The sequence below is a fragment of the Nicotiana tabacum genome, chromosome 9, assembly GCF_000715075.1.
Source record: "Nicotiana tabacum cultivar K326 chromosome 9, ASM71507v2, whole genome shotgun sequence".
In the NCBI taxonomy this organism is placed as follows: Eukaryota; Viridiplantae; Streptophyta; class Magnoliopsida; order Solanales; family Solanaceae; genus Nicotiana; species Nicotiana tabacum.
In genome coordinates, this window is record NC_134088.1 from 114,884,947 (window position 1) to 114,957,035 (window position 72,089).

At 35.6% G+C, this 72,089-nt stretch overlaps 2 protein-coding genes and 1 non-coding gene across 8 annotated transcripts; 1 reads left to right on the top strand and 2 right to left on the bottom strand.

Moving 5' to 3' along the window:
- Positions 1-11,284: 11,284 nt before the first annotated feature.
- Positions 11,285-29,012, bottom strand: LOC107831521 (nudix hydrolase 9). Of its 6 annotated transcripts, none has more exons than XR_012695034.1 (10): positions 28,872-29,012; positions 28,713-28,787; positions 28,315-28,371; positions 27,953-28,035; positions 27,551-27,609; positions 27,198-27,233; positions 26,955-27,103; positions 26,298-26,441; positions 13,654-13,807; positions 11,285-11,601 (listed from the first exon to the last, which is right to left on the bottom strand). XR_012695034.1 is itself a non-coding variant. In XM_075222085.1 (10 exons), the coding sequence occupies exons 1-10, from the start codon at positions 28,950-28,952 to the stop codon at positions 11,506-11,508; spliced, it is 939 nt and encodes a 312-aa protein (XP_075078186.1). In that variant the 5' UTR covers positions 28,953-29,012; the 3' UTR covers positions 11,285-11,505. The 6 variants fall into 6 exon arrangements, 5 of the variants coding, with proteins under 5 accessions (XP_075078186.1, XP_075078188.1, XP_075078187.1 ...); XM_075222085.1 differs by having other exon boundaries at positions 13,654-13,812; XM_075222087.1 differs by lacking the exon at positions 27,953-28,035 and having other exon boundaries at positions 13,654-13,812; positions 28,713-28,780.
- A 12,802-nt stretch (positions 29,013-41,814) lies between these two features.
- LOC142164415 (small nucleolar RNA R71) lies at positions 41,815-41,921 on the top strand. Its single transcript, XR_012695186.1, has one exon. It is a non-coding gene; the product is annotated as a small nucleolar RNA R71 (small nucleolar RNA).
- A 12,355-nt stretch (positions 41,922-54,276) lies between these two features.
- Positions 54,277-56,071, bottom strand: LOC107831519 (3-ketoacyl-CoA synthase 3). Its single transcript, XM_016659285.2, has one exon. It carries the CDS (start codon positions 55,922-55,924, stop codon positions 54,521-54,523), a length of 1,404 nt encoding a protein of 467 aa, XP_016514771.2. The 5' UTR covers positions 55,925-56,071; the 3' UTR covers positions 54,277-54,520.
- Between the last annotated feature and the right edge of the window lie 16,018 nt (positions 56,072-72,089).

Consider the following 72,089-nt stretch of genomic DNA (forward strand, 5'->3'; position numbering starts at 1 on the left):
GGGAATTCTGGGTCGTGATAGCTTTTCACGCCCACCGGAGCGGACAAATCCCGGGCATCCCTCGAGATAGTAAGAACGACCGTTCTCTTGCGATCGGGTTCCACACTCAGGGCGGAGAATTACTTCACCAATTTTGAGCTCGAGTTTGGCTCGCCCACCCCCGGTGGCACATTCTTTTCTGGGACCTCCAGGTGACCAAGCCCAGAAAATTCCTCTAACGCGGCCATGTCCAAGCTGTTGAAGAATGAGTTAAGGGCATCATCTGGGCCCGGCGCCATCTCGTTTGACTTCTCTTTGCCCGCTTGGACCTTTTCGTGCATGGACTCGGTATAAGACTACGTCTCCACAATGTCGATCACACCAGCTACCTCATTCGGGATGGGAGCGGCTTCTCAAAAAACTGCAGCCTTCGTCTCTCCCTCTGGTCCCCAAGCTAGAGGGGGATCGACCTCGTGGTCACTTCTCTCGATTGCCACCTGCTCTTACTCGTTGAGAGTCAACTCATGAGCCATGAACGCGAGGTCATCATCCTCGGGGTAGTCTCTAATCTAAAAAAGGAATCAGAATCCGGTAACTTGGACTTGGTGCTCCTTTTGTTTTTACGGATCCAGATAGCCACTCTCTGCTTCCTCACCTCCGCATCCGGGTTACCCGAGGGCTCCTTTTCTTCTTTTTCTATTCCTTTTGTCTGTCCCGGGCCACCCCAAAGCGGAAGGTTCATCAAGTGCGGACGGATCCTCATCCTCATTCAACGGCCTAAGCTCAGAGGTCTTGGGAAAACCTGTGAGAAAGAAAAAGACTTAGCAAAATATAAGTTAGACCTATGGATGTGATCATTCAGAAAGAACCTTACCCTGGGAACGGGCCTCCCACTTGCCCTTTCAGAGCCTGCACCACATGTGCTCGGAGTAGGGAATCTATTTGCAGATCCCTTCGATCCACTCCTTAAAATGGGGGACAACATTAGGAACCCGGGCAACTGCCGCACAATAACAAATACGTGCAGTTAGAAAAGAAATGAAAGGGAATACCAAATATTCAATAAGAGAAAGGCTTACGGGATGCGTTCCCCTTTTCGGGGAGCTGTAGAAAGTCAGAGGGGATGAGATCTTTGATCTTTACCCAAACGAACCTCCCCTGCCAGCCTCGATCTCAGTCCTTGTCGATGCTTGAGAACGGAGCCTTACTTGCTCGATGAACGAGCTTGATCAAGCCCCCTCAGAAGATTCGTGGATTGTATAGATGAAGCAAATGGTCGAGAGTGCACCGAGGAGCTTCGGTGTTGTTTACAAAATGTCGAAGGAGGATTACGATACTCCAAAAAGATGGATGGATCTACCTAAGGCAGACCTCGTACCGTTTACAAAAATTGAGGACTATGGGGTCTACCGGGGCGAGCGTGAAGAGGTAAGTGTAAACACTTAGGTACCTCTCCACGTGCGTAGTTATGTCCTCGTTAGACTCGGGGACGACCGCCTCTTTACCTTCCCAGTTATAATCTACCCAAACTATATGTAGTGTCTCCTAGGTAACGGAGCATATGTACCTCCATGCTCCCTCGCCTCGGTCTTGCTGGATGAAGGTCTTTTTGACATGGAAGTCATTCTCGATAAAGCAGCCCTCGGGGATGAAGCTCTTCAAAAGAGACTCCTGGGCCACCTCGTGAACAGCTACCTCAGCATTTGTGGTCGAGTTGAAAGACGAAGAGGCAGGTTTCTGAGGCACGGACTTGAAAGTTTTTGCCATCGAGTTATGGGAATATGAAGATTTGAAGAAAATCCATGAAGGTTTGAAGATGGGATGAAGATATGAAGGTTTGGGTTGGAGATTCAAAGAAGATCTATGAAGATTTGAAGAAAATCTATGAAGATATGAAGATCCAAGGAAGCAATGTATGAAGATTTGACGAAGTCAAAGTCAAATAGGAAATTTGAGGGTAAATTCAAAGAGTTCTGAATCGAAATGTGGGAAAGTGAAAAGGGGGAGTTTTTATGGGGGTAAACAGACAATGCGTGATGTTTCATATTCAAGGACAGTCAACCGGTGGCTGACACGCGTCCAAAGTCAGAACGACACACCTGATGGGACGTTTTCACTTACCTAACAACTCTTTCGTGACGTACAAAGGAAGGAACCGGAGGTCATTTATTGCTTCCATTGTTTCAATAAATCTACTCTCCGAAAAACAAGGGGACTATCTGTGTGCTAGTAAAATCGGAGCTAAAGTCTACCCCGATCCCCCGATGAGAGGACGGAAGAGGAGCATGGAACAGGGAGGTTTGCAGTCGAGGTCAAAGGCCTATCGTATCAAGAGCCCGAAAGGGTGAACGATATATCCGACATCGGACATGGTAAAGCGATGCGCCCGAGATGAGTGTGAGTTCTAGACTTCGGGAGACATGGTGAACGGTTATGCATGATGGATAGAGGGTCGTGATAGCCTCCCTTAATCGGATATCACGGCGTGAATCTCGCTCGATGTCGATTACAGATCAACTATTATCGGGAAAAGAAGATTTTTATCTTTTTAGACTCATATTAGGGCTGAAACTCTCCTAATATATAAATGAGAATTTTTTTCTTGTATCTGAGACATTGTAACACGTATTCCAAGGGAACAAAAGATTTTTTTTATTCTCTAAAGCTATTGTTAACAGTTTACTCACTAGTTCTGTTCTTTATTCACGAACGTGCCTAAATCGAGGGCACAATCGAGGACGAGCTCATCATTCAATCCAAGATCAGTCATGTCCTTAACATTGCGAGTGGTTTCATCGTTTATTTCATCTTTAATCCGTTTATCTATCATTATTAACTATTTGTGTTAAATTAAATTATGTACCCTTTAAATCGCGTATAAATTTAATTGTTATCCTATTTTGGGGTAAACAATTCCTATTCGGAATTAGAATTAGTTTTTATTCCTATTTAGAGTTGATTTTGGCTTTAAGAGAAAGCACTACTTATTATCTATAAATTGGACAACCTTGGAGAATTGTTCTATACTCATTGATATAATTCTTTGAAAGACTTTAGCACATGAAAGTGGTTTTTATGAGAGCTTTCATCAAGAGAGAAGAGATAAGAAAAAATGTTTGTTTTACTGTAGATTTTATTCCGACTAGACAACCACAAATCCCATTTCTTGATTCGTTAACCGTTGGATCGGGATAAAAGTTTGAGTAAGTATTTATAACATCTTGATCTTTGATTTGAACGGTGAAGATTGGATTTGGGTGCATGTAGCATCAGATGTCGAGCCCCGAACAACAGCCCTATTTTTGTGATTTCTCCATTTTTTTCAATTGATTTGTTGTTGCTCTTGTTGCTATTGTTGCTCCGTGTTTGCACTCATTGTGTATCCAATTTGGAGAACTTTTGTAACCCTCTTATTATTATAATGGAGCTTTTTGGATCTTTGTGATCATGTGGTTTATACCTTCGATTTGAAGGGTTTTCCACGTTAAAAATTTGGTGTTCTTTATCTTTTTTATTTTCGGATTTGCCTCTTCCTCAACAAAACAGTGGTATCAGATCCTTGGTTATTTATCCAGGATTTTTTGGAATGGAGGCGAATATGAGCAGGATGGTATGTTTAAATGGGAGCAATTATAATATTTGGAGAAGCAAGATGAAAGATTTATTGTTCGTAAAGAAGATGCATCTACCCGTTTTTGCAATTCATATAGCCGAGAGTATATCTGATGAAGATTGGGATTTTGAGCACCAGCAAGTATGTGGATATATATGACAATGGGTTGAAGATAATGTTTGTAACCATATTGTTAATGAGATACATGCGAGATCGTAATGGGAAAAGATAGAGACTTTTTATGCTTCAAAAACTGGGAATAACAAGTTGTTCCTGCTAAAGAAATTGATGAACTTTAAATACAAGGAGTGCAACACTATCCTTGATCAGATAAATGATTTTCAATGCGTCCTTGATCAGCTATCTGGAATGTGAGTTAATTTTGATAATGAGATACAAGGATTTTGGCTTCTTATTACTCTGCCAGACTCTTGGGAAACTCTTCGTGTTTCTTTGACAAATTTAGCTCCTGGAGGTAAGGTAACCATGAAATATGCCAAGAGTGGTGTGTTGAACGAGGAAGTAAGGAAAAAATCTCAGGGTTCATCCTCACAAGAAGATATCTTGGTTACAGAAGACCGTAGGAGAGAAAGAACAAAAGGTTCGAGGAATAGAGGTAAAAGTAGAAGTAAGTCAAGGTCCAAATACCATAATATTACGTGCAACCACTGTGGCAAGAGAGGGCATATCAAAATGTTCTACCACAAGTTGAAGCAAGACATTAGACAAGTGTAAAGCTTGTGTACATGTTCCTAAAGATGAGAGATCGAAAGTGGATGTCAAAACTAATTAGTGCATCTTTATCGGTTATGGTCAAGATGAGTTTGGGTATTGTTTTTATGATCCAGTTGACAATAAACTTATTAAAAGTCGTGATGTAATATTCTTTGAAGACCAGACTATTGAAGATATTGACAAAGCTAAGAAGATAGATTTTTAGAGTAGTGAGAGCTTAGTAGATATTGATCCAGTTTCTATTGCCAAGGAACCTATTACACATGAAGGAACCCAAGACAATAATGAAGATAGTGATCAAGATCAAAATGATCATCATGGTGTAGATGTTATGGATGCTCCAGTTGATGAAGTTGTGGTTGATCAACAACCAATTCCTGCTCAGGTAACTACTTCGAATGCTCTTGAAACCTCTCTTAGAAGATCTACAAAGGAGAAGCAAAAATTCATGCATTATCCTCCTGATGAGTATATACTTTTAGTTGACATGGGAGAACCCGAGAGTTATGATGAAGCCATGCAAGATACTCACAAATATCAGTGGATAGAAGCCATGGAAGATGAGATGAAGTCACTCTATGAGAATGGCATATATGAGTTAGTGAAATTATCGAAAGGTAAGAGAGTTTTATAAAACAAATGGATATTAGAGGTAAACCACGATCAACATACCTCTGCTCCTAGGTACAAGGCGAGGTTAGTTGTTAAAGGTTTTGGCCAGAAGAAGGGAGTTGACTTTGATAAAATTTTCTCCCATATTATGAGAATGTCTTCTATTCGTGTGGTTCTAGGCTTAGCCGCGAGTCTAGATTTAGAGGTTGAGCAGATGGATGTAAAAGACTTCTTTTCTTCATAGTGATTTAGACGAGGAGATTTATATGGAGCAGCCTGAGGATTTCATAGTTAAGCTTGCAGATAAGCATGTGTTTTGCAGAAAATTGGCATGCAAGAAGCCTCGCAATAGTTTCTCAACTTGAAGACCCATTTGGCCAATTAGATGGAGGGACAACTTTTTGGGCACATGTCCGTGTTATCCAGCCAAAGGCCCAATGACCTAATTCTATTCTTTTTTGGTTTTCATTCCTATTTGGAATTAGATTTTGTTTTTATTCCTATTTAGAGTTGGTTTTAGCTTTAAGAAAATGCACTACTCATTATCTATAAATAGGACAACCTTGGAGAATTGTTCTATGCTCATTGATATAAGTCTTTGAAAGACTTTAGCACATAAGAGTGATTTCTGTGAGAGCTTTCATCAAGAGAGAAAAGAGAAGAAAAAGTGTTTGTTTTGATGTAGATTTTATTCCGACCAGCCAACTTCAAATCTGTTTTCTGATTTGTTAACCGTTGTGTCGGGCTGAAATTTGGGCTGAGTATTTTTAATATCTTGATATGTAATTTGAATGGTGGAGATTGGATTTAGAGGTCCGTAGCATCAGATTTCAAGCCCCGAACAGCATCTCTATTTTTGTGATTTCTCTTGATCTTTCTTCAATTGAATTGTTGTTGCTATTGTTGCTATATGTTTGACACTTGTTGTGTATCCAATTTGAAAAACTTTTGTAACCCTCTTATTGTTATAGTGAAGCTTTTTAGATCTTTGTGATTCCGTAATTTTTTTATCCAATTTGGTGTTCTTTATCTTCTCTATTTTCGAGTTTGCCTCTTCCTCGACATAATAGTGGTCCCTTTGTTTCAATGAATAAATTTTCAAAGTCATAGAGAAAATTAGATACTTAAATCAAGGATCTATCAGAAACAATTTCTTTATCTCTACAAGGTAGGGGTAAAGTTTGCGTACGCATTACCCTTTTCAGATCCCACACTATGCGAATACACTTGATATGTCGTTGTTGTTATTGTTGTTGGTATAGAGAATGTCAGATACTCATATGCAACCATTGTCCTGAAGTAAAAAAAATAACTTTAGTTTACGAAATTCAAACATAGGTTGGGAGATAGAAATGGAGATTACAACAATCGGAGAGAGGAAGATGAGTATATTCCTGAAATAATTCTAATTTTATTGTGGTTTAATATATTACATCGTCAAATACTAAAAGTGATATATATGAATTATGAATGAGTTTAGAAGCAAACAAAATAATCTGGGCCACCCACATATGTCAATCCTAATAATAAAATAAAACTAAAAGGAGATAAACCAAAAAAGATACATTAGTTGGCAATAGATGCGACGCCTAAACAAGAGTTACCTTATTTAATTTTAAGAATGGAACTTTTTCTAAAGTTGGTGGTGATGACCACAAAATTAACCTCAAATTTTGTACACACGTCATAAATGACACAACAAATCTATTCCAACTTCCGGAACCAAATACCTTGGTATTACAAATACCGTTTTGTTATATGCTATCTTTGACAAAAAAGAAGAAAGAAGGAATTAATTTTCATTTAATCATTAATTCATAAACGTCATATAGAAATTTATTAGGTGCGAATTACCGGCTAGGCAAGCCAAAACAAGATATCTAAAGCAACATAATAATAAAAATCATAGAAATAGCTTAAACCCGAGGTCTCAATACAATAAAAACTGCTAATACATTGTAAATCCCCCCAGAAACTGGTAAGTATGGAGTCATGAACTACTACAACGGAATACAAGTCTGAAATTGAATAATAAATACACTGTCTGAACTATAACAACAGTATGAAGGAAAAGACAAGTCAAACTGCGACCAAGGATGCAGCTCTACCTCACCTCTAGCAGATAGTCCACAAGCAACCTACTGCTGATAACTAGTCCCCACACCTAGATCTGCACAATTAACCCAATGTACTCAATAAGTATCGTAAATAAACACGGTGAGGTAAAAGAAGCACAAATTATTAATGATACTAGTTATCGCTTGTGTGGTTTTATCCTTTAAACCGGTACAGAACGATATTGAAATCAAATCACCAAGTTTAATAAGAAGGGCAGCCGTGTGGGTATGTATACAGTTTCTCAAATACTCTACCTAGACAATATCTTGGCATATAGAGGTGATATGCAGTTAATTCAGATAAATGATCAAGGAAATTGCAAGTAAAGAGAAAATGCAAAATCCAACAACACACTGGCCAGATTCCCTCACTTTTTCATATCCGTTCCAACCCACTGATCAGTATACACCATCAAGAGAGAAACATGAGAGGGTGACCTTGGGGGGATGGATCCATATCTACACGCAAGCACGGTCAATTCAATGTGCTGGCAGCCCGACGTGGTCACAGGGATAACAACACCATCCGCCCGGCGTGGTCACAGGCATACAACACAATCTACCTGGCATGGTCACAGGCATAACAGCATAAACCGTCCGGCGTGGTCACTGGCATAACAACACAATCCGTCCGGCGTAGTCACGGGCATAACAACACAATCTACCTAGCGTGATCACAAGCGCAACACAATCCACCCGGCGTGGTCATAGACATTCAGTCCAATCATATCACACAGGAGCAAATAAATAAGAATACATGTATTTGATGAATGAATAATCATGCTCTTGGACTGGTATAAATGACATGCTAAAGTGTAAGCATGTGCAAAGTGTGCTATCATAGCTCAAATTGGAAATTTTATCACGGAATAGCATTTATCAAGTTTATTCAGGGATTAAACCTCTATGTAGACTCAAACATGACTCAAATAGTTCACACAATATTATAAATATGAGAAACATCATACTTTAAAGCTTAACAATCAATTTTAGACTTATCATAGCCTAAACACAACCCGAACATGGATAAATACCCTCGGTGTCAGCACATGGGTTCAAACCCCATGCATGCGTGCACCCATAGCACGTAGCTATCACAGATAATTCAGGCAACTGGTGCCTCAAACAAGTTTAAATAAGATACTTACCTCAAACAAATTAAATCACTCCGCTAGCAAGCCCTCCCCACGCGTATCAATCTCTGAAAGGCTCGAATCTAACCAAAAATAACGTAATACTATCAATAAAAGCTATAGGAATTGATCCCAAATGATAAAACTAAGATCTTTAACCAAAGTCAAAAAGTCAACCCAAAAAGTCAACCTCGGGCCCACGACTCAAAAACCAGACAAAATTTATAAAATTCGAACACTCGTTCAATAACGAGTCCAATCATACCACAATCATCCAATTCCAACCACAAATCGACTCTCAACCCCTCAAATCTTACTCTCCAATACATGGGTCAAAATTCCCCAAATTCCAACTTAGATTCATGATAAATAGATGTAATAATCAATGGGTAATCAAAATACATGGATAAAAGTGATCAAAATTCACTTACCTTTTCAATCTAGATGAAAATCTCTCCAAAAATCGCCTAAGTCTGCACCCCAAAACTCTCAAACGGGAAGAAGATTCAAACCCTCGATTTTAAATCCCTGCCTAGCCTTTTCGCTCCTGCGGATTCACCTGCCGCACCTGCGGCTCTGCTTCTGCATAGGAAAGCCCGCTTCTGCGAAAATCACTTAAGCACCCGACCAGCCGCACCTGCGACCCAATTTTCACACCCGCGGGACCGCTTCTGCGGACCAGGCTACGCTCATGCGCGTCCGCACCTGCGGTTCCAATCCGCTTCTACGACCTTAGCCCCTCCTACCAAATTACTCATCTGCGGAGACCTCGTCGCATCTGCAGGCTCGCGGATGTGGAAGATCCAACGCACATGCGACCATTACCCAACACACACAGGACCCCCGCATCTGCGGCCTATTTCTCGCAGGTGCGGTTGCACCAGACCTGATCACACCAGCTCTTCCAAAATTCAATTCGATTTCAATCCGAATCACTCCCGAGACCTTGGGACCCATCCAAACATACTAACTCATCCTAAAACACAATACGAACTTAGTCGAAGCCTCAAATCCCATCAAACAACATCGAAAACACAAATCGCGACTCAATTCAAGCCTAATGAACTTTTGAATTTTCAACTTCTAAAATCGATGACGAAACCTATCAAACCAACTCCAATTGACCTCAGATTTTGTACACAAGTCATAAATGACACAACGGGCATATTCCGACTTCCGGAACCAAATGCCTTGGTATTACAAATATTGTTTTGCTATACACTATCTTTGACCAAAATGAAGAAAGAAGGAATTAATTTTCATTTTATCATTAATTCATAAACGTCATATCGAAATTTATTAGGTGCAAATTCTAACACAAACGGGTAGTTGCATAAAAAATATATGTGAAGTATCTCTTTTTTCTTATGAACAGTAATACCAAGAATTTTTAAACATGTGCAAATTTAACACCGCTGTTCAAAATATTTAGTACATGTGATTGCACAAACTCACCCCTAAAGAGTTACCCACAACGAAAAAAGAACCAAAAGAATGAAACTTTTTCTAAAGTTGGTGGTGATGATTTGAATTTTGAGAATCAAATGTGAAATATTAATGGGGTATATTTATTATTATTATTATTATTATAATTTCTTTTAAGGAGATGAAACAGAAGAAAAAAACTGCTCGCTGTGGTTGGTGAATAATCTCACTAACCATATTACCAGAAGGTCTAGAACCCCACACATATATGTTCTTTACAAAAGTAAAGTGTGTATCACGCGCTCTCAGGAAGCGCGTAGTTTACATGCAACTGTTTAACATTTCTGCATGTAATTTCTCATATCATTCCAAAAATAGAAAGACATAGAGATTATGTTTTTCCATAAATTGAAACACTTATCCTTAAATGGTGTTTGGCGTGATTTTTCTTTTCCGGAAACACTGAGAAAAGTTTTCATGTAAATTATATTTTCACCCTTTTTGAAACAAATGCGACCAAGTTTTTCAGCTTCTCAAAAACTAATAATTTTTCTTTCTTAATATTAAGTTGATTTTTTTTGTGAAATTGTTTTAAAAGTTTGGTTGAGACTCTTCTTCAAATTTTTGAAGCAAAATAAAACGAATGAAAATCTTGAAATTTTGTTCTTCAAGACTTCAAGTTAAATATTCCCTCAGTCTCAATTTATATGGCGGAATTCGGATTTCAAGAGTCAATTGAGTATTTCTTTTACCGTGATTTTTTTTATGTCTTTTATGTATTTTGAATTGTTAATTATTGTGATTTATAATATTTTTTACGTAGTTTCCAAATGCGTAAATTACATTTCATGAAACTTAAAGATTTTATATCCAAATTCACTATCAAAATAAGAAATTTGAGCTCCGCCACATAAATTGAGATGGAGGGAGTACTTTTTTTTTTTTGTCAAATAAAGTCTAGCTTTTCTCAGTTGCGGTGGTATGTATATGGATTGTATCTGGTCATTCCAACATGCCCATAGCATAAAGCTTTGATGTTATATATTTTTCATATTTCCTTGCTATTTAAAGAGTTCATATAGAAACCAGATAGGAGTATTGATGATATATGGATGGATGAAAATCTTAAACGAACAGACCTTTTAGTCTAGTACTTTAATTGACGTAATTGAATAGTAGCGGCTAAACAGGAGTATTTCAATTCTTATCCAAGTTTGAGTTAAACTTAATTAGTTTGAGGACTTGAGGTGATTACTTTCACTTAATAGTAGTTGTACTTGTACTACAAAGAAAAAACAGTTAATCATGAAAAACAAAGAGGAATAAAGAAAATTGTAATGTTGGACGCTGTCACGCTGATTTGGTGTGAATGGTAGTGAAGAATGTCTGTAAAAGTCCATGATATTTAATCTTTAGTAGAATCAAAAGCATAGATCACAAAGCTTTTTGGGTAGAGTGAAAGGGCAACAACCAATGCACTAAGCTCCCGCTATGTGCGGGATCCTGGAAAAGACCGGACCACAAGTATTTATTATACGCAGTCTTACCCTACATTTCTGCAAGAGGCTGTTTCCACGACTCAAAGCTCCTACTGCTATGGTGAAATAGTTGGAATTATCCACGTCCAAGGCTTTGAGCTGGAAATAAAAGAATCATTCAATAGAAGGCACTTTACCTCACTTAATAGGTCTACCTGACACAAATTTATATTTCGTACTGGAGATATGACTAAATCGCATATCTGCAGGCGAGCTCATTTACATGGAAAGTTTTCTTTTGACCTATCAAATAGCATGGGGTTGCACATCAAGGAATACAAGACGAACATGTATAAATCAGACATACAAGAGATAAAGAGGATACAACATCACCATTCAACGCAATGAAGATATTAGCTATTATTTGCATCTTGTTCCATTAATTTGTAGAGTGCAAAACCTCCTCTGTGGCAGCCGGGCATTTTAGAAGCCATGTTTTCCAAATCACTCTGACAAAAAAAAAATAAAAAAAAAAATATGAAATTAACAATTGCAAGTCTTAGATAAACTGTTTAAAGCAATATGAACCTTTCTTTTATGGATGAAGAAGCAAAACTACCCCTATAACTACTTTTAGCAACACATACTTGAACAACGGATCATTACCAAATATTATAATGTCTAACAGATTAAGGAGTAACAAATACAAGAAAGGAAAGAATTCAAAAAATAAAATAAAGTAGTCCAGCACACGAACAAAAGTCTTAAAATGTTCAAACTAAATCTTCACATGACAAGTACAAAACGCTAACTTTAGCTGCTAAATGGTCCCAGGTAGGACAGAAAGGAGATACCTCTAAGGTTGATTTTCTGCAATTTCAAGCTGAAAAGGATAGAGTATTATTTGGCTAAAAGGATCTCATCAACTTTAAGGGTTTCGGTGATACTTAAAATAAGAAGATGCCAGGAACAAGCATCACTGATTCTGTGAAGCTGTAAGGGAGAACCAGAGGATAGATGAGTTCACAATAGATGAACTCCCTTATTGCTCACAATAGAGGGGTCAACACATGAAATCCCATTCTTAGAAGGAACTTGCATGACTGGGAGGTAGATGGGTTCATTGACATGATGAAAACACTGGAGAAATGTTCAATCAACTCTCAGCTAAGGGACAAACTGAAATGGGGCAACTCTAAGGATGGACTTTACACTGTAAAGGCAGGGTATGCTAATCTTTGCTCTAACAATTTGATGATTGATCTTTGGCCCTGGAAGCTAGGTTGGAAAACAAAACTTCCACCTAAAGTGAGCTGCTTCAGCTGGTTGGCTCTAAAGGGTGCCTGCCTCACCCAAGACAACCTAATCAGAAGAAATTTCCAACTAGCAAACAGATGTTTCATGTGTCTCTCAAATTCAGAATCCATTAACCACCTTTTCCTGCACTGTCCAGTGGCCACAGACATCTGAAATTTGTTTCTCAACATTTTTGGATTGAAATGGACTATGCCATCATCTGTTAGAGAGGCCTGTGCAAGTTGGAGCTTAAGGAAAGTTGACAAGACCATCAGAAGCATATGGATTATGGTTCCTGCTAGCATTATTTGGTGTATCTGGACCGAGAGGAATCGTAGATGCTTTGATGGTGTATCAACTTCAATTGGCTACCCGAAGGCTAGATGTTTGGTTAACCTTTTTAGTTGGGCTAACCTCTCTCCTGTAAACAACTGTGACGTATTTTTGGACTTTGTCAGCTCTCTAGTTTTGTAGCACTTCAATTGTAAATGAGCTGATAAATTTTGCTTTGTAATCTTTTTGCATCTTCTTGATGCCTTTAATGACATCCTCCTTATTTCATCAAAAAAAAAAAGGGAGAACCAGAGGATAGTTTTGCAATTATCACTTTCTATTACTCTCAGGTACAGCAGCTAGTGCTATAGTTGCATCATCCAACTCATAATAAACAAAAGATTCTGAGAAAAATATAGACAGAACTCTAATTAATTTTAAAGAAGCATAATATGATTTATAGACTAGACTTTTCCTCATTCCAAAGATTCAGTACCAACTCAGAAATAAACTTCCTCGTACCATTAGTGTATTTCTAGGGGAATTAGAAATAGAAAATCCCAATAAAATTGGGATGAATCAGGCATTTTCAGAATGTTCTATGAACTACAGGAGTTCTGTACAGTTGCAAAGATCATGCTGATGCTAAAAATTTCCAGAAGGAATCTCAAAGATAACAGATAATCCAAAATTAAATATTAAATTCAGACTCCAAATTTAACTGACAAGCTTCAATTGCCTCCAATTTTAACTAATTCCTGTAACACTTACTTTCCTTGTTACAACAATTTCAGTTACATTATATTATTAGCATTGTGTGTTAGACCACAACCTCACGCTATAGATGGTCCTTTTCCCTCCACATGGGACTCCCGCTAGGCTAAGCTATAGATTCCACAGAGCTCAGCAAAAGTGGATCCATACAGCAGTTGAGCAAAAATTAATAGATAAGACAATTCAGTAGAACTACTTTGACAATTTGTAAAACTAACCATTGAAACAGCATAAAGCTGAGTTGACTCGAAGCCATCCTCTGCGCTAGAATACAATTGTTGAATTTCATCAGACTGAAGATTGCATTTGATGAAGAAAAAAGCAGTTGGCCTAACATTCAACACTCTTCGGGATATACCAATAAATATGGGGCTGGACTGATATAACATCAAAGATAAAGAATAAAGAACAAGAGTTAGGTGGCTTCTACAAATATGAATCCTAATATGATGCAATCTTACCAGAAAGGAAACAACAATCTGAGGGTGCATGTAAAAACAGCCCTCTCAAAAGTTGCAGACAGCCATATTCATAATTAGTCACCAGTCTCCAATTGATCAGCTTACAAATGCAACTTTATTTTATAACTGACAATCAATGTGTCCTACATTATGTATGCTACATTTGATTACTGTGGTACATTTAATAATCTTGGTAAATTATTTGATTACAGTTTTGAGGTAGATCTTAATGGTAGCTGACAAATGAAGTGAGAAAGAAGAACAATGTGTTACTCGAAATTCAGTCATATTTTCCTATTAGGGCAACAAAAGAAAAAAGAAGAAAAAAATACAAACAAACAAAAAAATCTAGGTACAGGTATTGTATACGACAAATCGACAACACAACAAGCATGATAATTCTCAAAATTCGGCGTGATTGTGCTATTTGGTATAACAACCCAGAATGAAAATCAGGTGGAGCCCTGATACAAGGTTGATTAGACATTATATTTATCCAGTCTGTGCTATCGCTTACCAAGGACCTTCTTCTCCTTCCAGATTACAAACTTGACCCATTTCACTTGTTTGCTACCCAAAATGTTAGAGCATACAGGAATTATATACTTACACAAGGCAATGCTAAGTGGAAAGTTTAGATAGGAGTTGACAAATTAAAGAGACCAGAAAAAAGTCACACACCAAGCCCCCCCCCCCCCCCCAAAAAAAATGAACATGGAAAAAACAAATTATGGAGAAGAGAGAGCAAAAGAAAGAGAAAGCACTCTCCTTTCTCCCAATTTTGTGGTGTTAATTTCTATTACAAATTGGATTTGGGAGGAAGAGGTTTTAGGCCTTCTTGGCCTTTTACAATGTTGAATTTAAGAAAATATCTTTTTTAGATCTCTTATGTGTAAATGAAAAATCTCTTGTGTGTAAAAGTAAATCTCCCATGTGTAAAAAAAAGAGGTAGGGTCATAAAACTAAAAATAAGTTTGTAAAAGGCCAAAAAACCAATTGACCCGGAAGAGGTTTTAGGCCTTCTTGGCCTTTTACAATGTTGAATTTAAGAAAATGTCTTTTTTAGATCTTGGTAATAGACTTTGGGAATTGTATAGGAGAAATCTACTCCTGTAATTTTCCCTTTGTTTACAACAACTGGAGTTGTGCCTTCCTCCGGGGGTTTTGAAGAAGGTACAAAAGGAACTGTAGACTTTCTTCTAAAGAAACTGGTTCTACTTGATAGATTGGAACCTGAACCTAAAAATTTGAGATCTATAGATCCATCAGGAAATTGAATTACTTGTTCAATATGGGATCTCTCAAGATTGGAGGTGGAAGGTTGAGTTATGGCATCAAAGTGCCATTCATCAATTGAGAGTATATCATTCCAGTTAAGAAGTCTAGGTACAAAGACTGTACTATGCTCAGTGTTTGCTTCCATAAGCATGGTGACTCCTTTGACACTTTCAACTCGAGCTTTAGGTACCAGAGTAGTGTCCATAAGTCTATAGTAGACTAGATGGATGATAGCTATCTCACGAGTGTTAACTTTGCTATTCATATTCTTGGTTTTGACATTTAAAGTCAGAGTATCTATGACGTTGGTCATTGATATCAACCGAGAAGTTAGGGTAGCAATTGAAGTATACCGGGCCATTGGCGAGGTTACTTTGAAGGACCCCTAAGAGAGAGTCGTCGACGTTCAATAGACAAGCATCTCTTAAAAGGACGCACATGGGTACGTCTAAACCTTTTCTAAAGAGAGGTTTGACAGCAATTTGAACAAGACCTATATGCAAATAATTGAATTGATGCTTGTATTTGTTCAAATTTTGTTCAGAAAGCAATTTAATAATTTCGAAAGAATTATTGATAGCAATAGTGGACTCACAGGTTTTAATATTATGCTTCTTAATAAAGCTGAAATTTCCTATTTCATAAATCTTTTTGAAAGGTTCGTTGGAAATATTCCAATTTTGTAAATCATTTTCAAGCTTAGCAATCTTTGTTGCTTGAGAAGATAAATTAACATTATTCAAACATGCTGGTTTGAATTCATTTTGAGAAGAATACAGTCTAGGGGCTTATAAGGCTAAAATAACTATTCAGTACTTGTAATAGTAAAACAGTAAATATGCAAATATCTAACGGACATTGTACCTCAACATCATAGATCTAATAGCTTCTTAGTAAAGTCTTCTTGGATTTACATCTGTTTTCTCTAAAGTCATCTTAGCGACGGGATCACCTAACAAGGTCTAAACGCCTACAGCGACCTATCACTTTAAGGCTAGCCAACGTCTGAACCGGATATTAATCGGTTACCTCATACTTATAGAGAAAATAAAAACCTCATACTAAACATAGAAGCATTTGTAGAACATGATTTTGAAAAACAGTAGTAAGATAGATGTAAACATAGTTAAGTTTTTAAAAATACAGCATAGAAAGTAATTTTGCCATGCCCTAGACAGTATATGTACTTAGCTGCTCATGTTAAATACGTATACTGCCAACATGGCTCTGATACCAATTGGGACGGAACGAAGTGCAGTATATAAACAGTAAAGACAGTATAAGAGAAGCCCTTAAAAAACTTAAAAGATTTTATTGAACGAACATTAAAACATAAGGAAAGCAGAAATATTTAGAGAATGCTACTAAGGGAGAGAGGTCTTTGAAATTTGGGAAAATTTATGATGCCTCTAACAATGGGAATGGGGGGTTTTATATAGACTAGAGAAGATGCCCTTTTGATCTTAGGCTTACAAGTGTACCGCTTAAATTCGTTAGACAAAATTTAGTGGTAGACAAAGAATAAAGTGGGTGATTTACTTTTGAAAAAGTAAAGTGGTTGTTTTTGATAAAGTAAAAAAATAAGATTCTTTCTGTTTTGTCCGTCTTGATGATGGATTTCTTTATTCGAAGTTGGGGTCCATGTAGGCCAAAACTATTCCTTTTGGGTTGCACATGTCTCCGTTACTGCTTTCGCCTGATGAAGCAGCATCTTCTATTAGCTGCATGATTTGATGTTCTTCGTAATTGTCAATATTCTTCAAGGCTTGCTTGAGTTTCTCTTTGAGCGTTGCTTTGGAAGATGAAGCTTTTGTAAAGCTTTGTTGAGTATTTTTTGTTGCTTTGAGGATTTGCTGTTTGGGAGTCCAGTCTTTGATCTTGATTTCTTTAGACAGATATTTAATCCTTTCAAATTCTGCTTTAGAAAAGTTCCAACTAATAATGAAGGAAATTCTTTTTTGAATAAAGTACTTGCACATTTTAATGTGCTCTGGTAAGGAAGATGTTGCCTTTTTGGTCTGAAAGTCATCAAACCTGTTAAGGAATTGTTGGGGAAGAATCTCTTTGTTTCCTCCGAAAATGTTCCACCATTCGTAGAACCATCTGAGATTATTGCCTTAGTGACTTCTAGACTATACTTAACAAACCAAGTATGTCCTGGCCTAAGGTATAGAAAGTTGAACCAGGCAGCCTCGTAGTCATGCCAGTTGTATGTTTGGGGTCGGTGCATCATAGATAGTGCTATAGGTGTGTGCAAGTGATCAGCAAACCATTCAAATGGTGATAATATTTTCTTAATGGTATCTCTAGAGTAGTTGATGTACTCTGGACTTTTGTCGTTTAAAGTATGTTCTACTTCTATAGAATCAGTGTCAATGAGAATGGCTTCATAGAAACTTCTTGTTTTATATGGATTTTTTGTATCCACGTAGTTAAAGTCTGTAAAACAAGGTTTAATAAGGTCTTCAATTCTGAGACCTTCATACTCCTTGTCAAGTGCTAGTAAAGGTAATACCTGGATGGTAACATATTCAAATTTCTCTTCTTTAGGAATATCTTCTTGTACCTTCTTAGCCGAAGGGTTAACTGCTTCTGCAAAAGTCTCAGGGATTTTCATAGCGTAACTTTCTTTGGTTTGAATTGAGGAATTAGAAGTTGTTCCTCTTTCAAAAGGTTTTGTTGGTTGGAGATTGGTCAGTTTCGCTGATGGAACTGGTATTGGGGCTGGTAGCTTAGGATACTCAGCTAGGGCTGTATACCTGTTTTGGAAAGGAAGTTGGGGCCTTTGAGGGGCTGTTGTTTTGTTGAGAGTAATAGGAGGAAGAACAAATGGTCTAGCCATTTGTGGATTATTGATCTTTTTCCCTTTGGAAGGGGTGTTAGGCTTGAAGGGCCTCATTTTTTCCCTGTAAAAATTCTCTTGTTAGAAAATCAGGTAAAGAGTTATTTTCTCCTTTAATAAAATCTATTTTGAAATCGAAGCTAGATAGTAGAGCTTGCCACCTAAAGTTTTTGACATCCTTTTGAAGAATCTCTTTAGTAGATTTACAATCAACTCTAACTAAAAATTCTTTGTTAATAAGATCGTCTTGAAATTTTGTAATACATAGTACTATAGACAAGATTTCCTTTTTAACAGTAAAATAGTTTTTCTGAGCGGAATTCTAAATTCCAGATGTAAAACGGACAAGTTGTTCTTGGGCTTCTATGGATATCCTCTGCTTAAGGATTCCACCATAACCTATATCTGAAGCATCTGTTTCTACAATCATAAATGCTTCTGGATTCGGGATTCCTAAGCATGGAAGATTTTGTACTAACCCTTTTATTTGGATAATTGATCTTGTTTGTTCAGAGCTCCAAGGAATTGGGTTTTTCCCAAGTCTTTTATATAAAGAAGGTTCACAGACCTGTCTAATGTTTGGGATAAAGTCAGCTACATAGTTGAGACTTCCTAGAAATCTTTGAAGTTGAGTTTTATCGGTGATCTCATTAGGAAATTTAGAAGAGAACTCTATGGCTCTGCAAATTAGCTTGTAAGAACCTTGGTCTAGTAGTCAGTGCTAAGAAGATCAAAACTCTTTCAGACCGCCATTAGATTCTTAGGCCATGAAGCAGAAGAGCCAACTTAAGAAAGAACGATTCTCTTCTAGAAAAGAACTAGGAAGTTTCTGTCAAGACTTCAGTTACACAAACATTGTTGTCCCCTCTACTCACTCTTCAAAAAGAGACAACCTCTAAATCTTCTAGAAAGATTCACCGTAGCAAATCTCGCAGAATTTTCGAAAATTCACCTAGAAAGAAATCCAGATACCGTAGACCTTCCAAGTTTTCTAAACCCAAAGATGTCTGTTGGAACTGTGGAAAAACTGGACACAGAGCCAATGAATGCAAATCAGACAAGAAAAGGAAGAAAATCAATCTTCTAGAAATTAGCGATGATACTAAAAAGGAACTCTTCTCCATCTTAGAAGAAGCTAATTCAGATTCCTCTCCAAATTATTCGTCGAATGATTATATTGATGAAGAAGATCTTAACATCGCTTATAAGTCTGATTCTAGCCAATCCGGTAGTGAATGCCACTGCACCGAAACCTATTGTACTTGTGGCAACACTCCAGCATCTATTAGAGTTCTTTCAGATAGCTCCAAAGAAGCTCTTTATGATGTAATCCAACACATCGATAATGATGAATCCAGAAAACGTTACCTTATTGAACTCAAAAATCTCATCCTCAATCATAGCAATGATAGATCCTATTCAAAACCTGTCGTTGAACCGTTTAGTATGAAACAAATCATGTCTCATTTTAACAAACCTTCGGAACCATCCATCTCCGATCTACGACAAGAAGTCTCAGAACTTAAAGGAGAAATTAAGGATATTAAATCCAGACTTGGAAAAGTCGAACTTGATGTTCTTACAGAACAGGTCCTTAAATAGGCCAGAACCTACGAACATAAGTCTGAGGAAGAAGAACCTCCCGAGCTTCTTGAAGGTGAGTATCACTCAGAAAATGATAACTCTACCAATCTTCGTCTTACTTCATCATCCAATGCTCCATGCATTACTGTTATAACTAGTATTAAATCTCAGAGTTAACATATCCCTATCAAAATTGTTATTAGCAAAAACTTTGTTATTAACAGCATTCCTTTACTTGACAGTGGTGCAAATCGTAACTGTATCATGAAAGGTATTGTTCCTACTCTGTATTTAGAAAAAAGTACTTCTAAATTATACTCCGCTACAGGAGAACAATTTCGTATTAATTATAAGCTTTCTAAAGCCCATATTTGTAACAATGGTATTTGCTTGACAAATGATTTTGTTATAACTGAAGATATAAATGAAGATATCATTTTAGGAATTCCTTTTATTACTCAAATAAAACCTTTCATTACTGGTTTAGACGGTATCTCCACTCATATTTTAGGAAAAAATTTACACTTTCCTTGTATAAAAACCCTTTCACCGGATGAAAGTAATTTTATAAGAAAAAATACAGTATTTCGTATTAATAAACTTTCTCAACATATCACCTTTTTAAAGGATGAAATAAAAGTTAAGAAAATCGAGCAGATTTTAAAAACCCCGGAGATGGTTACTAAAATAGCCAATCTTCAAAACCTCTTTGAAAAAGAAATATGCTCTGATTTTCTTAACGCTTTTTGGGAAAGAAAAAAGCATTTGATTGAACTTCCATACATTGAAGGATTCAATGAACAGGTCATCTCAACCAAAGCAAGGCCTATTCAAATGAATCAAGAAATGATGGAAACTTGTAAAACTGAGATTTCAAATCTCCTTAAGAATAACATCATTCGCCCCTCTAAATCCCCTTGGAGTTGTTCTGCCTTTTATGTTAATAATAGTAGTGAGAGAAAGAAAGAGGTGTACCACGATTAGTTATAAACTATAAGCCTTTAAATGTTGTCCTTAAATGGATTAGATATCTCATTCCTAACAAAAGGGATCTCTTAAAGAGAACTTACAAAGCTAATATTTATAGCAAGTTCGATATGAAATCTGGTTTCTGGCAAATTCAAGTAACCGAGAAAGACAGATACAAAACTCCTTTTAATGTTCCTTTCGGACAGTATGAATGGAACGTTATGCCATTTGGGCTTAAGAATGCCCCCTCTGAATTTCAGAATGTCATGAATTCCATTTTTAATGATTATAGTTACATGTCTATTATTTATATAGATGATGTCCTTATCTTCTCAGAAAACATAGATTCTCATTTTAAGCATCTCAACACATTCTTTAAAGTCGTTAAGAGAAATGGTCTAGTAGTCAGTGCTAAGAAGATCAAACTCTTTCAGACCGCCATTAGATTCTTAGGCCATGACCTATACCAAGGTTTTTACAAGCCAATTTGCAGAGCCATAGAGTTCTCTTCTAAATTTCCTAATGAGATCACTGATAAAACCCAGCTTCAAAGATTTCTAGGAAGTCTCAACTATGTAGCTGACTTTATTCCAAACATTAGACAGGTCTGTGAACCTTTATATAAAAGACTTAGGAAAAACCCTATTCCTTGGAGCTCTGAACAAACAAGATCAGTTATCCAAATAAAAGGTTTAGTACAAAATCTTCCATGCTTAGGAATCCCGAATCCAAAAGCATTTATGATTGTAGAAACAGATGCTTCAGATATAGGTTATGGCGGAATCCTTAAGCAGAGGATATCCATAGAAGCCCAAGAACAACTTGTCCGTTTTACATCTGGAATCTAGATTTCGGCTCAGAAAAACTATTCTACTGTTAAAAGGGAAGTCTTGTCTATAGTACTATGTATTACAAAATTTCAAGACGATCTTATTAACAAAGAGTTTCAGTTAGAGTTTATTGTAAATCTGCTAAAGAGATTCTTCAAAAGGATATCAAAAACCTTGTTTCAAAACAAATATTTGCTAGGTGGCAAGCTCTACTATCTAGCTTCGATTTCAAAATAGATTTTATTAAAGGAGAAAATAACTCTTTACCTGATATTCTAACAAGAGAATTTTTACAGAGAAAAAATGAGGCCCTTCAAGCCTAACACCCCTTCCAAAGGGAAAAAGATCAATAATACACAAATGGCTAGACCATTTGTTCTTCCTCCTATTACTCCCAACAAAACAACAGCCCCTCAAAGGCCCCAACTTCCTTTCCAAAACAGGTATACAGCCCTAGCTGAGTATCCCAAGCTACCAGCCCCAATACCAATTCCATCAGCGAAACTGACCAATCTCCAACCAACAAAACCTTTTGAAAGAGGAACAACTTCTAATTCCTCAATTCAAACCAAAGAAAGTTACGCTATGAAAGTCCCTGAGACTTTTGCAGAAACAGTTAACCCTTCGGCTAAGAAGGTACAAGAAGATATTCCTAAAGAAGAGAAATTTGAATATGTTACCATCCAGGTATTACCTTTACTAGCACTTGACAAGGAGTATGAAGGTCTCAGAATTGAAGACCTTATTAAACCTTGTTTTACAGACTTTAACTACGTGGATACAAAAAATCCATATAAAACAAGAAGTTTCTATGAAGCCATTCTCATTGACACTGATTCTATAGAAGTAGAACATACTTTAAACGACAAAAGTCCAGAGTACATCAACTACTCTAGAGATACCATTAAGAAAATATTATCACCATTTGAATGGTTTGCTGATCACTTGCACACACCTATAGCACTATCTATGATGCACCGACCCCAAACATACAACTGGCATGACTACGAGGCTGCCTGGTTCAACTTTCTATACCTTAGGCCAGGACATACTTGGTTTGTTAAGTATAGTCTAGAAGTCACTAAGGCAATAATCCCATATGGTTCTACGAATGGTGGAACATTTTCGGAGGAAACAAAGAGATTCTTCCCCAACAATTCCTTAACAGGTTTGATGGCTTTCAGACCAAAGAGGCAACATCTTCCTTACCAGAGCACATTAAAATGTGCAAGTACTTTATTCAAAAAAGAATTTCCTTCATTATTAGTTGGAACTTTTCTAAAGCAGAATTTGAAAGGATTAAATATCTGTCTAAAGAAATCAAGATCAAAGACTGGACTCCCAAACAGCAAATCCTCAAAGCAACAAAAAATACTCAACAAAGCTTTACAAAAGCTTCATCTTCCAAAGCAACGCTCAAAGAGAAACTCAAGCAAGCCTTGAAGAATATTGACAATTACGAAGAACATCAAATCATGCAGCTAATAGAAGATGCTGCTTTATCAGGAGAAAGCAGTAACGGAGACATGTGCAACCCAAAAGGAATAGTTTTGGCCTACATGGACTCCAACTTCGAATAAAGAAATCCATCATCAAGACAGACAAAACAGAAAGAATCTTATCTTTCTACTTTATCAAAAGCAACCACTTTACTTTTTCAAAAGTAAATCACCCACTTTATTCTTTGTCTACCACTAAATTTTGTCTAACGAATTTAAGTGGTACACTTGTAAGCCTAAGATCAAAAGGGCATCTTCTCTAGTCTATATAAAAAACCCCATTCCCATTGTTAGAGGCATCAGAAATTTTCCCAAATTTCAAAGACCTCTCTCCCTTAGTAGCATTCTCTAAATATTTCTGCTTTCCTTATGTTTTAATGTTCGTTCAATAAAATCTTGTAAGTTTTTTAAGGGCTTCTCTTATACTGTCTTTACTGTTTATATACTGCACTTCGTTCCGTCCCAATTGGTATCAGAGCCATGTTGGCAGTATATATCTACAAATGCTTCTATGTTTAGTATGAGGTTTTTATTTTCTCTATAAGTATGAGGTAACCGATTAATATACGGTTCAAACTTTGGCTAGCCTTAAAGTGATAGGTCGTTGTAGCTGAGGTAGGCGTTTAGACCTTGTTAGGTGATCTCGTCGCTAAAATGACTTTAGAGAAAACAAATGTAAATCCAAGAAGACTTTACTAAGAAGTTATTAGATCTATGATGTTGAGGTATAGTATCTGTTAGATATTTGCATATTTGTTGTTTTACTATTACAAGTATTGAATAATTATTTTAGCCTTATAAGCCCCTAGACTGTATTCTTCTAAAAATGAATTCAAACCAGCATGTTTTGAATAATGTTAACTTATCTTCTCAAGCAACTAAGATTGCTAAGCTTGAAAATGATTTACAAAATTGGAATATTCCCAACGAACCTTTCAAAAAGATTTATGAAATAGGAAGTTTCAGCTTTATTAAGAAGCATAATATTAAAACCTGGGAGTCCACTATTGCTATCAATAATTCTTTAGAAATTATTAAATTGCTTTCTGAACAAGATTTGAACAAATACAAGCATTAATTCAATTATTTGCATATAGGTCTTGTTCAAATTGCTGTCAAACCTCTCTTTAGAAAAGGTTTAGACGTACCCATCTGCGTCCTTTTAAGAGATGTTCGTCTATTGAACTTCGACGACTCTCTCTTAGGAGTCATTCAAAGCAACCTCGCCAATGGCCCAGTATACTTCAATTGCTACCCTAACTTCTCGGTTGATATCAATGACCCTAATGTCATAGATACTTTGACTTTAAATGTCAAAACCAAGAATATGAATAGCAAAGTTAACACTCGTGAGATAGCTATCATTCATCGAGTCTACTATAGACTTATGGACACTACTCTGGCACCTAAAGCTCGAGTTGAAAGTGTCAAAGGAATCACCATGCTTATGGAAGCAAACACTGAGCATAGTACAGTCTTTGTACCTAGATTTCTTAACTGGAATGATATACTCTCAAGTGATGAATGGAACTTTGATGCCATAACTCAACCTTCCACCTCCAATCTTGAGAGATCCCATATTGAACAAGTAATTCAATTTCCTGATGGATCTATAGATTTCAAATTTTTAGGTTCAGGTTCCAATCTATCAAGCAGAACCAGTTCCTTTAGAAGAAAGTCTACAGTTCCTTCCGTACCTTCTTCAAAACCCCCGGAGGAAGGCACAACTTCAGTTGTTGTAAACAACGACAAAGGGGAAATTACAGGAGTAGATTTCTCCTATACAATTCCCAAAATCTATTACCAAGATCATCCCGCTAGTCTAACCCCTAGCGACATGAAATCTCCTCCAAGAATACCAGAACACCTTAAGATGATTTAGTCAGGTAATTCTTTTACTCCAAATCCTGAGACCCTAAATCGTCTCTAGACTCATCCTGACAATCAAACAAAGAGAAAATGGTATCTGGCTACTTATTCTCTAAAACAAAGAGAAAACTTCAGAGATTGTTGGATGGCAGATATGAAAAGAATTAGATGCGAAATCGACTTCTTTAGATGGTTTGAAATATCTGGCAAATTCGACAGCCAAAAGGAATCTCTGCAAGTCCTTATCAACAAATGGTACACAACCACCAACAAAGTTATTGAGTCAGTTACTCCTCTATTAGAAGGGATAAAGATCACAGCTTCCAACACAGTTATTCCTGCCTCTCCCTTCAAAACTAAGAGCGAGAAGCCTAACAGTATGGTTGTCTGTTCAGACGTTGACCGAATCATCGAACAGAATAACTACACCAATCAACTCCTTCATGTTGTCTCCAGACAAATAGAAGATTCCAAAAAAAAATCTATATTTAGTGGAAAACCAACTCTTTCAAAGCCAAGCACCAGTCAAACTATTGAACCAAATCCAGTATTCAAAATGACTGAATTTTCCAGAGATAAGTACCCAAAACTCAAAGATAATTTTGATGTCTCTGGTAATATTCTTGATAAGATCAATGAACAATTGGCCAATTTCAATATTTCCAACAAAAGAAAAATTTCCGTTATTCAAGAGAAAGAAGCCCTTCTCCACAAACTTTCTAACAATCGCTTTCATAATAAGAAAAATTATCATACGCGTCCTTCATTCCCAGATATTCAGTATGAAGAGAATATCTATCTCACCACCACTGCTCATGAAGGAATAAGCATCATGGAATGGAATATCGATGGTTTGGCTGAACATCAGATATACAATAAACTCCATGAGATGGGTGTTTCTATCACAGCCTACAAAATACGAGGCTCCTCTGACAAAGAAGCCGCCTCCATGATCGTAGCTGGATTCACTGGCATGTTGAAACATTGGTGGGATAATTATTTCACTGATGAAATCAAACAATCCATATATTCTTCAATTGCCATTGAAACAGTTGTTAAAACTGAAACTACAGCCACAGACATGGAAACTACCTCTCAGATAGGTAGAGAAGACGTTTGTGCTACCCTTGTCTATCATATCGCAAAACACTTCATCGGAAAACCCAAACTCTTCCAAGATAGAAGTTTACAAATCCTAAACAATTTGTCTTGCCCAACTCTAGATGACTTTATTTGGTATAAAAACCAATTCATCAGTAAGGTTATGATTAGACCTCACTGTCATCTAGATTTCTGGAAAGAACGCTTTATCAGTGAACTTCCACCTTTATTCGCAAACAAGGTCAGAACAAAAATCCAAGATCGTTGTGAGGGTAAAATTCCTTATCATCAAATGACCTATGGAGACCTCGTTAGCATCATCAATGTAGTAGGTTTTGAACTCTACCCTTGATATTAACATAAAAGGCAGAACAGAAGGCTATAAAAGAAAGAAAGAAGGCTATTAGAGTAACACAAATCACCACTTACAAGGCTATCTGCAGGAGCACCAATTTCTTCAACAACTTCACGGACAATGCTGTCAAACATTTCCTGAGAAACTTTGCTATTAATTGGACGACATTGATTCAGCTCTTTGAAGCCGTCATGGGAGATTATTCCAACTTCTTGGGGCTGTTAAAAGAATAAATACAATCATGCCATGTATTGCTTATTATCCGGATATATTTGGGCAGTGAAGTAACAAAAATTCCACAGCTTAATCTTGACACAAAAGAAGAGTGATTTGCATGAAAGCAGTCACACATTCAAAATCCCTTAGGTGATCTTCTAATTAAATAAACCTAAAACAAAGCTTACAATTCCAGAAAGCAATGTCAGATAAGGTCACACAATATGGTGGTTACATTATAAACAGGTGAAATAGAATAACAAGTTACCCAACTTAAAAACACTGTTTAGCTAAAGGTCTAAATGGTGAACACCGTTGGTACCAATTGACATACAGAAATATGACAGTTGTTTTTTGCTGCCATAGCTCACACGTTATTCAATATGAAAGATTTTGAGTAGCTTGTTGGGTTACAACCATTTTTGCCTCTCCCATTTTGAGTTGCGAAAGCTTATATTTATCAGAATTTTGTTGCCATTATCTCAAAGGTGTCCTTACAACATGAGATGAGATACCTCTGGATGGCCTCCAGGAAAAACAAAATATCCGGGGAATTCTCCAACTTTATTACTTCTCTGAAGCACAAGTATTTTCTTGTCAGAAGTCTCCACAAGTGCACCATTACCCAGGGGACTTGATGTGTGTTGACATTGTATGCAATCATCTGCAGAAAACCAAGTCACATCTTTTAGCACAAAAAATTGTGGTCTCGCGAGTTGGAATATCAGTCGGAATCATTTTCATCATTTTGCATATACTTGAAGTCTCTGCTCTGTGCAATGTTATATGCAGTTCTGCATCACATAAGAACCTTGTAACATATCCCTCTTAGAATTCTTAAGACATCAAATTAGATACAGACCTTATGTTGGAAACCAAAAGAGTATAGAAAAGGAAACTAAAAGAAATAAGAAATATATTGCAGTTTATGATAGCAGATACATTAGTCCCCCTCTTTTGTAATTTTATGCATCTTCTTGATGCCAGCAATGGAATCAATTACTTCTTTTTTTTTTAAAAATGATAGCAGATACATTATAGATATGCAGGGTACAGTCGTTTCCTTCGGTAGAAGAAACTCAATAAACAATTGTATTTCATGAAAGTTTACCTTCAGATTGAACAAGATATCTTTCCCATATAGGACTTAAATTTGTTCCAACAAATGTCCTGAGTAGAAAAGCGCAAGTGTAAGAATATCATTTTATTTCCTAATTTGTTCCTTATTTTTGCTCTTCTTATCGGGTTAATGCAAGGACGAAATTGAAGTGTTGACGGCACATTGCAGGCATACACAAATTCTCATATTTCACCCAAAATTTTAGCGACACAAATAACGAACAATTGTTTAATAATTTATCGTTTCAACATTCTGATATAAGTTTGGGACAGTAACATTAGCATGTCCATATTCACCGGACGGATATACATTTTCCATTACATGCACATTAAATGGAAAAACATGTAGAATAAAGGAAGGCAGGAAGGAAGAAGATGCAAGATAGCGAAGAACCTATAATCTGTCAGACCAAGCTGAAGGGAAACATGAGGCTGTTGCTTGGGATCATTTCCTACATTGAAGTTGTATCCTCCATACTGTAAAGTATTAGTATATTTAACATTCTTAAAAGGAAAATTGAGAAGGAAAAAAAAAACAAAGATATGCAGCTTCTATGCATATATCATATTTGGGTGTATCTGATAAACAATAAATGACTAATTAAACTCTCCTATAAATAATGGATCTGCAACTGTGGTCATCAAAGTGACAACACGACATTGTCCAAATTCTGGACAGAACAGATATAGCCAAACTATCTATAGTTCAATATAAAAATTAAACGATAAATGCAATGGAAGAAGAGTGCAGCATACCCTAAACTTCGTTCCATTGTAAAGTGATGAACTTTGTTGAACTCTTGCGTCCCATATCTAACAAACCGACAACACATTACAGCAATCAAAAGATTCAGAACAAATTCCGGTATTGGTCCAAGTTAGTACTTATAGCTTTTTGATCTATCAGCCTAAACATACAGACAATTACCTAGAAAATTAGAGTTTGGTATTTGGTCTTTTAATCAAGTGTGATTCTCACGATCAACAAAAGAAACAGCGTTATTTGCATAGTATTAATTCTGCTTCATTTTACATGAAACCATTACTATTTAGAAATCAAACATTTTTTCTTAGACCATGATTTTTTCAAATGTTCTCTAAGCATTTCTAATTACAAAATTGTCATTTAAAGGAAGAGAATTAGAAACAAAAACCTCGGAAATGGACTGCTCCAAAGAAGAATCGGGATGGGGAATCCTGTCGTATGCTTCATTGAAAACAACTGAAACCTTTTACCCAAGTACATTCAGATTACAAGAATGAGCATAATAAATATGTAGAAAACGAAGAGAGAAAACAGATAAGTAAATAACCTGTGAAGGAGATAGGCCAGAAGGACATGAGAGCAGCAGCTTGAATTCGTGACCGCCGTCGCAGCTGATTTTCTCCTCCATTTCTTCTACACACACAGAGAGAGTCGAGATTGATCAAATTACAGGTAAATTGTATGAGAGTTGAAGCTAGGTGCTCGGAGTAAGAATTTGGGTTCCATATTTAATGGGCCTGGACCCGATGTAGTTCTAGATGGACTTTGGGCCTGTTCTTTCAAGTCTTTCACACCTGGGCAGCCTTACAAATGTAGAAATGACAAGAGGTAGCCACTTTTAAGCATGTTGTTTAAAATATATTCATAGTTTACAATGTATTTAAAGATTAGCCAATTCGCTCAAACTTCAGGATACGGCGTCCTGAAGTTTAAACCTCAAAGTTCAAACTTCAAGACATTGTGTTCTAAAGCTCGAAAATTGTGTCCAAAAATTCGAATCTTTTGTCTTGAATAGTAAATTAGCAGTTCATAAATTTAGGACACTTGGTCCTGAAAATTAAATTAATAGTTTAGAAATTCAAGACACTTAGTCCTGAATTTCAAATTAGCAGCTCAAAATTTTAGGATACTTAGCCCTGAAATTTGGACGAATTGACTAATCTTTAAAAATTTTGTAAATCGTGAATATATTTTAAATTGCAGTCTTGGAAGTGGCTACTGGTGCACTTTGCCAGTTACAAATAGGGTAATTTGCACAAATAGGATTATTCGTTGCCACCGTTCAGATTTTGACCCCGTTAAAAAAATCTTGAAAAAATAGCCTTCCTAATAGAACTTGGAAGCAGGCTCCTTCATAGTAGAATTTTGGTCAAAAATTCTAGTGATCACCATAACATGCTTATGTTGATCGCTAAAATTTCTGGTGCATCCGAGTAATCACCATAATATGCTTATGGTGGCCAAATCCTAACACAAGGGGGTTAATAAGCTGTTATATTCTTTAATAGGGCCAAAAAAAAAAAAAACAGACACAGGGAAGGTCACTCCTGGCTAATTCTTGTTTCAAATAAGTTGGATTTAAGTTATAATTCTGTCAAATTCTTTAAGCATGTACTAATTTAACAATTTCTGCACCGAAAAACATATACTTTCATTAAATAACAAATTATTATTTGCGTAAGCAAAGTGGTAAAATTTGTTTGACCTTTTAATTCCAAAATTTGCAACAAAAAAATAAATATGAATTGCATTTCTAAGAACAATCAAAACTACTTGATGTAAGTTTGTCGGAATGTTATTAGGTAACTTAATTAAGATGAAAAAAGTGGTACAGTATGGAATTAACAAGTGAAAACTACAGAGAGAGGAAGGACTGACTTTTACATGAATTTCTATAGTTTCTAACAATTGTACTCATACAATAAGTAAAAGGTTTCATGCATGCATATGACTTTTCAAAAGCGAAATCAATAAATTAGAGGGTCTTCACTAGTAATTGCAACTAGTTCTATAACACTAATATTAGGGACACGGCCCCATATTTTTTATGCCCATAAACATGGGCGGGGCCACAGTGCCGGCTACGGGTTCGGCCGAACCTAATAGCTTTGATTCAAACCTTGTATTCATTTTTTTTAAAATTTATTAATTATGTATAAATATTAATTTAGAATCCAGTAACTAAAACGGATTAAAATCGTGAACCTATAAAGTTGAAATCATAACTCCGTCTCTGCCCATAAATATCATGAGAATAAGTGTATAATGCCAACTTCTGGAACAAGCTGCACATTTCCAACTTTTTGCATAATAATCTATAAGATTCTAAAAATAAGCCGTCTCAAGCAACGACTATAAATCTTCTTGGTGACTCTTTTTATCATAAAAAAATATATAGTGCTCCGGCAATTATTCTATGTTGAAGTATATTTGAGTTTAACATGTATAGCTGATAATGAAAAGTAAATTTATACTATCAAAATACTTAAAGATATTCTTTTCGTCTCAATTTGTGTGACGGTGTTTACTTAGGCCCGAAGTTTAAGATAAGTAGTTTCATATTAGACAGAAGTAATAAGAGTTGAAACCTATTAATAGTTATCGCGCTTTACCTGCTCGCTTTTACAGTTAAACATCTACTTCAATATGGATGCTTGTTGCCCAAAAACGCACACGCAAGTATACTCGGTCAATCAAGTAATAAAGAGTAAGTAGAGTATCGTTCCCACGAGAACTTATGATCAATCATCAATTAAATCGAGCAATTTCTAATTTATCCAGTCAAGAACAAGTTTCAAAGTGATTTTTGATTAATGGCTCTACTAACTAAAACTGCAAGCAAAAGAAGAAGTAATTAACTAGCACACTTAGCACGAATAATTTAATTCACTGAGAAATAATATTACATGATTATGGCTGGCTAACAATTCTGTTGAATTCTTAAATCGACTCGACTCATTATTTTATCTTGGTTATTAACCTGCAAGAACAATAATACTCGTAGAAATTTGACAACTTCTACTTGCCTATTCAATTTATTCTAAATCCTATATTTCTATGAGATTAGAGATATAAAGAACGTATTAACAATTTCTTGTACAATTGGCTAAGCACAGCAAATAGGTATATTTCTATATGTATTCGCAAATCAATTCCCCAATGACTAGGTTCAAGATCGCGCTCTATTCAATCCTCTTGCAATCAAGAATTACCTTTTTCAAGTTAAACTCAAGATTCATATATAGTATTTCATTGTTAGCTAGGCAGTAAAATAATTAAATTCAAAATATAAATAAACAACCCAATATGATAAATTAACTCGTCAAATCAATATTCGAATATCAACATTCGTGTAAAACCATAACTCCAGAACAGATGAGTTTAGCCACACATAGTCATGGTAGCAATCTCAAATAATTCCCACGAGTATATACAAATTAATAAAAGAAGAAAAAAGTAAGAACTCAATACGAATTATGTGGTTTCCAAACTATGTGATGGCTTTTATCCGCTTCTCCGTGTGTTAGATGACCAAAAATAGGCGTTTTTCGCTTATATATTGAGTACACAGGTCGTGGGTTAAAGTTTTCCTTTTCCTAATCCGATTCAGCTTCAGGGGTTGATGTTGGGGTGGATGCTTCGCATCTGCCTCAGCTTCAACCTCTCAACATCGCATGCTGGGGTGGATGATTCGCATCCACCCTATGTTCCTTCATCTCTGTTGTGCCCAAGTGCGGATGCTAAGGCAGATGTCTTAGCCCAACTTCACTGCTAAGGGTGCACCAAATATAATTTTTTTCTAGGTTGGATGCGACGCATCCACCATCTTCTCCTATAGCTGGAGCACATTTTCTTCATATTTTCACACTCCAAACACTTTAAATCATCACACACAACTCAATTAATCATAAAACTAATAATTAACACATGTTGGGTATTTTTAACATCAAATAGCACCAAAAAGTGGTTAAAATATGGGTAAAGTAATATTAAAACACATAGAAATATGCTCAACATCACCACCCCACACTTAAGCTTTTGTTCGTCCTCGAGCAAAGTAAAATCAACCTATAATGTATCGAACACAGTTAAGTTTATCAATATCAAGCCATACATTTCAATTAAGCTCAAGTATCCATGACTTTGGTTGATACCAACAATTAGCCCTTTGCATATGCATTCTTGGACTTTCCTCTCCATATTAAAATCATGCATAGCACGCTATTGAACAGTTCAAACCAATCAAATAGCAAATTCGGGACATCTCAACCTCAGAAACTGACTCCCTAGCATAACTACTTCCAGGCCAACTTACTCACTCTGACTGAAGAGCTTAATAAAGTCACCTATCCATTATGAAATAATGTGCACTCACCACAAATCAAAGAGAGATAGTCTACACACTCAAAAAAAAAAATCGAACGTAATTTAAGGACTTCAAACAATAGAGGAAATCACTCACTCTCTTAAAGAAGTTCACATGCGCACAAAAGGTGCCATATGCTTGCTCGTTATGTAAATCTCTACTAATGTAGGCCTGCTCAGTCTAAAATCAATTAGGACTTTATCTTGGTTATAATGTGGGCTAAGGGACGGGTAGGATATATTTAGGAATAGTGATTTATCCTCCTAAGCACTTTAACACATCACATAATAAACTCTAAGCGCACTTCTTCAATCCACTTCAATTTCACAAACAAGATCACTCCCCAAAATTATTCTCTCTTTCTTTAAGTACTACTTTAATTTGTACCCCACTAGCAAGAACAAGACATAATTTATTTATCTCTATTTTTCCTTCTTTCATTTTCTTTTTTTTTTTTTTTCAATTTTCGCTAGTGATGTATTATTTTACATAATAAGTGCACCTTTCTCCCTTTCATTGATTCCACAAATCCACCCATATCTCCTCATTACTTCTTTTAGCGCTCATTTCACAATTAAAGTACTCTAAGAGGTAAAAGGATCAAAAGTTTTAATTAAGAATAAAAGGATATAGGCTCGTAATGTGGGTTCCAAATAAAAGATCTAGAGGCTCAAAATGGCTAACTAGGGATGATTTTATTTGTGATAGCATTACAATTCAAAAAGGATCAAAGACAGCCTAAAATCATATTTCACACAGAGCAAAACCTAGGATTTCGCTTCAACTCACATGCAGGGCAAGTTCTAGACACAAATATACTACATGGAACTACACAAAAATCTCACCATACAATGGAACATGATTCAATTAGGATTGCTACATTTCAACTCTCAATCAAAGCAAGTACAAAGTTAAGCCACAGTTTTGATGCACAAAGCATAACAGTTAGCACAAAAGTCAAGAAAATGAGCTTAAGCGTCAAAAAAAAAATTATTCTACTTTTCAAGGCAAAAATGTTCTCAAGAACTCATGGAGAATGTTACAATCCATATGCTCAAGTCTAACTCCGTTGGTATCAAACAAGTCACTGAATATGCTGAATTTAGTCTAAGTCATTATATCCTACACTACTCTAAAAATAAAAACTAATACTCGGTTCAAAAATTCATCCCTTGGAAAAGAACCGATGGCCAAATAAAAATCAAGGGGGATTATTGCAAAATAAGTTACACTTACTAACTACTCAAAGCAACTAAAATGTTTTTGTGCTTTTCTTTATTTTTCTATCAATTTCTTAATAGTAACACTAATTCCTAGAATCAAATGAAAAAAATTTTTGTATTTTTTTTCAAGGACCTTAATCCCTCGAGAGAACTGTCCCAGTAGTCCGTCGTCGGGAAAAGTCCTTTATTTATTTATTTATTTATTTATTTTTGAATCTATCTACCAATAGACACACCAAGAAACTGAGAGTTACTACTTATAGACGAATTTACTAACTATTACAGGTCATTAATTTAGTAAATATTCCAGCCCCAAAAGTATCAAAAGCAACAAACATTATAACAGTTAAGTACATTCATCCATACAAAAAAATGAATAACCTTCGCCCCACACTTAGTACCGTGCGTTGTCCCCAATGCACACAAATTAAGTAGAGTAGGGTGAGAAGAAACTCCCTCAAGTCTATGTGGAGGGCTCCTCCGTGGTGTTTGGAGGAGCATCAGAGACAGTAGCAACAACCGAGTGAGTACTCGAAGCATCCGCGACATCTATCATGGCCCCTTCTAGCATAGCAATAACATCCTCACGAATATGGAGCTCGATCACAGTCCTATCATCACCAGTGGAGCTGAGTTTGTAGCATGCGGCACAGCGGTCTCAGTGGGCATTATGGATGGAGACCCCGGGACTATAGGAGGAGCATACGTGGATGGTCCAGCAGAGGATGGTGCAAGCAATTATGAGATATCTATATATGTACGTTGGACCAAAGCACGGAGGAGTAGTGATACCTCCCTTATCATCATAGCCTGCTCAGTCTGGACTTGGCTTAGATCTGCCCGAGTCTGAATCAACTCACCTCTAGGGGCACTCAACTCTGCACGAGTCTCGATTAACTCAGCCATGTTCCTTTGCATATCAGCTCTCATCTGCTCAAACAACTATTGAATAGTGAACTTAGAGGCCCTCCCCCTGTTCGACTCTAGTACATGAGTAACATCATATGGTCCTGGAGCTTTAGCCTCGACATCATCATTCTCCTTGTACCATAGCACTCCCATCTCTGTCAAGTAAGCCGATAAGGTATTCGCAAAGAGCAACATCTACATGTAGTTCATCCTAGTGCACTGCATCTGGTCGTGCATAATGGATCCCAAGTTGAGCGGGATCCCCTCCAATAAAGCATACAACACTAGTGCTCGGTATCGAGGGACATTAGTTTTGTGTTGGCACGACATCAAGCGATTGTATATGAAATTCAGAACCACATATGCTAATGCGCTCATGAATTCTTTGGCCAGAGAATAGTACTCTACACTCCCATGCTTCCAATTTGCATCTTTCCTGGTAGGGCATAGGACTGACTGAATATGTGAGTAATCAGGCTCTTTGCATATAGAGTCATACTTGTCCGTTTGTGTGTGTGGAACCCCTAAGTACTCGTTCAGAGCTTCAGCTTATACATTGATATCCACTCCTCGTACTCTCATAATGTTATCCAGTGAGTGACGCCAATTGGCATAAAGCTCTTTGACAATAGTAAGGTTGGCCTTGCTGTGGCCCTTCAAGATAGGTCCTTATTGTTGCACCTCTCGAATTGATTTTAGAAGATCTGGATAATATTTCTTCAATGTTCCAATGTTGATTGGCTTTTCTGAAATGTACTTCTTAGAATCCAGGATTTTCTCATAAGCCCGGAATGCTTTTTCACTGACAAAATTCTTCTCCCAAGCAGCTCGGTCAACTAGTTCACCCTCATTTCCGTCGCTCATGTTGACATTTGTGAGCTTATAGTCCGAATCAGACTCAGACTCAGATTTTGAGGTAGTCTTTTGCTTCCCTTTATCTTTTGGATCAACCTGCGTTGTGGATTAGGTCTAGTGCGGCACATGTTCTCTGAACTCTATCCCCTTTCTTGGAGGATTTGCGGATATTTTTGTGGTACCCCTTTTTACAGTCCTCCTCACTAATGGTTCATCTTCTTCTTGCTCTGACTCATCAATTAATCACCTAGGTGGCGGCACCTTTGCTTTCTCAGTCCGCTTTCTTTTGTTCTGTGAGTTTGGAGCACCTATCGCTTTTCCAGTAAGCTTTTTAGGCGGTTGCCTATCATTATCTTGTTCTTGTTGTTTGGACGTTTTGCTCGTTGCCGCCATTAGGAACCTATGTACCTGCAAAGAAAAGTCAACAATTAGTATGCAGAACATTGAAGTTTCAGATGTGAAGGAGTTGTGCAAAAGTGTGCACTTCCAATCATTCGCATGTTTATGCCATTCAGTATTTCATTCAACTACACGAGTGAGCAATGCACTTATAGACATCATTATGCACAACAAGAGATTGATTCGAGTGGTGCTCACACGAACCGCAATAATTTATTCAGCTATATGACTCGCCACCCCACACTTAGTTTCAATATATACCACTATGCATAAAGTACACATAATGCAATTGCATGAGCCATGTACATTACATTACAAGCAGTTGAGCACTGTAATTGCATTTAATTCAGCCCGGAACGTGGTCGCTCGGAAGCCTAACGACCATCACATGCTTCAAAACGAAAGGTGAAAGAGTGGCGAGCACCTGTAGCTTCTACACTCTAAGACGGCTGTACACGATCACTCAAACGACCCCACACTTATTCACTAGCATATACTAGTATCGCTCGGTTACTCATACTTCGCCAACGCCTAAATTTACCTCATAGGCATTTAGTCGAACATGTGTCATGCAATAATTTTGCCTAGTGTTTTCTAATAGTTGGGCAATTCGGATACCCTCCCAAAATTAACGAGATAAAGGGAATTCTAGTTTATCATCTCACAAATATCACAACCAACGGGAACGACAATCACATGCCTCAAACTTTTTCAGTTCCCTTCTTAGTCTCATGTGTAATATTCTAATTAGTAAGGAATTTGGGGTAGGGGTTCTGCTGCTACCAGCGAGATAGAGAAAAGACGAGGAAGGAGAGGCATGTACCTGTTGCATTTGAGGTTGAGGCAGTGTTTAAAACACTTACTTGTGCGCGCTGAAGGGGACGCGACGCGTCCCAATTGTTTTCCCCATACTTCAATTGGATGCGCTAGTTGGCGCTTTGGGCAGACTTCACTGCCTCGACCACTTTTGCCCGCCAATTTTTCACGCTGAGGGGGATGCGACGCATCCACCCTCTTTACCCATGCCTGGTGTGAGCACCTAATTTTTTACTATATTTGAATTTTTATCACCTTGTACCATATAAATATTTTTAGAAATTTAATATATGTATTTTTAGCTTTGTTACACTTATTTTTATATAGGGTAAAAAATAATAATAATTTAAAAGGTCAATTATTATATTAGTATTATTTTTATTTTTATTTTTATCTTTATTTTAAAATAAAATGAATTAAAAAATCGAAAAAAATTAAATATTATTTTTAAAAATTTCGGATAGGAATTAAAAAATAGGAAAGGTAAAAATATAGAATTAAAAAGTAAAAGTAAAAGTAAAAGTAGGTGAAAATTATTTAATAAAAAAGTAAAAAAAAGTGGAACATTAAAAAAATAAAAGTAAAAGAATGTGAAAATTTAAAAAATGAAAAGTAAAAGAAAGTTGGAATTAAAAAATAAAAGTAAAGGTAGCTGATTTTTTGTTTTTTAAAAGTAAAAGAAAGTGAAAATTAAAAAAAAAAAGGAAAATAAGTGGAAAATAAAAAAAGAAAAGTAAAAAAAGTGAGAATTTAAATATAATAAAAGTAAAAAGGTGAGAAATTAAAAAATAAAAGTATAGGAAAGTAGGGAATTATTTTCTTTTAAAAAAGAAGAGAAATGGGAAGTGGGAATTCTTTTTAATTATAATAATAATAATAATAATAAATAAATCTGAAAAAGTCCGAAAATATTTCTATAAATAGAAGAGAAATGTGAGGAGAAAAAAAAGGGGGAGAAAGAGAAAAAAATAGAGAGGAGAGAATTGAGAGAAATATTTTTTTGTTTCTTCTATAGCTAAGAAAATTTCTATTCGTGTCATTCTTTCTTCCTCTTTCTTTCGAAAATCCAGCCTAAACTTCCAGTAGAAAACCAACACCTAACACCTCATCTTCTTCCATGAACCACCAGCTGAAACTTACCCAAACACTAAAATAAAAGAGTTTCAGTCGAGGTTCGAAGCTTCGTCGAGGTTCTCGGTACCGTTTTCGGTTGTGGTTAGTTCGTACAAAAGTCCAGCAGAGCTTTGTTCCTGTTATACCGAAGAATATTTAGCTATTGAAAGGTCCATTTCTTGTTCTCCAGTTTTCGGATTCCAATTCATATTATGTTTGCTATAAGTTTGATTTTTTTTCCTATTTTCCTTAAGGATAGATTTACGATTGGTTTACTATTTCACTTGTTATTTTTGACGGATATTTTAGCCTTGTTGCTTATTGCTTTTAGTTTTAGTTAATTAGCATGCCTTGAATTCCTTGGTTAATTCTTTTGATGTTAAGACGTGAGTTTTTCTTCACTGGTGTCGTTATTTTGGAATGATTGTTAGTGCTAAGAATATGGGCTCAAAACTTAATTGGTAAATGAATTATTTTCTAATTGGGCCATACACTAATATCTTGAAAGATGAGTTGGGCATTCACATGAAATGATTTGGCTTTAGGAATAACTTTTAAATGATAAGAACGATTGGATTAATTAATGTATTACTATCAGTTGGCACATATTTCTATAGATTATAAGATGAATTGAAAGAGCCTTTTGGTCATCAAGTCCTAAATGATCCATTAGCAATTAAGACATGTCATCCACAAATAAATTCCATAATCTATGGCCTTCACAATAATCTCAAATTAGTTTAGGAAGATAGACTCATAAACATTCGTAGCTTACTTTAGGCGCGATTAATAAATCATCGTGACTATGGGTACAATTCCCGTGGCATAGTCATGATACATAAATCCCAACTCATGTGTGTGTTTCACGTGACTTGACTTTAATTTAAAATAATAATAATAATTAAAATAAATATGTTGTGAATCACAGGTACATTTCACGTGGCGTGATTTACAATATGTACCATAACAACGAGTGCGCGGCATCGCGACTTGATCAAATAAATTTCATAAATACTAAAAGGACTAAAAATAATTAAAAGCGGTTAAAATATAAAAATGCAGAATAGGTTGTAGACATGTAATAAATCAGATAATTAAGCCATGTATTAATTGTTAAGCGACCGTGCTAAAACCACGGAACTCGGAAGTGCCTCACACCTTCTCTCGGGTTAACAGAATTTCTTACCCGGTCTTCTATGTTCGCAGACCATAAATAAGAGCCAATTTTATCGATTTGGGATTTTGAAATAAATCGGTGACTTGGGACACCATAACAATTGTTCCAAGTGGCGACTCTGAATTAAATAAAATAATCTCATTTCAATAATGTCACTTAGATTGGAAAAACTCCCCATCCCTCGAAAAAAAGGAGGTGTGACAGCTGGAACTTTTTATTTTTATTTTTATGATAAATACAACAAAAATTATTCCTACAAGATAAAGCAAAATTAAGGAACTCCTAAAAAAAATCAAAAATACAGAAACAAAAGGGGAAAGCTAGTGAACTATCAAAGCAAAATAAAATGCTTGGGTTGCTTCCCAAGAAGCGCTTGATTTAATATCGCGACACGACGTTACCACTCCTCAATCATCCTTCAGTGCAATTGAGGACTTGTGACGATCAACTTCACCACTTCAATAACGCTTGATTCTTTGCCCATTTACCAAGAATGTCTTCTCGGAATTTGGCGATCTTAACTCTATAGCCCTGTATGGTGTCACACGCACTATTTCAAAAGGTCCAGACCATCTCGACTTTAATTTTCCAGGAAAAAACTTCAACCTGGAGTTGAATAGCAATACTAACTAGCCCGACTCGAAATGGCGATGCTTGATGTGCTTGTCGTGCCACCTTTTGGTCTTTTCTTTATATAGCTTGGCGTTCTCATATACATTCAGCCTAAATTCATCTAGCTCATTGAGTTGGAGCAATCTTTTCTCACCCACCAACTCCATATTCATATTGAGATTTTTGACGGCCCAAAAGGCCTTGTGTTCTAGCTCAACTCGAAGGTGACATGCTTTTCCATAGATCAACTTGTAAGGTGAGGTACTAATAGGCTTCTTATATGCAGTTCTGTATGCCCATAGAGCGTCATCCAACCTTGCAGCCCAGTCTTTCCTATTTGCACATACCGTTTTCTCCAAAATTTACTTTATTTTTCTATTCGATACCTCTGCTTGCCCACTTCTCTGAGGGTGATATGCGGTGGAAACTTTGTGCTTGACTTATTTCGCTAGAAGGTTGTTCAAGTCTATTGTAAAAATGCGTACCTTTATCACTTATCAGAGCTTGAGGAGTCCCGAAATGTGTAAAAATGTTCTTATTGACAAAATTAGCCACTACCTTCGCATCATTAGTAGGTAAAGCAATGGCCTCCACCCACTTAGACGCGTAGTCCACTACTAATAAGATGTATTTGTTCCCTCTAGGCAATGGGAATGGTCCCGTAAAATCGATCCCCCAAACATCGAAAATCTCCACCTCAAGAATGTTCGTAAGCGGCATCTCATTTTTTCTAGTGATTGTTCCAGTTCGCTGACACCGATCACACTTCTTCACAAATGAATGGGCATCTTTAAACAGAGTCGGCTAATAAAATTCTGACTGCATAACTTTTGCAGTTGTTCTGTCACTGCCATGATGTCTCCCATAAGGTGAGGAGTGACAATCGTACAAAACCTGCTCCACCTCCTTCTCCGGAATGCATCTCCTCCTCAGTTGGTCAGCACATTGCCGATACAAGAACGGCTCATCCCAAAAATAGTAGTTTATGTCATGTAGGAATCGCTTCCTCCCTTCAGGTGGCATTTCTGGAGGAAGTAATCTGCTTACTATGAAATTTACATAATTCGCATACCATGGTGGCGGATCATATGTGACTGCAAAGAGTTTCTCATCTGGGAATGTCTTTTCCCACATGCTCATGATTTTCTAGCCTTGACAAGTGGTCAGCCACCTGCTTCTCTGTGCCCTTCCGATAACGGATTTCTAAGTCAAATTCCTGCAAAATAAGTACCCATCTAATCAGTCTCGGCTTAGCATTTTTTATTTGAAATTAAATACCTGATCGCCGCATGATCCATGTACATGATCGCATGTGTTAGTAGGACCGAAACTTATCAAAAGCATAGACAACTGCCAATAGTTCTTTTTTTGTCGTGGTGTAATTGAGTTATGCATCAGTTAGGGTCTTGCTGGCATAGTAGATTGAATGAAACACTTTGTTCTTCCTCTGTCCGAGAATAACTCGAATTGCTACGTCACTCGCATCACACATCAACTCAAAGGGCAGACTCCAGTCAGGTGCGATACTAATCTGCTTATGGTGGGCGAAACTGTTGTTATTGGCCTTGTGGTTTGAACTGCTTCTGATTAGCTTGGCCTCTATTCACATTCCCACAAATTAACCAACTCTGGATTCGCTGGACATGCATCACTGGTATGGCCCTCGCCGCAGACTTCGCAAAACACATGCACCTGTTGTACTGGTTGAACCTGTTGCATTGGTGGGAACTGTTGTTGGTTCTGGGTCACATTCATCTTGCTGATTTGATTTGCTAAAGATGCTACCTGTGCAGATAGTGCTGATACAACATCCAATTCAAGTACCCCAGCAGCTTTATGGGCCGTGTGTCTACCTGCTTCCCCTTACCAGTCTGGGTTGCTTTTGGAAAACTTGTTCAACAGCACGTAGATCTCATCAAAGCTCTTTTCCAATACTTGACCATCAACTGCTGCGTCTGCCACTTTTTTTGTTTTAGGGTGCATACCTTCAATAAAGGTGTGAGCCAGTACTTCGTTGGTTTGGTTATGATGTGGACAGTCTCTTAGTAGCCCCTTGAATCGCTCCCAGGCTGTATAAAGTGATTCACATTCTCTCTGTTTGAATGCAACTATCTCACTTCTTATCTTTACGGTTTTACCAGAGGGAAAGAACCTAGCCAGAAATTTGCGAGCCAAATCATTCCACGATGCAATAGAGTTAGATGGCTCAGACTTCAGTCATCTCTTGGCCTCTCCCAACAAAGAAAAAGGGAATAATATGAGCCAGACATAATCATATGTGACCTCGTTAGTGATATAGGTATCACTAATCTCCAGAAAATTCAGAATATGTTATTGGGGGTCTTCGGTAAGAGTGGGTTGCTCTAGTGGTAAGCACCCTCCTTTTCCAACCAAGAGGTTGTAAGTTCGAGTCACCCCAAGAGCAAGGTGGGGAGTTCTTGGAGGGAGGGAGCCGAGGGTCTATCGGAAACAGCCTCTCTACCCCAGGGTAGAGGTAAGGTCTGCTTACACACTATCCTCCTAGACCCCACTAGTGGGATTATACTGGGTTGTTGTTGTTGTTGGGGGTCTTCGTGTGCCAGTCCCATGAACTGTCCATTTGCATGAAGTAGCTGGATCATCCTCTGCTTAAGCTCGAAATGCCCAGTGATCCTAGGCTTAACGATATTGGAGGTGACATTAGTAATGCTAGGCATAGCCACCTCTTGTACCGCCAATGGGTGTTCTTCCGCCATTTCCACAGGAAGTTGGATGAGTTCTTGTAGATTATTTTTTTCTCGAGCTTCTCTCAACCTTCTACAAAATGCTCTCTAATGTTCTGGGTCAAAATCTTGTAGTCTATCCTGGCTTCTAACCCATCGCATTCAAGAAAAGTACCTGAGATCAAACACCCATCCAAAAAGAAGATTAAAAAAACACTAAACTCGATGAGTGGTAAAAGCTTAATGTTGTAAGATAATCAATTTTTAAGTCCCCGACAACGACGCCAAAAACTTGTTGCCCAAAATCGCACACACAAGTATACGCGATCAATTAAGTAATAAAGAGTGAATAGAGTATCGTTCCCACTAGTATTTATGATCAATCATCAACTAAATCGAGCAATTTCTAATTTATCGAGTCAAGAACAAGTTTCAAAGTAATTTTTGATTAATTGATTCTACTAACTAAAACTGCAAGTAAAAGAAGAAGTAATTAACTAGCACACTTAGCACGAAGAATTTAATTTACTGAGAAATAATACTCGAGGGTTATGGCTGGCTAACAATCCTGTTGAATTCTTAAATCGACTCGACTCATTATTTTATCTTGGTTATTAACTTGTAAGAACAATAATACTCGTAGAAATTGTACAACTTCTACTTGCCTATTTAATTTATTCTAAACCCTATATTTCTATGAGATTAGAGATAAAAAGAACGCATTAATAATTTTTTGCATAATTGGCTAAGCACAGCAAATATGTATATTTCTATCCGTATTCGCAAATCAATTCCCCAATGACTAGGTTCAAGATCGCGCTCTATTCAATCCTTTTGCAATCAAGAATTACCTCTTTCAAGTTCAACTCAAGATTCATATATAGTATTTCACTGTTAGCTAGGCAGTAAAATAATTAAACTTAGAATATAAATAAACAACCAAATATGATAAATTAACTCGTCAAATCAATTATCAACATTCATGTAAAATCATAACTCCAGAACGGATGAGTTTAGCCACACATAGTCATGGTAGCAATTTCAAATAATTTCCAAGAGTACATACAAATCAATAAAAGAAGGAAAAAGTAAGAACTCAAGACGAATTCCGTAGTTTTCAAACTTTGTGGTGGCTTTTTTCCGCTTCCTTGTGTGTTAGATGACCTACAAGAGGCGTTTTTGGCTTATATAATGCGTACATAGGTCATGGGCCAATGTTTTTCTTTTCCTAATCTAACTCAGCTTCAGGGATTGATATATGCTGGGGTGGATGCGCCGCGTCCGCCGTAGCTTCAACCTCTCAGCATCGCATCCACCCTCTGTTCCTTTATCTCTGATGTGCTCAGGTGCGGATGCCTTAGCCCGACGTCACTGCTAAAGGTGTACCAAATACAATTTTTTCCAAAGTTGGATGCGACACATCCACCCTCTTCTCCTATAGCTGGAGCACCTTTTCTTCATATTTTCGCACTCCAAACACCCTAAATCATCACACACAACTTAATTAGTCAAAAAATCAATAATTAATATGGTATTTTTAACACCAAATAGCACCAAAAAGTGATTAAAATATGAGTAAAGTAATATTAAAAGATATAGAAATATGCCCAACATAGTTTTCGACGTAGTTTTCTTCAATGCATGACGTTCTTAATTAGTAAGCAGGTCCTCCCCCCTCCCCCTCCCCCCACAGATCTTAATCAACTTTATAGTGCTACTACTAGCTAGTATTTAACAAAAAAATGGAAAAAAATGTATTAGTGAAAATCATATGTAAAACGTCAAAGCTAGGGTATTATTGGAATTTTGTAGTGATAACTAAGTTCTAACTTCTATATATTTTCAATTAAAGCAGGTTATAATGATCACGCGACAACGACAATAATATAATACTGAAAGTTTAAACAGGATATGGTAAAAGCATTCCAAAAAAGATAAGACGTGATTTTGTTTGGAATGTGCATTATTATTGTTTTCTTGTCAATAAACATCTTCATCATGTAGTTAATTTGGTACCATTAGACAACACGAATTTATTAGTTTGTGTCAGAATAAAACATGGTAATTATGTGAAAAAACATTAATTAAAAGTAATAAGTAATTAAAAGAAATCAATTTTAGTAGGCCTTCTACCGTTGTGCATTAGTACATATACTTCCTCAACCGAAGTTTAATAAAAACTTTTCCTTTTATTGCACTATGAAAATTATAATAAATTAAATTATTATTATAGTATTATGGATGATATTGTCTCCTCAGAGTCAATACGTACTAATAATGTGGTTGACTGTTACGACGTAGCCATATACATGTAAAATTCCTCACTTTGAATTATTAGAAGTCTTGTCCTAAAGAAGACAAATAAGAATTCTCCTCATCTTCTTCTTTATCTAATTTGATGTTTTTCTTATTTTCTAATGGTGCAATAAATAGCTAGCTCTCGAAGATAAGAGGGACAAATATATATCTTGCCTACTTATTGCCAAGTTCAACTAATTTATTCGTGGCTTTGCCTCTAGAGGTGAGTATATTCGAAGATGATTAAAGAAAATTAAGGAGACAACATTTCATTTTTCAACCAATTTGTGACACATACGACATTAAAAGTTTAAAATATTAATTGACTAGGAAATATTTCCATTTTGTTCCCTTTGAGAATTGTGAATATACTTATTTCGCATGTCTTGCGTAACCATTGAGTAATCATGAAAAGTCAAGAGGGAAGCGGAGGAAAAAGTTAATTACCCCATATTGAAATGACGGGATATGGTAATTTAGTACTCTAGTATATAGTATTGGTATTTGTTTTGGAAGAGTTATAGATTTTGTCTACTTTTAACACTATAGTTAAGGTTTTCTATAGCTTGGATTGCAAAAGACTTTACCAGTTTACTCTAATCTATAACTAAAAATAATATGTCAAATTGTAAGAGAAAAGTTACCTAATATGTCACAATCAAGAACAATACTTTGACATAAATAGTATGAACAATAACTTAAACGGATTAGAATCGTGAACATATAAGGTTGAAAATTGAAATCCTAGCTCCGTTTTTGCCCATAAATATCATGAGAACAAGTGTATGATGCCAACTTCTGGAACAAGCTGCACATTTCCAACTTTTTTGCATAATAATCTATAAAATTCTAAAAATAAGCAGTCTCAAGCAACGACTATTAATCTTCTTGGTGACTTTTTTTTTTGTCATAAAAATATATAGTGCTCCGGCAATTATTCTTTGTTGAAGTATGGCATTATATATGTTTGAGCTTAACATCTATAAGCTGACATGGCCAACTCTAACAGTGTATGGGGTAAGGCAAGTGTCTTAGGCCCCCAATTTTGGGGGCCCCATTTTTTAGGAATAATATATATATATATATATATTATATATACACTAGACTTTTGTACTTTTCATAGTAGAAAAATAATTTTCAATTTGATTTGATTTGACAATTCTACTTTTTACTCCTCCCAAGTAAATCTCAACGTTACAATTTCATTTCAATCCTCATATTTGATATTCCATATATGAGACATACCTTCTTCCTACTTCTTTATCCATGCTCATCTTTTTCTACAATTCTACTAGATTTCTTTCTTTCTCCTACAAGCCAACAACTTGATATTTTGGAATCAAAGTCTTCAGACTTTTTGAATCATTCATTGGGTAATATCATTCTAACTTTCTAGTATTATTTTTATTTATTATTTTATTAATTTTACTCCATACATATTGTTTAATTTTTTGGAATATAAATATGTCAACAAAAAAATATGCATCTGGTTATTTAAAAATCCAAAAGAAAAGAAAAGTTGAAAATTTAATAACAATCGATTATAAAAAAATTAGAAGAATAGATTATAAAAAAATTATTAACAACTTTGCGTCTCAAAAAATTAGAAGAATAAATTTTAAATAAAAATATATATTATAATGAAAAGTAAATTTATACTGTCAAAATACTTAAAGATATTCTTTTTGTCTCAATTTGTGTGACAACGGTGTTTACTTAGGCCCGATTAAGTAATTTCATATTAGACAGAAGTAATAAGACTTAAACCTATTAATAGCTGGCGCGCTGCTCGCTTTTACAGTTAAACATCTAACTTCAATATTGATGCGCCCTTACTTTTTAGTTCATTTTTCCTTCTTGGTTTATGGGTTTGGAAAGGGGTGGGGTGGGGGTGGGGGTTAATTTAGAAATATGCCCAACATAGTTTTCGACGTAGTTTTCTTCAATGCATGACGTTCTTAATTAGTAAGCAGGGGGGGGGGGAACACCCCCCCCACACACACATATCTCAATCAACTTTATAGTGCTACTACTAGCTAGTATTTAACAAAAAAATGGATAAAAATGTATTAGTGAAAATCATATGTAAAACGTCAAAGCTAGGGTATTATTGGAATTTTGTAGTGATAACAAAGTTCTAACTTCTATATATTTTCAATTAATGCAGGTTATAATGATCACGAGACAATGGCAATAATATAATACTGGAAGTTTAAACTGGTAAAAGCATTCTAAAAAAGATAAGACGTGATTTTATTTGGAACGTGCATTATTATTGTTTTCTTGTCAATAAACATCTTCATCATGTAGTTAATTTGATACCATTAGACAACACGAATTTATTAGTTTGTGTCAGAATAAAACATGGTAATTATGTGTAACAACATTAATTAAAAGTAATAAGTAATTAAAAGAAATCAATTTTGGTAGACCTTCTACCGTTGTGCATTAGTACATATACTTCTTCAATCGAAGTTTAATAAAAACTTTTCCTTTTATTATAAGTGAAATTAATATCATTGAATATATATGCGTGGATAATTAATTAACAAATATATATTGTGGCAACTTGTGCCTCAGCACATATTCAATGTACCACTTCACCCATTGATCTCCCAAATCTTGATCCAATAAGTTGTCTGTAAATATTGGTTATGGGCATTGGGGACTTGTTCGTGCATGTACAACCACTGTACATTACGTTCTAACCCCAATGTGGTCCCTTTGTTTCAATGAATAAATTTGTAAAGTCATAGAGAAAATTAGATAGGGTCTATCGGAAACATAGGTTGCCATATTCAAACATAGGTTGGGAGATAGAAAAGGAAATTACAACAATTGGAGAGAGGAAGATGAGTATATTCCTGAAATAATTCTAATTTTATTGTGGTTTAATTTAATATATTACATGAGTTTAAAAGCAAACAAAATAATCTGGGTCACCCACACGGGTCAATCCTAATAATAAAATAAAATTAAAAGGAGATAAACCAAAAAAGACACATGAGTTGGCAGTAGATGCGACAATTAAACAAGAGTGATCTTATTTACTCTCGCCGTTTCAATTTATGTGAACCTATTTGACTGGACACGGAGTTTAAGAAAAAATGAAGACTTTTAAAATTTATGATCCTAAATAAGTCAAAAAGGAACCTAGAGTATTTGTGTGGTTATAAAAGCTTCTCATTAAGGGTAGAATTTATTGGGAAAAAATAATAATCCCGCCCAGAAATAATATTCACGGCAAGTAACAATAACACAAGAGAGTAACAACGACACCAACTCTTTTAACGAGGTAAAATACAATACTCGAGCGGAATAATATTACCACTAATATTACAATACTTAGTAGTGCCAAGAGACTACTAGAATTTTGAAAGAAATAACACTCTTTATTTAAACACCTCACTACAATATTACGCACACTCACTATTTATCTCACAGGCTATAATCTGTGGATTACTCTCTCTAACTTCTATTGCTTCTCTCTTATTTTGGTGTGTCTTAAATGAAGAATGAATCCCGCTATTTATAGCAAAACTTGCCAAACTTTCAACCAATCAAAATGCTTGCATATGCAATTTGCTTTGCAAGTTGTCAAACTTTTTTTTTCCAGCCACCCACTTCATTATTGCAACTTGTTGTCATTATTTTCTTTCTTTTTTTTTTATTTCTTTTTATTAGATGAGTCCCACAAATCTCCCCCTTAATTTTAATTTTTCCTTATCATTCCAAGTCTTGATCTCAACCTCTGAAAATCTTCAAACTTGAGAGGCTTGGTAAAAATATCTGCAACTTGATCATGAGATTTCATATACTTGAACCCGACTTCCTTCTTGGCAATATATTCTCTGATGAAGTGATACCTTTTATCTATATGCTTGCTTCGATCATGATACACTGGATTCTTTGCAAGTACATGTGCGGATTTATTGTCAATACAAATCTTTGTAGCTTCAATTTGTGGTAAATTGAGCTCCTTCAATAATCTTCTCAGCTAAATAGCATGACAGGTACAAGATGTTGCTGCTACATATTCAGCTTCACAAGTCGAGAGAGTAACAATTGATTGTTTCTTTGAACTCCAGGAAATAACACAATCACCCAAGAAAAATACAAAAGCAGACCAATTATATTTTTTCTATCATCAATATCTCCCGCATAATCACTATCACAAAATCCCATAAGGTTGAAATCACTAGAACAAGAATAAAATAGCCCAAAGTCAATCGTACCTTTTAGGTAACAAAGAATTCTTCTAGTGACTTTCAAATGAGTGGAGGTAGGAGCTTCCATGAAGCGGCTTACTACTCCAACTGCAAAGAGTATATCTAGCCTGGTACAAGTCAAGTACCTCAAACTTTCCCACAAGACTTTTGAAGAATGTGGGATCCACTTTTTCTCCTTCATCAAACTTGGACAATTTTGTCCCACTTTCCATCGGTGTGTTCACGGGGTTGCAATCGAGCATGTTGAACTTCTTCAATATCTCTTTTGTATAGCTTTCTTGAGAGATAAAAATTTCATCCTCCATCTGCTTCACTTCTAGGCCCAAGTAGTATGACATGAGCCCTACGTCTGTCATCTCGAACTCACGAGACATATCTTTCTTAAAAGCTTCAAACAAACTTGGGTTATTACCCGTGAAAATAAGATCATCAACATAAAGATAAACAAGTAATATATCTCCATTAGTATGAACTTTAAGGTAAAGAGCATATTCATGGAGACAACGGGTAAACCCGTTATCTTGAAAATACTTGTCGATGCAACTATTCCATGCTCGTGGGGCTGGCTTTAATCCATATAAAGTTTTATTCAACCGCAATACTTTATCTTCATAATTTTTGTCCACGAAACCTAATGGTTGTTCAACATAGACTTCTTCTTCAAGATGGCCATTCAAGAAGGCTGACTTGACGTCTAGTTGATGGATCTTCCACTTCATTTGCGCCGCCAAAGAGATCAGTAAATGAATCGTCTCCATGCGGGTAACAGGTGCATAGACTTCTTCATAGTCAATGCCTTGCCTTTTCTCGTAGCCTTTAGTCACAAGTCGTGCCTTGTGTCTCTCCACATCTCCATCAACATTCTTCTTTGTCTTGTATATCCATTTTACTCCAATTGCATTATGACCATTAGGAAGGGTTGTTAACTCCCAAGTGTTGTTCTTCTCTATTGACTCGATCCCCTCCCCTATGGCTTATCTCCACCTTTTGTCTGTAACAACTTCATCAAAGTTCATTGGTTCACTATCAGCAAAGAGACAATATAAAAAATCAAAATTAGTAACTTTTTCTGTACCATTATAGAGCTCTTGAATTCTCCTTGTCCTTTGCGGTTGCTCATTTGAACTTTGTTGAGAAGAAGGAGATGCAACATTGGTTAGAGAGGGAGGTGGAGTTGTATCCTGCACAATTTTCACGGTCTCTGGTTCTTCTTCATCGCCAAAGTTTGGAAGAAATCATATGAAATTTCTTCCTGAGCTTCCCAATTCCATGCCAATTCTTCATCAAATTCAACATCACGACTCACCACCATCTTGCCACTATTTGGGTTGTATAACTTGTAGCCTTTTGAACTCGTATCATAGCCAACAAACACCTGTTTGATACTTTGATCGTCAAGCTTCTCTCTCCCTTGATGTGGCACACGAGCATATGCTATGCTCCCAAAGATTGTCAAATGCTTGACACTTGGCTTTCTTCCACTCTATGCTTCTTGAGGGGTTTGATCTCTAACATTCTTTATTGGAGACCTATTGTTCAAATAAACTGCATAAGATAAAGCTTCTTCCCAAAATTCCTTGGGCATACTTTTAGCTTTTAACATACATCTAGCCATATTAAGAATCGTTCGATTCTTTCTCTCTGCAACTCCATTTTGTTGGGGTGAATAAGGTACCGTTAGAGGATGACGAATTCCATAAGACTAACAGAAGTCATTAAATTCTTTTGAAGTGAATTCGCCTCCTCTATCGGATCTTAAAGCTTTTATTTCATAGCCACTTTCTTTCTCCACAAGTACTTTGAAATTTTAAAAGCAGCAAAAGCTTCAGATTTTTGGTTCAAGAAATAAACCCAAGTCTTTCTACTAAAGCCATCAATAAAAAGTAGAAAGTAGAAAGTATTTACTTTTACCAAAGGATGGTGGATTGATTGGTCCACACACATCAGTGTGAACAAGCTGAAGCGGTTTAGTTGATCTTGACATGGCCTTCTTTGGAAAACTCCTCCTTACATGTTTTCCAAGAAAACAAGCTTCGCACAATTGACTGGGAAGGTTGATTGACGGTATCCCATGCGGCATGTTCTTTTCTCCCATTGATTTGAGCGCTTCAAAATTCAAGTGCCCAAATCGCATGTGCCAACACCATTATTCATCTTGCACATTAGCCTTCAAATACTTTGCATCAATTATTTTAAGATTCACAGAAAATAATCTATTCTTTCCCATATGCACTTTACCAATTAGAATTCCACTTGAATCTCTAAGCCAAAGATGCATATTTTTTATATGGATGTCATATTTCTTTTCAAAAAGTTGGTCTAAACTCAAAATATTATTTTTTAATTTTGGCACATAATAAACATCTTGAATTAGCTTGTAACTACCATCTTTACAGGAGATCAGAATCGTATACCTATCTCTTTGATTTGAATCTTTGAGGTATCTCCAAAGTACACATTACCTCTCACCATTTTATTAATCTCCACAAACTTCTCTTTGCATCCACACATATGATTTCTTGCTCCATTGTCCAAATACCACGAGCTGCAATTATCCATGTCTTCTTCCGTGAGTGTCATCAACAACGTTGACTCATATTCTTCTTTCTTGTCATCAACAAGGTTAGCTTTTTCTTCAACATTGCTACGACATTCCCAAGAGTAATGGCCAAATTTATGATAATTATAACACTCAATTTTTTATTTATCAAACCTTTATCCATTATTTTCTTGGTAGTAGCCACATCCTCTTTCTCCTCTTTGTCCACGGCCACGACCTCTGAATGTTTGGTGGATATTAACTTTATTGTTGAAGTTGTTACCATTACTTCTTCCTCTTCTATGACCGCCACGGCCTCATCCTCATCCGTGTCCTCAATAGCTCTTTTCACCCCCATAATCCTTAAAGGATGCCTGAGTTTTAAGAAGTTGCTCCAGTGATACTTCTTGTCTTCTTTTGATCTTTTCTTCGTGGGCCTGTAAAGAACTCTCCAATTGCTTTACCAGCATAGAGTCTAAATCTTTAGACTCCTCAATAGCACACACCACAAAATCAAATTTAGGTGTTAAGGTGCGAAGTATCTTTTCTACCACACGGACATCTTATATGTCCTTCCCGTATCTTCTTAATTGATTTAAAACAGCCTTCACTTTTGAACAATAATCTGAAATGCATTCGGATTCTTTTATTTTTAAAACTTCAAAGTCAGCCCTTAGAGTTTGAAGATTTACCTTCCTCACCTTGTCAAATTCTTGAAGAGAATTTTTTAAAATCTCCCAAGCTTCCTTTGAGGTGGTAGCATCTGTCACCTTCTCAAACATGCCATCATCCAAACATTGGTGGATGAGCGTAAGGGTTTGTTGATACTTCTTCCTTGTCTTTGCCAAGATATCTTTTTTATTTTGAGGCAGAGCTTCCTCATTATCGGGTTTTGCATACCCTCTATTTACGATTTCCTACATATCCTGGGAGCTAAGAATGGCTTTCATACGTAGACACCATTTCTCATAATTATCTTTTGTGAGACGGGAATATTGAAAAGATATCGTACCATTATTTTGCATGGCTCTGATACCACTTTGTTGGGAAAAAATAATAATCCCGCTCAAAAATAATATCCACGGCAAATAATAATAACACAAGAGAGTAACAACGACATCAACTCTTTTAATGAGGTAAAATATAATACCCGAGCGGAGCAATATTACCACTAATATTATAACTTAGTAGTGTCAAGAGATCACTATAATTTTGAAAGAAATAACACTCTTTATTTAAATGCATCACTACAATATTACTCACACTCACTATTTATCTCACAGACTACAATCTGTGGATTACTCTTTTTAACTTCTATTGCTTCTCTCTTATTTTGGTGTGTCTTAAATAAAGAACGAAGCCTGCTATTTATAGCAAAACTTGCCAAACTTTCAGCCAATCAAAATGCTTGCATATGCAATTTGCTTTGCAAGTTGTCAATTTTTTTTTCTTAGCCACCCACTTCATTATTGCAACTTGTTGTCATCATTTTCTTTCTTTCTTTTTTATTTCTTTTTATTAGATGAGTCCCACAAAATTGTAAGTTTAAGTAAAATTATTTTCAAATTTAGAAATGGGTCATTCTTTTTGGAACGGACCAAAAAGAAAATAGGTTTACATAAACCGGAACGGAGGGAGTAAGTAGGATTCTTTTTCTATGTAACTTTTTCTTCTTCTAACTACATAGAAAAACTCTCTTCTTCCTCCTAATTTTTATGCGAAAAGCTTAATTCATATCGATTTTCTATACGAAATATTGGAAAATCGTGTGCAACTCAAATAACTTTAAAATGTGAATCTTTACAATATAATTCGTGTTTATGATATGTGATTATATTGTTGACGATTAAACAAATACTTTGAATCCTGCAAACAATATGTTCTTTCTTCAACAAAGAGAGAGAGAGAGTTAACTCTATCATAAAAGGAGTTAACTCTATGATATTCATGTGGAGTAGTTGGAGCAGCGTGTGCGCATTGACAAAGGCGACATACATTTAGAAAATTAGCTTTATCCATATCTAGTAAAAGGAGCTACAAAGACCTAATAACCCCAATGATCTGCCTTAAGTGAGGTTATAGACAAAACATGAAAACACTTTAAGGATCATAAATTGCGCGATAAAATTAGGTTTAATTTCAAACTTCCAATTAAATTCCTAAGAATTGGACCAAAGAAGAAAATCTTTAACTGATATATATTGTTGGGACTCCTTTGGATAGTGAAGTTTCGGTTCTCATGTGCATCTTAAATATGGTCTTAGTTGGACACACAACAAAATCACGAATACAAAATAAATTCGCACACACAAAGACATTAAGGGAAGTGGGGTAAAGGAGAAATTAGTATGCGTAGCTGCTTCCTTTCCCAGAAGTTTCAGAAACACCCAAACAATGTCGTTTACTGTCACGACCCAAATCTCATCCATAACATATATTGTCTATTTCAGCCCCGGTAATTTTCATGGATTTCGATCGCTTGGTTATACAATATAGAGTTAAAAGGCGTGTGTATCATGTGAACATGTATTTTATCTTATATAACATCTCACTTTTTCGATATATGAAATTTTCAAGTGTCATATGCACATCTTCTTGAAAGTTTATCAGCCTAGCCTAATTCTTTCCACTTTTTCCTTGATCTGTGTCATCAGCTTACCCTCCGTCATGAACGTCATATTTAGCTGCTAGTACGGGAAAAAGAAGAAGAATTCTAACAATAATAAGAACAATAGAATGATAAGTCTTGTTAGAATCACCAATCGATCAACAAGAACAAATTTTCGTTTTACATATATGAAAAAAATCTGTAAAGGGAATTATCAATTCTATAGATTAAATCCCAACCCAGAAACCTAATGAGAAAAATAATACTGTAATGTAATACATCTTGTTGCAATGGAAAAAGAAAATAAAATAAAATAAAATTAAAGAGGAAAGTTGGATATTGTTCTTTCTTTAGTCATCTGGAATAACATAGTCATCTGGAACAACAAAAGTGTTTGGATCTTCATCATGTAGCCATCCAAATTTCTCCAAGAAGGGATTTGCTAAAGTTTTTGGCGGATAATTATCAATGCAATCTTTCCAAACATTTTCATTTCCCAAATCTCTTAACACTTCCCACAAACAACTATTACACTTAAACCCTGCTCCAAAGCTAATCATTAGCACTTTATCACCTTTCTTTAACCTTTTTTTAGCCTCCATATAACCCAACACATACCAAAGACTACTTGCTGAAGTGTTACCAAATCTATGTAAAGTCATTCTTGCTGGCTCTAAATCATACTCACTTAGATTCAAATTTGTCCCAACTCCATCAATTACTGCTTTTCCTCCTGTATGAAGGCAAATATGATCCACACCTGTTTTGAAATTGACCACTGGCCTAGCTCCTCCTTTTGTTGAACCCCAATTCATTTTTCTAACAAGTGACACAATTGCAAATCGAAGTAACTCTCTCACTGGGAGAATTAAGGGTGCAATTGTTTTCAAATTATCGACTAGTGCCTTTGTCGCGGCCTTTGGTAGTGTTTTATCAAGGTGGAAACCTATGTGACCTTGATCATCTTCTTTTTGTATGCAACTATCATAGGCTTCATCTTTTGCACCATGGTGTGTTCGAACTAGGCATTTCAACTTGAACATGGCCTTATTTTTCAAAGCTACTTTGTTTGTCAAGAGAATTGCAGACCCTCCTGATCTAAACAAACAATTAGCAAGAATCATAGATCTATTATTTCCTGTGTACCAATTTGGACTCAAGGATTCAGATGTTACCATAAGTGCAACCTTGTTCTTCTCATTCTTGAAAATACTTTGCACGATATTTATCGCTATGACACTAGCACTGCACCCCATCCCGGTGATATTATACACCTTGATATCTTCTCTCATCTTGTAATAATTGATTATTCGAGCAGCTAAAGAAGGCATACAAGTTAACATGGATATATTCACCACGAGAACATCGATTTCACTAGGGGAAATTCCATTTCTTTTCAAGACCTTGTCAATACTATCATGGAAAAATTCTTCCATTTCCAAAATCCCATCTTCATATGTAGGACATGCTTCACGGCCATAAAAGATCATTCTTGGTGCATATGTTTGCTCACCAATACCCGAGCTCACAATTGCTTTCAAGAGGAATTGGTACTCATTTATGCCAAGGTGTTTGTTTCTTCTAATTACTTCACCAGAAAATTTTGTGCTAAGCATTCGATCATCGGTCGGCTTGTGACATTCGTAGTCCAAAATGTAACAATTTTGGTGTCTCTTTCGATCTATAATCTTCCATATCAAGAAGAGGAGATAAAAGAAAGGAAGACCATAAAATAAAATGGAAATGAGATCCATGAGAAAGAGAAGAAGAAGAAGAAGAGTCAAAGACTAAAGGACAAAGAGAGAGTAAATAGCTTAGGGTTTTTTGAACGTCGCACACTTTAGGTTTTTGGTTGATAAGAAATCTAATTCAAAGTCTTAGTATAAAAAGAAGGATCCAAGTTGGCACATGTGACTAAATGCAATTGGAAAATATAATACTGGTTTTTGTCTTCTCCCAACTCCCACCAACTGATCGGTCTCTAACAATCTTTATTACAGGCAATATATATTCAAACACATTAATTAATTAGGTATAAAACAAGGAAATATTAACTTCTATCATCTTTCTGAATAAACAAAAACATTCCAAAAATCACTATAAAATTTATAAAAAATACCAATTATTTTAACAGTTGCATTTCCAAAATAATTTTCTCATTTAAAATAATTACTTCCTTCCCTAGAATTTATTTTGTGCATGCCATGGTCTGAACAGAAAGTTATTATGGTGGTGCAAGGAGAGTAACTTTTAAAGCTAACAGATTTGAAATCGCCTAACATTTAAGAAAGGAAGAAGTGGTAGATGGAAGTGTAGAGTATAAAGTTATGAAGCCAACCAGCATTGACTCATCAGACTGCTGGAAAAAGCTATTCACGTACCAAATTTTTTTGTTTTAATTTTATAAATTTACATTGTCTGTGTGTATAGAAAAGTTGATGGTGAAGTTGGCGCAACCGTAAGGGAGCCTTGGGGTAACTAGTAAAGTTGTTATCATGTGATCAGGAGGTCACGGTTCGACCCGTAAAAATAGCCTCTTGCAGAAATATAGGAAAAAACGCGTACAATAGACTCTTGTGGCCGGACCCTTTAATTTTCCGGACCCCGCACATAACGGGAGCTTAGTGCACTGAGCTTTTTTTTTTTTTTTTTTGTGTGTGTGTAGAAATTAAATTCTAATTTTTTTTTTTGAGTTTTAATTGCCTTACCCTCCCCCTCTACAAGTCCTTACTACGTGCAACAAAACATTCGAAGCTATTCACTTTGATACTGTAACACAGCAGTCCAAGAAACACAGACGAATTAAGAGAAATGGATAGAGAATATGAACCACAGGGCACAGCGTTTGACCCTCAAATTTAGCTAGTTCCTCTTTTTTTTTTTTGGTAAAATAAATCGAGACGCCTCTACATTTGACACATGTTATTAGTGCGCAACTAAACTATTTTTATCCTAATTATCACATTGATTTGGCACTTTATGAATAGCCTTGATCCCCAGAGTACGGATACACTCTCTTTTAGAAGCGTGAGAGTGAAAAAATAAGGTATTTTTTATTTTTAATTGCCACATAGTTATATTAAATGATTTATTTTTTCCAAATTTATATTTTTTTTCTTGTTTCTTCTTAATATACAACATATTTAATTCTAACATTATATTTCTTTTTGTTTCTTTTATATATGCAATAATTATTTATTTCAGCTGTGTATTTATTTATTTTTTAAGACAAATTAGTAAGAAACTTGGTAAAAACCATCTATCAAGTTTAGATGGTTATTCATTATTAAAAATAATCTCCAAAAAAGCAACCCTGAGGAGCATGTTAATGATATACTTAATTAAGAAAATAAAATATCTTCTTATATCAGGAATTTTTTTGCACTTGGGATCTGTAATTTTATTGGGTGATTGGGGAGGGAAGAACCTTATCACATAAAATTAAATTATATTACAATCTGCAAATCTTGGGAACGTGGAGTACAAATCTGTAACATCACTGGCTCACTTTGATATGTTGTGAAAGTTTCAAGTATGATTTAATGCAACCATAAACTACTACTTCTTCTTCTTTTACCTTTTATAGTCAAGAAAGCAACCGTGATCTAATGCAAAGTCACAACAAACAAACTTAATAAAAAATGGAAAAACCGAAATTTTCTTTTTATAGAATACCAATTCAATGCCGGGTTACTTTAAAATTTAAACTCTTTTTCTTTTTAATGCTAACTCTCCAGCAAGAAATAATCTTAACCAATTTGCAGACTAACATCTTCTCTTTTGAGTAATTTTAAGTTGCTAAGTAGAGTACCAAATAATAATTTTATATGGATCCATTATGTAGTTTCATCCACTTAAAGATGAAAATTTTGGGCAAAATATTAATTGAAAACACACACACATTCACGCCCGGTGCACACATCATCCCGCATTCAAGTTGGGTCTCGAGAAGGCTGCACCCCTGAAGTGTAATATAGACAGCTTACCCTAACGCAAGCATTAATAACTGCTTTCACGGCTCGAACTCGTGACCTATAAGTCACACGGAAACAACTTTACCGTTGCTCCAAGGCTCCCCTTCTTATGAGTATATAGTGGCTGACACCATGGCTCGAACCCATAACCTGTAGATCATGCAAATATAACTTTACCGTTGCTGCACTTCAAACTCGGAAATATGGATTGTCACAATTGAAGAAAGTACTTCCTTACCAGTTACCATCCATCTTAAACTGCCATGTCCAGGTTGCCACATTATTGCTATAGTCAGCCAGTTGTGTGACAAAGATGCATGTGTTTCGGATGAGAAGAAACTTGTGAAGCTTAAATAATGTAAAGCAAAATTAAATGTCACCAAAACTAACATTTCTGTACAGCAATTATTGGCCTCAAAATATTCACAACTTACCCTACATATTAAAAGGAAAAAAATCTTAGGGTATAGTCGTTTACACCAAATAATGAATGGGAGACGTGTTTTGCATATAAATATAATATATTACTTGACAATTATGGTTGAATGATATGTATTCTTACCTCTGTCTATGACTGCTACAAAGAGAGAAGAGGTGTGCTACGAAGCTTAACGCAAGCTAGAAACTCTTTAAAAAAAGGCTCAATAAGCCTTCGTGCTGTAATAATAATAAAATAAAATAAAAAGCCATGCACTTTGCTTTGCTTTGTGTTAAAATTCACGAAATTCCCCATCGACTTGCTGAAATTAACATTGAGATACAAAATGTTGTTAGAGTTAATTAAACTGCTTGGTTTAATTTCATGTAAATACCGAGCAGATAACTAATTTTTGCTATAAAAAAGCCTCTTTATTTAACTTTTTTTAATACTATTTTCTCAGGATATAATTTTTTCCATTAACACCATGAAGGTGTGTTATTATTATTATTTTTTTTCAAAAAATGGGTTAGTAAAGTACAAAGACATGACAGGGCAAAGAAGATACCTAAAGGTGTCAAATGGGTTGTGCTGGATTGGTCAAAATGAGTTGAGTCAATAAATGAGAATGGCCCGCTCAATAGTAAATTATGTTAAGATGGGTTGAGTCAAGTTGGGCTAAAAATTGGGTCATATATGGAACTCTTACCAAACTTTAATTAATGTGTATTAATATTTTATGAATTTTTTAATTATTAAATAAGATTTTTTTTCTTTTGCTATGGTCATATATAACATATCAAACAAAAAAAATATTTTTGAGATATTTTAGCAAAGTTACTCATGGATTAATTTGGGCTAAAAATCAGCCCAACTTTTAATGGGTTAAAATAAATTGGATCAAGATGAGCTTAATTAAATAAATGGACGGATTAATGACCAACCCAAATATTAGACAGGTAAAATGTCAAATGATTAAGTGTGAGAAATATAGTTTTTTACCTTTGTACTTTTCTAAGCCAAGGAACTTGTCACTATCAGCATTAACTCTGGCCAGTTGTTTTTGAGTAAACGAGATTTCTAGTTTATTAGAAATAATCTCCTTTTTCCTTTATCAGAAAGGAAGAGTGGGATCATCATGTTAGGAAGAATTAATAAATTTGTGTATGACTTTGCAACTCCTAACTGCATTCCCACTTGCCAAGTAAGTGAAGGTAAGTCAATCTTTTTGCTTTCAATTATGGGAAAGCATTTATTAGGTCTATTTTTCATATTGAATTTTGATATACGGATAAAGATCGATCTAACTTTAGTATATTGCAGCTTCTTCATGGAAAATGACTGTTTATCTCCAACTATTCCCGGCCACATATTGATAGGTGAAAAGAATTTTGAGTCTAACTCAACTTCAAAATTTATTTCATAAGGTGAGCGAAGCTACAACTGGTATGGTCAGTGGCGAAACCAGAAAATTTAACAAGGGTGTTCAAATCTTTGCCAGTGGGCTATGTAAAGGTGTTCAAAGCCTATTTTTAATCAATAACAAGTAATATCTTACCTTATACGGAGTATAATTTTCCGGCGAAGGGTGATCAGTTGACCACCCTTGGTTGCACGTAACTTCGCCCCGGGTGTGGTGGACAGTGAGATACCTTTCACCAGGAAATTATATTTTATATATGCGTAAAATAATATACTCCATTAAGTTTTGAACAATCTTAACGAAGTTTTTTGCACTTCAGTACTGAAAACGAGAACTGCCAAGATCATATAGTTTATTACTGGCTTTGTCTTTAGGAGTAAAGGTGGCTAATATGTTACAATCAAGAACACTATGGCGTAAATAAATTAAAATATTATTATAGTATTATGGATGATACTGTCTCCTCAGAGTCAATACGTACTATTAATGTGGTTGACTGTTACGATGTAGCTATATTCATGTAAAATTCCTCATTTTGAATTATTAGAACTTAGAAGTCTTGTCCTAAAGAAGACAAATAAGAATTCTCCTCATCTTCTTCTTTATCTAATTTGATGTTTTTCTTATTTTCTAATGGTGCAATAAATAGCTAGCTCTCGAAGATAAGAGGGACAAATATATATCTTGCCTACTTATTGCCAAGTTCAACTAATTTATTCGTGGCTTTGCCTCTAGAGGTGAGTATATTCGAAGATGATTAAAGAAAATTAAGGAGACAACATTTCATTTTTCAACCAATTTGTGACACATACATCACAAAGGCTACTTATTGCCAAGTTCAACTAATTTGTTCGCGGCTTTGCCTAAAGAGGTGAGTATATTCGAAGATGATTAAAAACAATTATGGAGATAACATTTCATTTTTCAACCAATTTGTGACACATACGAAATTAAAAGTTTAAAATATTAATTGACTAGGAAATATTTCCATTTTGTTCCCTTTGAGAATTGTGAATATACATATTTCGCATGTCTTGCGTAACCATTGAGTAATCATGAAAAGTCAAGAGGGAAGCAGAGGAAAAAGTTAATTACCCCATATTGAACTGACGGGATATGGTAATTTAGTACTCTAGTATATAGTATTGGTATTTGTTTTGGAAGAGTTATAGATTTTGTCTTCTTTTAACACTATAGTTTTGGTTTTAATTTCTATAGCTTGGATTGCAAAAGACATTACCAGGTTACTCTAATCTATAACTAAAAATAATATGTCAAATTGTAAGAGAAAAGCTAGCTAATATGTCACAATCAAGAACAGTACTATGACATAAAGAAAATTAAAAATTTGTTATAGTAGTACCTAGGGGTGTACAAATGAAACCTACAAACCGCACCAATCCGATAATTCGAGAAAAAAAAATTCGACTGTGGTTTTGTGTTAGAAAAAAAACTCCACCATATTTGGTTTGGTTTGGTTTTAATTAAAAAAAGTCAACCCGAAACCAAACCAACCCGACATTATATGTATAGAAGTTTTAAATACATTTTATACATAAAAATATTTATGGTAGTGTAGTTTACAAATATTTCTTAAGCTTTTTCATAGTTTTATCTTTTAACGTATTATTTCAAGCTTGAGCTTATAATTTTTGGATGCTCCAATAAGTTTTATAGTCCATAAATGTTAGTAACTCAAATAAATCCTAAACCAAAATTAAATCAATATTAATGCTAATAAAAGACATTCAATTCAATTGTACTATGAATGAAAATAGTGTTGGATATTTTATTTTTTTTTATAGTTTTTTTATGGTTTAGATAAATTGTAACTTATTTTTCTTTTAGTGGTTAGTCATGTAAATAGTAGTACTTATTAGTCATAATTTTAAAATATATTTGTTTTCATTATGACTTATTAATTATATTTATTTTATGCAATTTTATTATCTTTATTGTTGAATATTTTAGTACAATGCCATGACTAATCTCATATTTATGTTATTTTATTGAAAAACACCTTATATAGTTCTGTCTTACTAGGATTAAAGAAATATTTGGAGCAAATATTTTACGTTTTGTGCTATGAAGACTTAATGAAAAGAAAAATCCGAAAAAATCCGAAAATTCGAGATTAAAAAACTCGACTTTTATTGGTTTGGTTTGGTATTTAGATTTAATAACCCGACTTTTATTGGTTTGGTTTGGTATTTAGATTTAATAACCCGATACAATTGGTTTGGTTTGGTAATTAGAAAATTCGAACCAACCCGACCCATGTACTCCCTTAGTTGTATCAATGATACTCCCTCCGTCTCATATTATCTGTCGTGTTTCTCTTTTACACGTCTCTTAAGAAAATATTAAATAGAAAAGATTTTGACTTATTTTACCCTTATTTATCTTTTAAGATATAATTTCTCTTCATTTATTACTTACTCATAATTAAGGTATTTGTAGTCTTCAAAAATAATTAATATTAAAGGTAGAATAGGAAAAGAATAATTAATTTACTCTTGAATTTCTAAAATAATAAATAATTTGAAACAACTATTTTTAGAAACCACGACAGATAATATGAGATAGATAAAGTAGTTTTTTTGATTGCCTACCCGGTGTTCAGTACCCGCTTTGGGATCCGACTAAATTCGAATTCGTGCATAAGTCCCATATTATAGGATAATGCGTTCTCTATCAAAGGCGATTTCATATATAAGGGTCAAACCCGAAACCTTTAGTTAAAGATGGATGAATAGTTATTACTCCGCTAGGATGTCCACAACCCTTGTTGGTTGGCTGATAGTTGTCTCTACTGAGTCAACGGCTTCAAAGTAAACGTTTTTGGAACGTACTAATTATGTGGTTGACTGTTTCGACGTAGCTATATTCTTGCAAAAATCCTCACTTTGAATTATTAGAAGTCTTGTCCTAAAGACGACAAATTAGAATACTCCTCATCTTCTTCTTTCTCCAAGGCCATCTTCAACCCTCCCCATTTTTATGTAACGGGGGCAATTTTTGCACCCTCCCCCATTTTTGTCCCCCAAAATGAAGGATGAATAGTGTTCCTCCAAATATGAGTACACTATTCATCTTCCCCTTATTATTTATGCATATTTTATTATTTAGCTTTTTTAATTTATCTCTTTATATATATCTAATTATATTTATGTAATATTTTTATAATATTAATTTTACATCTTAATTTTGGCGTATAATTTTGATCAATTAATTTTCGTGCATTTATTATTTTTATGTAAAATTATAAGTTAATTTTATTATAAATTATAATTGTACAAAAAATATATAATCATCTCAAAAAAATGGTGCAAATATAAAATATTAGATATTGCTAAAATTGAAAGGTGCGAATATAAAATATTAGATGTTGCTAAAATTAAAAAGTGAAAATTAAAAATACATTAAATGAAAATACATTAAAATTGAAAATACATGAAAATTGAAAATACATTAAATTAAAATACATAAAAATTGAAACTACGGTAAATAGCATAATAACTTAGTAGGGAGGTATGTCGTTTTCAGATACACCAAAATCATTATAGTATTGAATGAATGGGGCCGAAGAATGTTGTGGTTGTGAGTGTGGATATTGTTGACTTCTTTTATACATTATTTGTTGTTGTTCTTGTCGCATAAATTCACGACGAGTCGGATCGACAATAGATTCTACATCCATCATTAAAACTTTATTTTCTTCTTTCATTTCTTTTACTCTTAGTTTTTCTTTTCATTATGGAATTGTTTTAATAGAAATTACAAATTAATGAAAATAAAAGATGGAATTTGTTTAATGAAATTTGAAAAATAAAAATTAAAATGAAAGATAATAATATAATATAGAAGAGAGAGAAGAATATAAAAAAGAATATTCTCTTTTGAAAAAAAAAATGGGGGAATAATTGGAGTAAGTTATCCCCAAAATAGGGAAATAGACCAAAATTGAGGTAAAGGTTGAAGATAATGGGGTAAAGGTCGGAGATGTCCTTTCCTTTCCTTCTAATGGTGCAATAAATTGCTTTCGGATAAAAGGGACAAATAAATCTTCCGCACTTGGTGGTTTTAATATCACAATTTGTTTTTCTTCTCTTTTGTTTTTTGGCTATTTAGTGGCTGAAAGGCCATATGTTAAAAAAGCTTCTAGCTACAATTAGGAGACTAGAAATCATAATTTGGCTTAGGAAATCTAAACGGACCTCCTTTAAAACAAGTAATAAGAGTGTATATAGCATATATAAAACTTTAAAGGGCAGTCCGGTGCACAAAATATCCCGTGTTCACGCAGGGTCCGGAAAAAGGCCGCACCCCAAAAGGGTGTAATGTAGGCAACCTACCATGATACAAGTATCGGTGGCTGATTCCATGACTCGAACCCGTAAACTATATAGAACTTTATTAATCAAATTATGGAACAATGACTTCTTGTTCATTCTACTTTTTTCAATGAATTAGTATCTGTTTTAGGGTTCGACTAATCTAGATATTCATGCTAGATCTCACTTTGGAGATATTCATACTCAAAATTCGAACGCGAGACCTCTAATTTGGAATAGATTAATCCAAGATTACATCAAATCTTTACCTAAATCTTTGTGAATGGTTCTTGAATAAGTGTAAGTTGTGATATTAAACATTAGTCAGAGGGGACATCTCCCCCTAATTCTAAGATCCCTCAAATTACCCAAGTCACTCTCTCAATAAGTATCTTGCATTGGATCAAATAGTCAGTACTGTTCTCAAACTAGCATTACGTCATGGCCTTATCACCCTAACTAATTTTTTTGCCTAAAGGATATCTCCTTACTAATAACTTAAAGGGCCATTTGGTTCTTGAGATTAGATCGGTAATTCCGGTATATAAATTTTATGACTAAATTCATCTCGTATTTGGTTGAAGATATAGATAAAATGGTATTATTGTAATAACAAAATCTTGATATAACTTATCTCATATAGAAAGTAGAATAAGTTAATCTAAGTTAGAATCCTGATTTCTCCGGTTTTAAACCCCTAAAAGTAAGGGAGGAAGATAAAGTACTTTGATGGGAACATTAAAACTTTAAGAAAATTTTGTACTCCCTCCTATCACTTTTTACTTGTTCACTATACTAAAAATATATTTTCACTTTTACTTGTCAACTATACTAGATCAAGAGAAAGACAATCTTTTTTTTTTTTTTCTTTCTGTTTTACCCTTATTATTAATTACTCATTTTCAAACTTATTTCCCAAGACTTTTTGAAAAGCTATCATTATTAAGGGTTGTATGGCAAAATACATACTATATTTATTATTTCTTCTGGGGCGTGAAAAGTCCAAAGTGAACAAGTAAAAATAAACGGAGGGAGTAACATTTAATTAGGGGAGAGGTTGCCATGAATTTTTCTTCAGTGTTTAGTCATCTTACTTTTCTTCTAGAGGGAGTCCCCGTCTCATATTATCTGTCGTGGTTTTTAAAAATAGTTGTCTCAAATTATTTGACATTTTAGAAGTTCATGAGTAAATTAAGTATTTTTTTCCTATTTTACCCTTAATATTAATTATTTTTGAAGACTACAAATACCTTAATTATGAGTAAGTAATAAATGGAGAGAAATTATATCTTAAGATATAAATAAGGGTAAAATAGTCAAAAAAATCTTTTATATACAATATTTTCTTAAGGGGCGTGTAAAAGAGAAATACGACAGATAATACGACACGGACGGAGTAACAATTAGGCGCTTTAATGCCAACAACTAGTTGAATTAGTATGTCTTGTCTCAATTATTATGTCTGTTGGCTGCGAAGTTAATTGGAATTAATATCTAAGTTTTAATCAGTGGTAAACTTAACATTTTTATATATTACATTCCCGTTCGGCTGTTCTCTTATTCTTTCTACTTTCAGGGGCTACATTTCATTAATACATACCACATGCACATTGCATCATCTCTTAAATAAGTCATTTCTTCTTAAATCATTCATAATAGTCCTACAATGAAAACGATAATCATGCATGCGTTTTAATGGAGCTACTCTAAAGTTCTTTAATGCGCCTTACTCTGCGCAAATCTAGATTAGTTTGCTCACAGTGCGAGTACAAAACACTGGGTAGAAAATCAATAAAAAAAGGAGCTACTCTAGTGTTTAATTAGCACACAAGATAATTCGCTCTGTCAAGTACTATGACTATCCGATCAGGGACAGATCTAATTTACTGTTATCAGTTTCAGCTGAACTTAATATTTTCGACGCGAATTATACATTTATGTGAAAAAATCTACTAAATTATAATAAGTTATAGATATGAATTCATAATTTTAATATAATTAGTTCAATATCAAGAATATTAAAGACTGAACCCATAGAATTTAAATTCTAGATCCGTCTCTGATTTGACTCGTATTTAGTAGTTGTAGCGGATAAGCAATAATGTGAGAGGAGTGAGTGTCACATAATTTGGTGAATTATGATTATGACATAACTCTTAACCTTATTTAGCGTACTACACTTGCCTAGCCTTCTTTTCATAGTTTCATGCTTATTGTAGGTACTTATAGTTGATTTTGAAGTACTTTGATTTGATTGTGTGTTATATTTATATCCTTATAAAAATATTAAACTATGGGTTGCCCACAACTACGTACTTAATGTGGTCACATCTGAATCTGATACTTGTATAGGGTAAAATCGATTCGTATTATCGAATGATAGCGTGACACGTGGAATCAGAGACAGATGAAAAATAAATCGAATGAGAACCAAGACCGTGTACAATAACTGCAGTTCACACCGAATAAACCTCGAGGGAAACACGACAGACGGGAGCAGGTTGAATGTTTATCACCAAATGGCATTTAATGAAAAATATTTCCTAATATTATATAGGCAGTCGTTGCAGAGAATTTTGGCATTCATGGGTTGCCGTTACATGTTCATCAATGGCCCCCTTTATTGTCATTTAAGAGAGGCTTGATCCTAGGATCTTGTTTCCTAAGTGTATCTATAAATAGTAGCTTCAACAACCATTGTAAGGACACGAAATATCTGGCAAAACTCATGCTAGGCTTTATTCTCAAGCTAAATAATACAACTTTAGTATGATATTGCTCTTACTTCTGTCCTCGGAAGCATTGCTCCCGGAGCCAGGCCTGCCATTTCCTTTGATTTTAATGCTAAGTCTTATTTTTAATCTAATTTGTTTATCATTTTGGATCAAATCAGTTCGCTTGTCTATAAACCATGTAATAATTTTAACTATACCTTTTTACGGGTAAACAGTTTGGCGCCCACCGTAGGGCTTAGACAGTAACATAATTGTCACGACCCGAAATTCTCACCTTCAGGACCGTGATGACACCTCATATTTCACTTGCTAGGTAAGCCAACGTTAGAATAATTTTAGTCATTTTTAACAGTTCAGTTTAAATGGCAATAAAGAAACCGATTATCTAAAATAATCTGAAATAGATATTTTCTACAATCCCAAAACCGGTAGTACAAGTCACAAGCTCTACAGAGTTTACTAAAAAATCTCTAAATATAACTTTTTCAGAGTAGAATCAACAGTGCAAGAAAATATCAGAAGATAACTCTGAAGCCTGCGAACGCGACAACAAGTATACCTTGAGTCTCCACAACAATGCTCGATCAACTAACAAGAATATCGATAACTTTGGGATACTTGGATCTGCACAAAAAGATGTGCAGAAGCGTAGTATGAGTACACCACAGCGGTACCCAGTAAGTATCAAGCCTAACCTCGGTAGAGTAGTGACAAGGCCAGGTCAAGATACCTAACGGACATATAAACCTGTACAAAATGTTACATAAAGCTAACAAGGAAAGAATATCAATGTAAGACCAATAACAAAAGAATTTCCAATTCAAATCAATAATGAGAACAATAAGAACATGGATGCCAACGAGAAAATAATCAAGTGATTAAGCAACAACATAGTCAGAGTACAAATAACATATGAATGGTTTCAAGTAAGGAATCATATAACCAATCAATCAATTAAATTATTTATAATGCATGTATTTCAACATGAATTACCCGAGGTATCACTCCTCGAAATCTCAATTCATGATTCACAACTTCCAATTCTTACACATGTGGCATCTTGTGCCCACAGCTTTCCGAATTGCTTTTGTACGACAAAATCCTCGTCTACCATGTGTATAGTTTTTGTATCAATATCAACCAGGATGACCAATGAATAATTTAAATACAATTAAATAAAATTTCCAAATTAAATACAGTTGTAGGCATATAAATTTTATTGGAATTAAATCTGTAAATTAATTTGGACTATATTTTAAACTCAAGATATATTAGTTCAAATAAATTTATTGGGCTAATATAATTGGATTAGTTATATAAGTCCAACATATATGGATTAAATAAATAAGTTTTAATCCATTGGGCTAGCCCATTTAATTGGGCTAAAGTGATGAGCCCACTTCATTGAGCCCAAGATGTCATCTTCCTAGAGGCCCAGTTTAGTGCCACGTGTCAAATGACGTGGCGTGCCAAGTCAAATAGAAGAGCCAATAGGATTGTGCCACGTGTCAAAATGACAAGGCATGCTAAGTCAAATTAAAGGTCCAATAAAACCACGCCACGTGTGCAAGTGACAAGATCTAGCCAATCAAATGTGGCCTTGTCACACTTTAATTTGATTGGTCGGAAAGAGTTTGTTCTTATCATAACTCTTCCCTCCCATAACTATAAATAGGGGTCTTCATAACCCAGAAAAGTGACCAGAAGTTATAACAAGAAGCAAGAGGGAGCTCGTAGATCAAACGTTGCAGATTTCTCTAAAAGCGACAAACATTCAAGTGTTCTAAGGATTAAAAGATCAAGACGAAGATTCAAGAACAATCTGCAAGCCCTTGGATTAAAAATACATCAAGAACAAGATCAGGCCTCAAGCACTTGGATTAAAATAAAATAAAATTCAAGATTAAGCTCAAAGGCTCTTTTATTTACCGTTGAAAAGTAGAATCAGAGGATTAATAGAGATTGTAACACACAAATATTTAAAATAAAATACTATGATTGTTGTAATATTTTTCGATCTCGATTTTATTTTCTTGACACAATTTATTGTCTATAAATTCTGGCACGCCTAGTGGGACAATCTTTACCTCTCATCTCAACTTTTCAAATCACCAAAGTTCAAGAACATTGAAATGGCTTCAAAGAAAACCAACTCCAGTTCAACTTCCACCAAGGCTGCTAATTCCAGGTTCTATGCTGATGTGGAAAACATCCTCGATGTTACTTTTGAAAGCTTTGGACCAGTTACAAGGAGCAAAGAAATCTCGTTAGGACAAGAAGCACCCCATGTGCCATCCGCATCAACCCCTGTTTTCCGATCTTCATCCTCAAAATGAGCAAGATCTTTCACAAACGCACCCGAAGGAGGAAGCGATGTTGCTGAAAAGATCAAGAAAAATCTTGCTCTGCTTGACCTCTCCGGATCCAAGAACTCTGATGTGAAGGAAGATAATGATGCTTCAAGTGATGGATCCTCCCCACTCACACTGCATAACGTGAGCCATTCGAGAATCAATTTGTGTGACAATCCATGCTATTCCCTATCATCTACAATAATCATGCAAGCCATGGTGACAAACACTTCATCTGTGGAAGAGCAGTTTGCAAACTTGACGGAAGCAATCATTGGCTTGACCAAGTGCATGCAAAATCAAGATACTAGAATTGACAAGCTAACAGACAAGGTGGGAATCTTGATAGAAGAGGAATCCACCCATGCACCTGGCAAGCTCCCAGAAGTTCCAGAGATTGATTCTCCCCCAAGACAAGTATCATCCGCTAAGGCTATCCCTGTCCCATTTGAAGGGATGATTCCAATCGATCAACTGAAGGAGTTCATTGAAGGAACCATTAAAAACAAGTATGAAGTTGCTTCCAAGTACTCCCTTACATATGCAAAGCCATACACTGCTAGGGTCGATAGGTTGAAGATGCCTGCTGGCTATCAACCTCCAAAGTTTCAACAGTTTGATGGTAAAGGTAATCCAAAGCAACATGTGGCACACTTCGTTGAGACGTGCAACAATGCTGGGAATTATGGAGATTACCTCGTCAAGCAGTTTGTTCGCTCGCTAAAAGAAAATGCTTTTGACGGGTACACAGACCTTGAGGCTGGATCTATTGATAGCTGGGATCAACTAGAGCAAGATTTCCTCAATCACTTTTATAGCACGAGATGTATTGTGAGTATGATAGAACTTACAATACTCGTCAACGAAAGAGTAAACCAGTTATCGACTTTATCAATCGTTGGAGGAACGCAAGCCTCAACTGCAAAGAGAGACTTAGTGAAGCTTCTGGCATAGAGATGTGCATCCAAGGCATGTATTGGGGACTCCGCTACATATTGCAAGGTATCAAGCCTAGCACATTTGAAGAACTCGCGACTTTTGCCCACGACATGGAGTTAAGCATGGCCTCCACTGGAAATGAAAGGCTGCCTATATATGAGCCTTGCAAAGGGAACGACAAGCAAGAAGTCAGGAAATGGAACATATTTGTACCCAGGTCTAAAAACAAAGAAGCTATGAATGTCAACACATCACCTGTGAAGTTCACAACGAAGGCGAGCAAGAAACAGAGTACGAAATCCACTTCTTTTCAAAATAAACCAAGTGGGAAGTTGACTCTAAAAGAAATACAAGAGAAGGAGTACCCATTTCTGGATTCTGATGTGCCAGCAATTTTTGAAGAACTCCTCGAGTTAAATCTCATTGAGCTTCCGGAGATGAAGTGGCCAAATAAAGCTGGTAAAACGAATGACCCAAATTACTGCAAATACCATCGACTTGTGAGCCACCCTCTAGAGAAGTGCTTGGTCTTCAAGGACAAAGTTATGGACTTGGCTCGTGAAAAGAAGATCATGCTTGAAGATGAGAAAGCAAGTGCAAACCAAGTCTCTATCACCTTTGGCTCATTCAGTCCGGATGAATTATGCGGTTTTAAAGAAAGTAAAGATGGAGAATTACTGGAGAACAATAAAGTTGAAGTCGATCAACCTGATGGTGATGAAGGTTGAATGTTGGTGACTCATCGTAGGCGCCACAAAAGGAGCCCACAAAAAGAATCAATAGAACAACCAACAAGGAAAATGATGGTAAAAGGACCAAGAAAATGGAATCCAGTTAGGCGCTTGAAGAAAGCAAAAGTGGAGATGCACCACCCTTAAAAGCCACGACATCCAGTGACCTTGGAGGATTTCTTGTCATGTTGGCTCCGCATGAAGATTTCCCGTGATGGTATTGAGGTCTCTTGTTACAATGCTGATAAAAGGGAAGAAAAGAGTTATGACCTACCGTTGGCACCATCTCCAGAAAAGCTCATCGAGTCTATCCCTTAAGAAGTTAATGCGTGTGAGGAAAAAGTTACGTTCACAAATGACGACCTTCTACTAGGTGACAATCTTCATAACCGCCCGTTGTACCTGGTTGGCTACATGCGTGATGAAAGGGTAAATCGAATTTTGGTTGATGAAGGATCCTCAGTGAACATCTTGCCAATTCGCACTGTGAAAGAACTTGGTATTTCCATGAACGGACTTTCGGAAAGTCGTGTGATGATCCAAGGATTCAACCAAGGGGCAAAGGTCCATAGGCGTGATCAGGTTGGGAATCACCATTGAAGATATACAATCAAGCGCATGGCTGGATGGGATCGAGATATACAATCAATAAAGTGGTTCCATCTACCTACCATCAATGTTTGAAATACTACGAAGGTGAAGTCGAGAAGAAGATAATTGCTGATGACGAGCCATTCACCGAGGCTGAGTCACACTTCGCCGATGCAAAGTTCTACTTGAAGAACCGTATTGTGAAGGAGCTAAAAGTTGATAATGTCATGAATGACAAGGATGACTGGTCCACGACTAAGAGAGCTGAGGTAGTTGCCGGCAAAACCAAAGTTGTTACTGAGGAGGTACAACCCGACGCGAATAAATCTCATAGAGGGGATATTGCGTCTTATGGCAAGAAAGTAAGTCATGCCCTCCAATATGTCCCTAAAAGGAAGAAAGATGAAGGCGAATCATTTAATC

What these genes read in the sequence shown, in the direction of transcription:
- LOC107831521 (XM_075222085.1), bottom strand. Translation starts at nt 28,952, where the DNA reads ATGGAGGAGAAAATCAGCTGCGACGGCGGTCACGAATTCAAGCTGCTG. An exon ending in ATATCTTGTTCAATCTGAAG is followed by an intron (nt 27,234 to 27,550) that starts GTAAACTTTCAT and finishes TATGTGATGCAG; the next exon opens with AACTGCATATAACATTGCAC. An exon ending in TTCCTGGAGGCCATCCAGAG is followed by an intron (nt 26,442 to 26,954) that starts GTATCTCATCTC and finishes TTCTTTTAACAG; the next exon opens with CCCCAAGAAGTTGGAATAAT.
- LOC107831519 (XM_016659285.2), bottom strand. Translation starts at nt 55,924, where the DNA reads ATGGATCTCATTTCCATTTTATTTTATGGTCTTCCTTTCTTTTATCTC.